The 72,089-nt window shown below is 35.7% G+C and overlaps 1 protein-coding gene and 1 pseudogene across 1 annotated transcript; both read right to left on the bottom strand.

Moving 5' to 3' along the window:
• Window positions 1-31,290: 31,290 nt before the first annotated feature.
• On the bottom strand, window positions 31,291-31,953 carry LOC149228332 (protein EXORDIUM-like 2). Its single transcript, XM_089380740.1, has one exon. The coding sequence runs from the start codon at window positions 31,951-31,953 to the stop codon at window positions 31,291-31,293; it is 663 nt and encodes a 220-aa protein (XP_089236866.1).
• Window positions 31,954-56,444: 24,491 nt separating this feature from the next.
• Window positions 56,445-57,760, bottom strand: LOC149228333 (two-pore potassium channel 3-like; annotated as a pseudogene).
• Window positions 57,761-72,089: the final 14,329 nt, after the last annotated feature.

Here is a 72,089-nt window from a genome sequence, read left to right on the forward strand (position 1 = left end):
ATTCCGTTGTTTCTGACTGAGTAATCTTGTTGTTTCTCCATTTGTTTGTCTCTGCTTTTTCCGTCTAAGTCTCTGAGTATAAATCTGCTATATGTTATGTATGCTCTGGTCTAACATATGGAATCCAATTTCATGTATTAATTATCTAATCCAACCGAACTAACAACTTTTCGAATTCCCAATTTTTGGCTTTGACTTGTGAAACGCTCTACAATGGAGTTAAGATTTTAAAATGAAATGCAAATATGAGGCAAAGCTAAGGCATGGATCCACTTGTGAACTCTCTAGAAATCACCCGTGGAGCACAGATCGATGGATTTATTTTATTGTAGCAATAGTTGTATCGATGTTCCAATAATGTATTCTTGTTTGGAGTCAGAAGAATCATAAGTCCCCTGTGGATTTCTACATTGGAAGCTATGTGTTTAGATTCGTTGTAGTTGTGGGTCTGTATGTGTTTCACACTGAGATGTGTTGTGTTGACCTTTGCATATTTCTTTTGTATACAATATTGGTGTGGCTGCTGTAATTTATTGCTATTTGGACCTGCGTTGAAACTTTTTTTGGAGATCTGAATAAAAAACGTGTTGAAACTTGTGATTCATATCTCCATTGAACCGTGGAGCAACGGTAGGCCACTGATTTATAAAAACAGCCATGGAGCATAGTGTTGAGCTTGAGGTTGTACAGCTTAAAACAACGTGGTTCTGCATTTGTTGGTTGTTGGCCTTATGGAGTGTAAGCACGGTATGTATGCTCCAGAAATTAATCGCATTTCTGAAATCTCTCATACGCACTTGTAAAGAAACTACTCACAGGACAACAGAGGTTCGATACCTAGTTACTAGCGTCTTTTTCACCATACTTTTGATCGGATCCGATGCATGCCTTCAACGTATTTTCATTTGAGCCGATGTGTGTCATCAGGCATCATTTGGTCCTCTACCTATTCTAATATTCGACAGCGTTAATTTGAGCTCGAATTAACCTGGGATGAATCGAATTGGGATTCCAAAAAGAAAAATGTATAAAATCTTTATGAGCTTATTTTAAGTCAAAATGGGAACGTGAGTTGAATAAAGTAGATTTAGCAAGTTAAATGTTACTTGTGTGAAATCTTGAATTGGTATAGTTAAAGTGGAGAATGAGTGGAATATGATGGATTTACGTTATAGGTTTTCCTAATTACTTTAAACCCCTTAACCAAGATTTACTCCTTTGTAAGAAATCAAAATCAATGCACAGCGGAACTTACTTTCCATCTTCAAAGGGCTCCTGGGCTTTACTTGAGTTGTTGGCTCTTGAATCCTTCTAAGAGCTTGCAATCCTTCCAGTCTTCAATGGAGCAGACAATCTTTATGAGTTGATTGCAAGCCTTGGAGACTCAGCCCTTTTATAGCACTGCAAAACCCCAATCCTAGGGCAGCCTAAAATTTAGCTGAAACAAGTCTGTCTGAAATTTCAGATTGATTGAAATCAATCAATCAATCAATCAGATTTTGATTTCCTTATTCAGCTCAAATTTAATATTGCTATTTATTTTAATCAACTATAATCGGTCCATTAACAATTATAATTGATTAACATTAATCTACATGTATTTGTATCCAAATCCTTATTTTCAAATACGTTTAATGCCATGACTTAATTAATCACATTATTTGGCATATGAATGTAATCTTGCTGACAGTAATTGACATCATAATCATGATGCACGTATGTCCAACTTAATTATTGCAATTAGACGTCTCTAAATCCAACAATCTCCCACATGGACAAGTGCAACCTTTTGATTATATGTCCTTAACTTTATTGCATGCAACTTTTCTGTCTTTACTTATCGTATTTCTTAAACAATTCCGTCCATCAATTATGCTAACAAAGGACTTAAGCGGCATTTGTCACATTTATTCGCAACTAAACTGACATAAATCACGCTGCCAACATAACTGAATGACATGAATCTGATTTGGACATATAGTTTAGAAATTACACGCAAGTGTGATTAGACGTGCCTATTTCTAATTGAGTCACCTTTACTTTACTGTATGAGGCCAAAAACTTAAACTTTAAAGAAAGAAATAATGAAACTGAAACTGAATGCAACTTGTATATATCGTCAAAAATTGTTTACAATTGCATTACATAGAACATCAAAAAAACAGAACTTAAAACATATTCAGACTCCCACATTTTTCTAATTATCCTAAACAGATATTACACCCATACAAGCAACATGTTGGTGAAACTTCTTGGGTGGTAATCCTTTAGTAAGAGGATCCGCAATCATGGAGTCTGTACCTATGTGTTTTATACATAATTCATTATTTTGCACTCTCTCTTTTACAACCAAAAACTTAATGTCAATGTACTTCGACTTTGACGAACTTCGGTTGTTGGATGCGTATAACACTGCTGAATTGTTGTCACATAATAATTTGAGTGGTTTCTGAATAGAATCCACAATTTTCAGACTTGTGACGAAGTTCTTCAGCCATACGCCATGATTAGATGCTTCAAAACATGCAACAAATTCAGCTGCCATAGTGGAGGAGGCTACCAATGACTGTTTAGCGCTCTTCCATGACACAGCACCACCTGCCATCATGAAGATGTATCCTGATGTTGATTTCATGCTGTCGACACATCCTCCAAAATCAGAATCGGTGTATCCAACGACCTCGAGCTGTTCCGATCTCCGATACGTGAGCATATAGTCCCTTGTTCTCTTTAGGTATCTCAACACTCGCTTGGCTGCCTTCCAGTGTTCCATACCTGGGTTACTCAAATATCTCCCTAGCATTCCGGTAATGAACGCAATATCCGGACGCGTGCATACTTGTGCATACATGATGCTACCCACGGCTGAGGCATAGGGAATATCTTTCATGAGGTTTTTATCTAAGTCAGTTTGGGGACATTGTTTCAGACTAAACTTATCTCCTTTTGATATAGGAGTATCTCCTGGTTTGCTGTTTTGCATGCCAAATCTTGTTAGAATCTTATCGATATAGTTCCTCTGGGATAACCTCAGAATACCTTGAGATCTATCTCTAAGTATTTCAATCCCTAGAACAAATGATGCATCACCAAGATCTTTCATTTCAAAGTTCTTAAATAAAAAATTCTTAGTTTGATGCAACATGTCTTTATCGTTACTGGCAAGCAATATGTCATCTACATATAAAACCAAGAAAATAAATTTACTCCCACAGAACTTAAGGTATATACATTCATCTACTATGTTAGACTCAAAACCAAATGAGCTAATAACTTGGTGAAACTTATAATACCATTGCCGAGATGCTTGTTTTAGCCCATAGATAGATTTCTTAAGTCTGCAAACCATAGACCCTGCATCACCTGATACAAAGTTTTCTGGCTGCTTCATATAGATCGTTTCATCAATGTCACCATTGAGAAACGCCGTCTTTACATCCATCTGATGAAGTTCTAAATCATAATGTGCTACAAGCGCCAATATAATCCTTAAAGAGTCTTTCGATGAAACTGGAGAGAAAGTCTCTTTATAATCAATGCCTTCTTTCTGTGTGAAACCTTTCGCAACAAGACGTGCCTTGTATTTTTCAACATTGCCTTTAGAATCCCGCTTAGTCTTAAATATCCATTTGCAACCAACGGGTTTCTTGTCTTTAGGCAACGGAACGATATCCCAAACGTCATTGTCATACATAGATTTCATCTCTTCATTCATGGCATTAATCCACATTTGAGAGTTAGAGCTTTCCACAGCTTGTTTGATATTAACAGGATCATTTTCAAACATGCCAATGTCAAACTCATGTTCTTGAAGATATGCATAATCCTTTGATTGTGTAGATCTTTTCTCTCTAGTAGATCTCCTAATTGGCACAGGCTCTAGATTTTCTTGAGGTTCATTTACAACTTGATCTTCAACAGGAGGAAGAACATCATTACCAACTTCTGACTCTCCCACAGGCCCTAGGCCATCAACATTTGTCATGTCAATGTGAGGGTTTGGGTTGGGTTCAGGTCCATTTGTGTTCTCTATTCCATGTTGAGTTTCTAACTGAGTTGTTTGGGATGATGAAGTTTGCACATTGTCAAAAGATGTATTTCTAAACGCAATCGGAATTTGAACAAAACTAGGACTTTGGTCCATAGTCTCATTCGCATTCGTCTCTTCTTCTTCAAAAATACTATCTTTTGTCATATCTCCCCCCACTAACTCATTATCCTCAAAAAAATTTGCACTTCCTGACTCGAAAACTGTATGTTCTGTTGGATTATAGAATTTGAACCCCCTAGATCGTTCAGAATAGCCTATAAAGTAACAACTAACGGTTCTTTCGTCCAGTTTGTTTTTGCTTGGCTTATAAGGCCTAGCTTCACATGGACATCCCCAAACTCTCAAATGATTCAAGCTAGGCTTGCGCCCAACCCATAACTCATAAGGGGTCTTGTTAGCTGCTTTAGTAGGCACTCTATTAAGTATGTATGCTGCAGTCTTTAAGGCTTCTCCCCACAAATTCTCAGGTAGAGTTGTACGAGCAATCATACTTCTCACCATGTCTTTAAGGGTGCGATTTCGTCGCTCAGCAACACCATTCATTGCAGGCGAACCTGGCAACGTATACTGAGGCACAATTCCGCATTCCTCTAAGTATTTTGAAAAGGGACCTTGACGTTGTTCTCCTGATCCATCATAACGACCGTAGTATTCACCACCACGATCAGAACGAATGGACTTTATACGTTTGTTAAGTTGTAACTCAACTTCAGTTTTGAACTTTATGAACACGTCTAATGCTTCCGCCTTTTCTTTTATTAAGTAAATATGACCATATCTTGAATAATCATCTATGAATGTGATAAAGTAACGGTCACCATTTCTTGTAGCCTTTGGAAAAGGACCACATATATCCGTATGAATCAATTCTAAGACATCATTACACCTTTTTGCATCATACTTACGTTTATTAGTTTGTTTTCCCTTTATACAATTTACACAATCACTTAAGTTTGTAAAATCTAAAGGTTGGAGAATTTCATTAGACACAAGACGTTCTATCCTTTTCATAGAGATATGTCCTAATCGCTTGTGCCATAATGTTGCAGATTTCTCGCAAGTTAATTTACGTTTTCTATTATCTATATGCAGTGCCTCTGAATGTGAAGTGTCTATATCTAGAAAATAAAGATTATCATAAGAAGACAGGATACCAGAAGCAAGAAGCTTAGAATCTTGACACAAACTGAAATTTCCATTACCAAATGAACATACATAACCATTTTTGTCCAAATAAGATATAGAAATTAGGTTCCTTCTGAAAGATGGAACCACTAAAGCATCAAAACTTAAATAAAATCCTATCTTACATAATAATCTAAATTTTCCTATGCTTTCCACTTCTACTTTATTGCTATTTCCTACGTAAACGTAGCGCTCTGCCTCACTTGGCTTGCGATGGCTTAGGCAACCCTGCATCGACATACTGATGTTAGTCGTTGCACCTGAATCTATCCACCAAGTATATCTAGATACAGAACTTAAATTAACTTCAGAACAAACCAAAGCAAGAGACATACCTTTCTTTGCCAACCATGCATGATAGTTGGTGCAGAATTTCTTTGTATGTCCTGGCGCTTTGCAGAAAAAACAGTTCCTTTCTCCTGCTTTCACAGAAGTATCTTCCTTCTTGCTTTTCTGCGCGGCATTGTTTGCAGCTACCTTGGTAGGTCCCTTTTCCTTGGCAGTAAACTTGCGCTTCTTGCTTTTACCCTTAGGATTAGATGTTACTACATGAGCACTTTCTCCCTTAGTCATTTTCTGTCTCTCTTCCTCCTGCACCAACCGAGCCTCAAACTCAGGTAATGTCCACGTCTCTTTTTGACAATTATAAGTCATCTTGAATTGACTAAAGTTAGACGGGAGAGACAGAAAAATGAACTCAATGAGAACCTCATTAGAGATGTCATAATTATGCCCTTTCAAGGCACGTTGAAGTCTTGTCATCTCAATAACATGCTCTCTAACCCCTTCTTTTCCCTTGTATTTTATTGTTGCCAACTTCACAAAGAGTGTACTCACATCAGTCTTTTTACTCTTTGTGAATTTTTCTTCAAGGACCTTAAGGTATTCAATAGCGTCTGTCTCTGTATCAGGTATGATGCCTCGAAAAGTCTCATGGATCGTTTGCTTCATCACCATTATGCACATGCGATCTGAATGCTCCCATCTAGCAATATCAACCTTCTCTTGAGGAGTTACCTCACTCTCTTTATTAGGCTTGGGGCGATCAAATCTCAGTGCTGTGTCCAATTGCATGATCCCTAAGACTAATTTCAGCTTTTCCTCCCACTGTTTGAAATTGTTCCCCATGAGGGGCTTAATCTGACTTAGACTTAACATTATGTTTGGATCTGAAAAATTCAAGAACAAGGAAATAATTTAGATACGATGTGTCACGATTTAATCATAATTCTAAAATCTATCTAAAGGCATGTGTAAAACTATTTGCTCAATTAAAACTTTAGCCAAAACACCATTCAGTAATGAAACACCTTTGGGTGCAATCATTACATTCAGGCAACCCTTATGCACCAAACAACTTAGCAGGTGCCAACCCTCCTTTGGGAAAGCTAACACCCACGTCCATTGCCAGCACGTTACTTCAACTTGTCATGAGTCATCCTTGCAATCGTCTTACAGAGAGCGGTTCGTTTGCGAACATCAATGCTTGACTCATGCGAAAACAACACATGTATACCAAACATCGTCTTTAGTTAGATTCCAAAATTATGTCTAAAACTTAATCTAGGACGTACCTATAGAATCCACTCGTCCTATATAGAATACAGTATCTCATAACTCTTTTAAATTTAATATGTCAACTATATTCATCAAAATAATTATTAGGTTTTAGTAAAACTTTAGCAGTTTCTACAATGATTACCTTTTAGAAATGCTTCAATAATTTATTTAGAGAATATTAAATAATTTATGGTTGCCATGATTAGCATCATTGTGATCAAATCCAAATTTAGTATTATAACAATAATTAACGTTAATACAAATTTTTATGCCATAATTAGCATTATTGTGATAAAATCCGAATTTGGTATTATATCAGTAATTAACGTTAATACAAATTTTTATGCCATAACTTTGAAGATCAAGGTTAACTCCATATACATAGCAGACCAAAACTAAGAACCAAAAGTTAACCCATTATCCAGGTTAACCAAAAGTTTTGTTAAGTTAACATTGAATCGTTAAGTGAAAAAATTAACCCGTTATTAAGTGAAAAAGGAGATTAATCCTATAAAGAAAAAAAAAAAAAACTTCAAAAAAGATTTGTAAATGAAAACCTCTTTTTTTTTTTTTTTTTACTTAACGAAATTGACACATCAACATGGTTAACCTCACGTCCATGAGAGATGAGAGATCGAATCCCTTAAAGTAAACATCTTTAAAATGATTTGAACTGAAAACCCTTTTTCTTTTTACACGGTTAAAATTTACTATTCTAAAGATTTGATTTTGATTACATTGCTTGATAAATCAACGCCACAATGCTCTGGCCATTACAATCATTAATTCACTTATATAGATCCTTCTTTCAATTCACGCCTGGTAAATTTTTTTTTTTTATATGTCATTCTGATAAATCGTATATACAATTTATACATACAGGATTCTTTAATTCTTATTCAGAATTCTTTAATTCTTATTTAATTTATACAAGAAACAAACAGAATAAATCGTATAACTTATTCAGAATTCTTACAAGAAGAGAACTAAGAAACCATTGATAAGTCGTATAATCTAAAAATTAATGGCTGCAAAATAAACTTTGAAATCCTTACTAATATCGATTTGTATTTATGATTTTCAGAAGTTTGCCTTCCTCTCATAAGGGGGTTATTTCAGGCTGCTGTCTAAGATTTTCGGCCCTGTCAATGTTTCTGGGCATCGGGCCATTTGATTGGGTCTGTTTCCATATGCTTTCTGGACCTTTAATTATCCGCATATCCATATAACCGATAATAGGTTAACGGGAGCTCTTTGCAAATAACCGACAAAGCATTTTTATCTGTTGCATTTTTGGCCCACGTGTATTTTGATTAATAGTTAAGGCTTCCATGAAGACTGACAGTGGTTAATAAACCCCAAGGCTCACAGGTTCCTCCCAGAAGGTAGCATGTATGCAAGAAACTTTGACGACTGAGGAAGACAAAAAAGACAGCCACCACACGAGCATAGAAATCCTTCCCAAAACAGTGAAAATCAAAAGAAAGACACAAAACACTAAAACCCATAGATTTCCAATATATGCAGGAATCATAAACCACCAAAAAAAATCTTCAAATGCAGAGAATAAAGAAAATTCATAAACACTACTGTTGAAAAAACCATTATATTCACTCATTATTACAACTCCAGACAACTTTATCCAATACACTCAGAAAGGTCAATGTATTCCCAACAATACGAGAAATGGGATAATTTATTCTAGGGTTCGATCCACTGTTTCGTTCCAACGAACAAGTTCAAGACCAGATGAATAAAAAAGAGACTGTTATTCCATACGAAACAAAAAACAGTTAATCTCCAAAAATCAAGCACGGATTCTTACAGAAGGGGGCTCCGATACCAATTGATGGATTTACGTTATAGGTTTTCCTAATTACTTTAAACCCCTTAACCAAGATCTACTCCTTTGTAAGAAATCAAAATCAATGCACAGCGGAACTTACTTTCCATCTTCAAAGGGCTCCTGGGCTTTACTTGAGTTGTTGGCTCTTGAATCCTTCCAAGAGCTTGCAATCCTTCCAGTCTTCAATGGAGCAGACAATCTTTATGAGTTGATTGCAAGCCTTGGAGACTCAGCCCTTTTATAGCACTGCAAAACCCCAATCCTAGGGCAGCCTAAAATTTAGCTGAAACAAGTCTGTCTGAAATTTCAGATTGATTGAAATCAATCAATCAATCAATCAGATTTTGATTTCCTTATTCAGCTCAAATTTAATATTTCTATTTATTTTAATCAACTATAATCGGTCCATTAACAATTATAATTGATTAACATTAATCTACATGTATTTGTATCCAAATCCTTATTTTTAAATACGTTTAATGCCATGACTTAATTAATCACATTATTTGGCATATGAATGTAATCTTGCTGACAGTAATTGACATCATAATCATGATGCACGTATGTCCAACTTAATTATTGCAATTAGACGTCTCTAAATCCAACAGAATATTTAAAAAAAATTATGGGTCATGGGAAAGACATATTTGTGCTTTTTGGAGTAATAAGTGGATTTCATTCATCTTTTGAGACTTAATATGTTAATGAGTTTTTATGGAGAGATAAGAGTTGTCATAAAAGCTCATTTTTAGAAGAATTGTAATAATGAGGTTATATTTTGTAGTGGAGTAATAAGAAAATATTTTAAAGAGATAAAGTGTGCTATAAAATTAAATTTTTGTATTAGCGCATTGTGTATGAGAAGAAGATATATTTTGGAGTGATAAGGTGTAATTCTTTTTGTAAATTTGGAGTGATAACGTTGTAATTAGAAGTAATGTTTTTGCTTCGAGGGGTCTAAAAAATAATTTTGTTACTTGAGTCAAGTCTAAGTTATGAATAGTTCAATTTTGTCAAGTTGAGTGAAGTTTACAATTTTTTAAATAAATGTAAAAGTCTAAATTTGAGTCCAAGTTAAGTTGAGAATCATTAGTGAAGATGTGGTCTTATGAGGTAATTTCCAGCTTCGACTTGTGAAACGTTCTACAATGGAGTTAAGATATGTCACATATCCAGTTCAAGACCCTTCTTATGTTTTCATATTTTTTTTCTTCTACTAAATTATATCAATTTTCGGTAGTTGTTGTAATCGAAATTTAATGTTAAAACTAAGGATTAGTAATATTCTTCCTTTACTATTGTTCTTTGTAATTGTGGAGAATCTCCTGTCCTCTTTTACTGACCTATTTATTTCCCAAGTTTATGTGTTCCATCTATCACCCAATACTCCCAACTCCTCTAGTCTTTTAAGGAGACATATATTTATTCAAATGCCGAAGGGGCAATGATACTTAACTTTTTGAACCTCACATCGCTTGTAGGGAATTCTCATTCTTTGACTGAAACATTTCAGCATGTCATTTCACTCAGGCCTGGAATTTCAAATCCTCTCTACCCGTCAAATGGAAATTTGTTGACATTTTTGTATTTTTCATGCCCTTCATTTTACGTTTTACGCAAATTTGTGAATGTCAAGCTCCCCTTATCTCGAAACTCTCTTTCAACTACTTTTGCATCTCAATTTTCATTAATCTTCCTCTAAAAGTTCCTTGTTTTTTCTAAATTAGCATAAACATATTAATTGTTGCAATTTTATTCCATAGTAATATCTTTTGTTTATTTCTCTCTCTTTTTAATCATATAGTCTCTTATTTTCAAATTAAAAGAATAAGTTATTTCATTCTCAATTTTATTTTATGTTATAAAATATTTGACATTAAAAATTATTTCAATTTGCAAAGTGGATTTAAGGATATAGATTTTGTTATTCATATGATAACTTTCTATTTATATAATGAAAAATAATTAGACCTTAATTCCATTGATTTTTATATCTTTAAATTTTATATGATTTTAATTTAGTGTATATGTGTGTGTGTGTGCAAGAGAGAGAGAGAGAGAGAGAGAGAGAGAATTGACAAAGAAAAAAACTACTAAGACTCATACTTAATGCTTCCGACTAAAAGATTTATAATAATGAGATATCCATAATTTATTTTTATTCTTACTCATACAAAGCATTATAAATTCTTTAGACTTTTGAAAATATAAGAAAAACAACTAATACTTACTTCTTATTTAAGAGTTATGTGTTATAATTATATTAAATTGAACTTCAATTTCATTTAATCATTAAAACAATTAATTTTAAAACAACCCAAAATATATTATAACTAATTAAATCAACATTAAGCCTAAAAAAATACTAAATTATTTTTAAAAGTCCACCAAAAAATACAATTAAATTATTAAAAAAAATACACAATAGCATTTTGATTTTTTTTTTGAAATAAGAAAAGCCTCCAACCTCAAGTGCATACCATTCACTGAAACAACTGAATTTTTATTAACCTCAAACCATGTACATTCATAAAACTCATAAAACTAGCTGCCTCAATCAAACGTACAACCTCAACAATCACATTGGGAGTAAGTCCTAGCATTTCTTTAACAAGTCAAAAACACCTCAAAATACTTCAGTTCTTTACTGAATTGATGGCAACGATGTAAACTATAGACATTTTAAACCCTGCTTGGGCATGAGAGTGAGATCAGGATGGCCTCTCAACTCTTGAGGAAGTGTGTTGTGCATAGATACACTGATGCCAATAAATTTAAAGTTTTGGGTGCATTCAGTACTATTAGTATGAATGTTATCTCAATCCACTTAAATTTGAATATGTGAAGTTTCAAAATGTACATGACAAGTTCACACAAATAAATAACATATCAAATTTGGAATTTGATATATGCAAACAATCATATTATTATATAGTAATCATTTTAAAAACTTATAATCATATGGTGTCTTCTTAAAATATTATTCCAGAAAGTTTTTAGTTGAGACAACAATTTGGTTATTAGGATTGTACAAAGTTTTAACCCTTAACCAATTTAGTTATAAAGACACAAATTCTAACTAGAAATAATTATGGGTGTTATACGAAATTACATTATACAAGAAATTGATGTGAATCGTATAGATAAAATTCAATTGCATTCAATTTCCAAAAATAAAAATATTTTACCAAAATTTTATGAGTAATCCTAGTTATAGAGCTTTAGAGTGGAGAACAGTTGTTGGAAACCTAAATTCCCAGTTATAAATATTCAATGCAATTATGCTTTATGGCGGAGTTGTGGATTTAATACGGGTACGCTAGAGAGATTGAGAGTGCAGCCAATTACTTGTATTTAAACTTATGCTAAGTTGAAAATCCCTTAAATGGTATTAGTATTATAACTTTTGACGGTTTAAATTTAAAATCAGACGTCATTCTGACGGGTTGCAGATATAAAAGAGACGTCATATCTGACGGGTTAAATTTTTAGCTTGCCGTCAAATATGTCTTAAAACCCAAAATACGTCTTACAAGATGTCAAATTCCAGCCATGATTTCACTAGTGGACGCCCACATTGTTTTATACCAATCCCCAACAACTCCAAAAGTCGACTCCAAACCTTGACTGTGTGAAGAACAAATAGGATGTTTTCAAACCATTTAACATCACACAACCATATCCTTGGGCTCCTTCCTACCCTATAACCATATTTCTGGACTCCTTCCTACACTAGAACAAGTATAGTGTAGGGGTGTATTAAAGTCTTGGTAGCAAGTTGGTTATTGCTTGCCTTGCTAGTAGGGGGTATATTCATAATGAAAAACGAAAATTCTATTGCCTTGAATCAAATTATTAGCAAAATATGTTTTTTTTCCATATTTCTCCGTCTTATGCTTTGGCGTATATGTCTTCCATATATGTAGTGAACTAGGGTACTTCAAGATAGAAGAAACAGATTCTAACTCCGGTCTTTTAAGGCTTTCTCTCACATTACTCATTGTCGACATGGCAAGGGAAGTTCTTGAAATGTACAAATTCTTCCTCCCCCCTTTTTAAATGTGAATCCTGCAATTGATCAATTGATTTTAAATATTTATTACTATCGTCAACAACTACATTTAAGACGAACAAATCGTTTGTGTCATAGAACTCACTTGTCTCTCAGGCATATTATGCAGACTTCGTTTGAGACTTCTTCATTGACTCTGGTTCGAATTCTAGACCTACATCCTTCAATGAATTTGACTCCCCGCGATCCGAAGACAAAACGTTTCCGAATACGAGCCTCTCTTTCCAAGCCCCTGAATTCCTTAGGGCAGAGGGGCTTGGAAGGGACAAGAGCATAGTCATTGGTTGTTCTTCCGGCAAGCTGAAGAGAAAACTTTCTCCATGGCTAGACATGGAGGCTCTACGCATAGGGCTCATAAATGCCAGTAATGGTTCCTCCATGCTCGCATTCAACCGAATAGCCAATAGGGTGTCACTTTGAAAACATAACACCTCCACCCAACCATTCAACCGGATAGCTGATATGGTGTCTCTTATAAAAAAATAACACCTCTACCCAACCTAGAACTGACTTTCTACAGCTCACCTCGAGCTGAGAATACTTTCCCAAGGATCAACAACCTTTTGTTGATCTCTTCAATAGGTATTTAATTCCCTTCGTTCGTTGATATTAAAAGGCATCTACATTATGCACATGAGTCTGTTGAGTTCCTCCAACCCGAGTCACAACTACAACATGATGAGTTGCAATAAGAGGGTTGTGTTTCTGAACAAGTTCTTGTTTATAACAATCTTCTACTTGAAGATAATCATAATGATGATAAAGATGACGAAGGTCATGATTCCAAGGCACTCAACGAAACAATTTCAAGTGTAGAAGTTATACATGATCAAATTGAACCTTCTTTTCCACAGCCAATCATCAAACTGTGCAAAGAAATTCAGTGCAACAAAAACCAATATGGTTTAGGATATGATAACATTGGCAAAAAATTGCATATTCCTAATTATTGAAATACAATCAAGCTCATCAGTGGTGGATTTCTTGATTAAGCAACATCAAAAATCAATGAGAAAGTTGAAGAAAAGCCAAAATGTCAGCATTGTCAAAGCACCAGTCATATGGAGGATCATTGTTTTGATCTCCATCCTTGTCACCACTGTGGCAAAAAAAATCATTCGTCAGAGTATTGTTCCAAAAAAAAGAAACCATCCAAATTGAAGATTAATTATGAATGGATTGATCCTTGGGAGTGGTTGTAAATAGTCAAACAATATTTATGTTTTATCTAAGAATTCCATCTCACATGAAGACAAATATTGCAACCAACAATTAAAAAAATATGGCACTCTCATGCACCTGAAAGGGGGAGTACAATAGTGAAACTCTCCTACAGCTTGGGGGGGGGGGGGGGGGAGTTCAAAACAAATGCAGATGGTTATGGTTTCTCCTTTTAGCTGAAAAAGGGGGGAATCGATGAAGAAATTGAAATTGAACTAACGATGATAGTTGTCAAGATGAAAGTTTTGACAACAACACAACATGCCAATGGGCAAGGGATTAGGATGTTGATTGAGAGTACATTTGTGGACATTCCTTTTGTTCACTTGGATGGCCATTAGGGCTAAAAAAGGATAGATGGATCCTTTTTCATTGCATCTTGGCATTAGATTGAGTTGTCGAGCATTTTTAGGGATGTATTAGACTTGTAGCTGCTTCATTTTTCTTTGTTCGCTCGCTTCATATTGGAGTTTTCAGCATCCAATTTTGGTGGTTTTTCAGGTAGTTCTTCATTGAGGATTAGCTTGGGGGTTTGAACATAAATAATCAATAAGTCCAAATTAAATAATAATTATTCACGAAATAATGAAATTATTAATGATGAAAGTAGGCTTACTCTAGAAGTCTATGTATGACCAAAGATGAGAATAATGAGAGAAGTTAGGGATGAATATCACACAAAATCAGCTAAGATATGTATAGATATATTCATGGAGATATTGTGGAGAAAATTAAGGATAAGGTTCAACCAATTAGCCAAATTAGTAATTTGTTATGAGAACCTCAATTCTACAATACGAGGCCTCATGTGTGAGAGAATGATGTATCATTATTTTTTGTGAATATATAATTAGGCTTAAAAGCCTTTTCCACCAAAATTTCTTATCTATGATATTATTTTTGTCTTTTCACTATTTTACTATGATCATTTCTCTAAGATTAATTTCTTAGTATCAAAGCTCTGGTTATCCTTTGCTCTAAATATAAGTGGTTTGACCATAACTCTATTATTAAGATTGTCAATTGGAAATTTCAAAGGGGAGCCATATTTACGTTGGCAATGGAAAACTCTATAGTGGAGGGAAGCATTTAAAATTTAAACCAGAACACTATATCTTAGTCCACTAATCCAATTTTGTGATTGATGGAAAAAAAAAATAGTTTATCATGTACTTATTTTTTACCTAAAAAAGTAATATTAAATATATTAAATTGTGTTATTGGCCTCATTTATAAATGAGTGGAATACAAATGATGGAAAACGATGCATTTGACATATGTCAACCACATTTACTAATGTGGTTGTGATAGTATCAATGAAATTACATTTTTTAATATAAATATATTAATATTAATAAATATATTAAATTATGTTACTGACCTTATTTATAACTGATTGACATATAAATTATGGAAAGTGATGCCTTTGACATATGTTAACCATATTCACTAATGTGGTTGTGCTAGTAACAAAAAAGATAGAAATTCATCATAATGTTTGGTCACTGATGAGCTTCACATAAAATAAATTTAAATCCTTGAGAACGCTTCTTCACCTCACAAAATTGGAAAACAGGAAATTGTGGGAGCTGCTGCATGGAAAATAAATCAAAATCCATGAGAATGCTCCTTTACCACCCAGAAGTGGAAAATTGAAAATCGTGAGAACACTCCTTCATCGCTTGGAAATGGAAAATAAAAATGTTGGGTGAATCTGTTATAATGCTCTTAAGAGAATTCCAAGCGTCAATAACTGTAACTGATAACTCAATCGATAGTGGAAAAGATCTCAACTATTGGAGGAATGCAACATTGAAACTTGATACAACTCTGAGGGTGGTGTATGAGGTAGAACCATCTATTCATTGTTGACAATCACATGGCTAACAACAACATGGATTGATCCTGTCGTAGGCTTATTTCATTTCATAAATTTCGTGCACGACCCTTTAGTTTGAAGGCGAGGAGATAAAATTTGAAATTTGAAATTTTCCATACGACGTTGGCATTGACTACATATAGTGGAACTAAGTCAAACCTACCCAAAACAAGGCTAGAAAAAAGAACTTCTAGAAAATCGAAAGACCCCTTAACCATGGTATGTATGACCATTCATAGCAAGGCCATATCAAGTATGTTGTAGAGGTGTATTAAAGTCTTGGCAGTAGGCTGGTTATTGCTTGCCTCGGTAGTAGGGTATATATTCATAATGAAAAACGAAAATTCAGTTCCCTGAATCAAATTATTAGCAAATAGCTTTTTTTTTTTCCATATTGTTCCGGCTTATGCTTTGGCATATCTATCTTCCATATATGTAGTGATAGATTGTTTTGTGCATACTCGTATATAAGAGTGCCCAACAAAAAAGCAACAAAATTATATAGGCCTTTTATGAAGAGTTGATGCTAATATTCATATGTTTGTTCATTTATCAACGTAGAGATCTTCCAAATTCCCATATTATCATAAGCCCTTTTTTAGATAAAGAATCAACATATGTGTTCCTTTCCATATAAATATATCAACAAGTGATATGGTCAAAAGGTTGTTTCAAAAAATTAATCTCCTCAATAATAAGATAAGATGTAGTGTATGCATATGGCATCTGTGAGTATCATTTAACTAATTAATAACAATCTTACAACTCCATAAACAATTTTAAGCTTATCATACCCTACAAAGCCAAATAATAAACCATATAGACCAGTTTTCTGTCATGAAAACCTCGATAAAGCTAATTTTAGTGGATGTTAGATGAAAATAAACCCTTCACAAAAATATTTTTATGGAAAAATGCCATGACAATTAAGTCACATTATATAGGTATTAACCGATAAAAACAAAACATAAAATTTTGAAATTTAATTAATAAGAAATAAATTTATCTAAAAAAATAAAATTAATAATAATGTAAACCATGAATAATTAGTAAAGAATAAAGAATATATATGCAAAGAAGCATCTATCGGCCTAATTGATGTTGTGTTGCTTGTGTCTAGATGTGTTCACGAGCATAATTGATGTTGCATTGCTTGTGTCTAGATGTTTCACGGCCACTTCCTCCTTCACTGTTTGTTTGTGTGAGGGATCAAGAAGTATGGCTTCAAGCACCAAAAACTGGTATGTCTAGATGTGTTCATGGTCGCTTCCTCCTTCACTATTTATTTGTGTGAGGCATCAAAAAGTATGGCTTCAAGCACCAAAAATTGGTTATACCAATGCCTTGCAAGATCTGGTTGCTGGATCCCACATCGCAGGCAATAGAAACTCTCGCCCATTAATTCCATGGCCATTGTAGCTTGCACCAGTCGTTTTATCCACCATAAGCATGTTAAAAAGTGATGTTGGAATTAATAAAAAGAACCCATTGGTCAGCTCTACGAAAGTGAGTTTGAACAGGGAGAGTCTAGCTCTGCAGAACGCTCTACATTGTCCATGTACATCACACATTATATAGCAATCATAGATTTAGGGAAGTTAGAACCATAACCTAAGAAATAGAAACTAATTCCTATCCTGAGGTCTCGTGAACCAACTCACTATTCTAAGATATTCTCAATTATCTCTAACACTCCCCCTTAATGGAGAAGGGATTCACAAATATGCCTAACATCTCCCTAAAAATTTCAAACTTAATCCTACCAAGAGGCTTAGTGAAAATTTCTGCAACATTATCACATGTATTACAATATATCAGATGGATTTCTTTTGATTGCACTTTCTCCCTCACAAAGTGGAATTGTGTATCAATGTGTTTAGTGTTTGTTGGAAATAATACTGAGAGGGGGGGTGAATCAGTATTATCTGATTAATCAAACTTTTCAAATGCCCAAAAATATATACGCTACTTCAGTTAAGTGAACCAGCGTGTACACGCTACTGTGACGAAGTAAAACAGCGTATAAGCAGAAAACTCACAATTTAGTTGGCTTATTCTTCAATTAAGTGCATCAGGACATTATTCATCATATTAACAGTAAACATGTGCAGTATAACAGAACAGATAAAAAGCCACACACATGAACACCAAGATATAAGGTGGAAACCCAATGTGGGTGAAAACCACCTGCTGCAAGTTGTCTCTATCTTTCTTAATATGAAACTTCAGTTTACAATCTTTTGTACTGGTGCAGCCTTATACCAGTACGCAGGCTACAGCCTGCAGAAGGCTTCAACCTTCTCTCGTTCTCCAAACTTCCTTGGAAGGGAGCTCCAACCCCCTTTGCTCTTGTACTAGCCAAGATACTAGTACGTAGGTGCTGACCTACAATTTTCCTTCTTCCAGGTATCACTTTTCATACATTTTCAGACTTGGATATTCCTGAAGCACAACATTACAATCTGAAGACCACAATTCATTCAATTTTCACAACAGATCATTGAAGCATAAAACAACCCAACTTTGAATCACTGAACCACTGAACCCTGTCAATCACCAGTTACCAGAACACAGAGCAGACTACAGAACTCTGTAATAACAGTCAGACCCACTGTAAACTCAAATCAAGCTTCAAAAGATATACGCTACTTTAATGAGCAGAAACCGCGTATACACGCGCTTTTACCGAAGCCAACCTGCGTACAGATCTAAAAATAAACTTTCTCAATTTGCAGCTGTACCAGATATTAGTTAGACTCAGAACGTAACATTGCGACAATATGCAGATCTAGAAATACGCATAATCAACCATATCATGATAGTGCATTTCAAACCATTTGATCCCGATCTCTCCTTAGATCTAGTTCTCCATCAACCGATGAGATCTCTCCTTAGCTCAGATCAACCAACTCAGAACCTGCATATCAGATCTCTTTCTCTCTTAGATATTCATGCCTTGTCGAAAGATGATCTTTGCCTAATGATCTTCTTCTCCTTATATAGCCTTAGGCCTTTCTCAATACCAAGAGCCAAAACCATAGTAACACAATACCATCAACTTTAAAACTAGGGATTGACACGCCCGTCGAGACATAATGGTCCGAAATCATAGGCACAACTTCCAAGGTCTAACCACCATGAACCAAAGGAACCTTTCCACATACACGCGCTTTTTCTGAATCGAACTTGCGTGTACACGCGACTTGGGCTTAACGAAAGAGCGTGTATGAGCTTTCTTGCCATGCTGTACTGAGATCTGTCTTCTGATTAAGTTGCCATCACCTGTACTAACCTTTGAGCACCTGTACCATCCACTGGGTGAGTTGCCATCAAGGACAACACTTGAACCATAATGCCAACAATCTCCCCCTTTGGACTTGATGGCAACCACCACACCAAGTCACTCTCCCCCTTTGACATCAAGGGCAAAGGGAGGACCAAGATATTCTCTTCCTTGGTAATCCTTCTGCTGTCCATACTGCTGTCCATACTCCCCCTGAGTACATGCTGAAATCTCCAAGTGTGCTCCCCCTTTGTGAATGCCAAAGAGTACCAATCTATCCATCCTGCTCACCAAGTGCTGTTCATGCTCCCCTTGACTGTAGGCAAGATCTGCAAAAGATGTTCTTCAAGAAGAACATGACTCTATACATCATAAAAGACCTTCCTATCACCAAAGACTCATACATACATCCATTTCTCAACTAAGTGAGGATATACAAAAAAAATGACTCATCCACCCAACCAAGTGGGGATACATCAATATCTAACCATGATAATACATTAACATTTCATCATTCATCCCAGGCATAGTGGGGAAACCAACAAAGGCCGTTACATGACCTTGACACCATAAAAGAGACAAGAGAGATACATGACATAGAGACAACAGATCTAGACCAAGACTTAGGAAAGACACCAGCAGCATCTGATAAACATCTTGTTAGATCAGCAACTAGAATTTCTTTCTGAGCTCCTTCTTAAACCAATCAACCAAAACATCTGAATGCCAACAATGCTTTATGAGACTTTGAGCTGCTCCCCCTGAACCTGTGCCTGTTGCACTCCCTGAAACTGTGCCTGAAGAATTCTGACATTCCTATTGCTGTTCAGAACTTCAGAGTTTTCCCTTGCTGTTCAGAACTTCATATACGCGTTTTATCCTGTACAAAACAGCGTATGTACGCGGATATTCTTTCTGCAACAAGCGTCCAGCATACACGCGACTTACCCAGTATGAATCCGCGTGTATACGCTCATATCCCTTCCGTAACCTGCGTATACCAACTTTTCTGTAGAACAAACAAACTTCAACAACAGGATGAAGCATCAACTACTCCCAGCTTTTGTCTGAGATATTCAAAAGTTTCCCTGGGCAGTGGTTTTGTGAGAATATCAGCAACTTGCTCCTTAGAAGGAACATACTCCAACTTGACCTTCTGCTCAAGCACTTGTTCCCGAAGAAAATGGTACTTGATTGGTATGTGCTTGGTCTTTGAGTGCATGACTGGATTCTTTGAAATGCTGATTGCACTTGTATTATCACATAAGATAGAGACAGGTGGAGTGCAAGTGATTTGAAAGTCCTGCAAGGTCTGCATCATCCAAAGAAGTTGTGTGCAACAAGATGCTGCAGCCACATATTCTGCTTCAGCTGTAGATAAGGCAATCGAACTTTGTTTCTTGCTGAACCAAGATACTAATCTGGAACCCATGAAGAAAGCACCTCCACTTGTGCTTTTCCTATCATCCACACTTCCAGCCCAATCTGCATCTGTGTAAGCATGAAGAGTGAGATCAGTATTTCTAGGATACCATAAGCCATAGTTTTGGGTCCCTTGAAGATATTTGAAGATTCTTTTGACTGCCTGAAGATGAGTTTCCTTTGGGTTGGCTTGAAATCTTCCAACCATTCCTACTGCATGTGTAATATCTGGTCGAGTACCTGTCAAATAAAGCAAACTCCCAATCATGGATCTATAAGTGGGTTGGTGGACTGCTGCTGATTCATCATTTGCACTGAGGCTGCATCCTGTAACCATGGGTGTACATACTGGCTTTGACTCTTCCATGCCATACTTCTTCAAGATCTGCTTGAGGTATTTGGTTTGAGACAAGAAGATACCTCCTTCATTTTGTTGGATTTGCAATCCAAGAAAATATGTCAATTCTCCAAGAAGTGACATTTCGAATTCTTTCTGCATAACCAAGGCAAAGTTTTGACTCATGGTCTCTTCATTGCTGCCAAAAATAATATCATCTACATAAACAACAAGAATTAGCAATTTGTTATTTTCAACTTTTATATAGAGATTGCTATCTGCTGATCCTTTTGAAAAGCCTTGTTGGTGAAGATATTTGTCCAACCGATAGTACCAAGCCCTTGGAGCTTGTTTGAGCCCATAGAGTGCCTTTTTCAATCTGCATACAAGGTTTGGATCATTTCCAAGAATGAACCCATCTGGCTGCTCAATATATACTTCTTCTTCTAAGTCTCCATTCAGGAAGGCTGATTTCACGTCCATTTGAAATACCTTGAAGTTTTGAAAGCTTGAGAGAGCAAGGAACATTCGGATGGCCTCTAGTCTTGCCACAGGAGCAAAGGTCTCTTCAAAATCTATTCCTTCTTGCTGTGCATACCCTTTACAAACAAGTCTGGCCTTGTTTCTAATTACTTCTCCATTTTCATTTAACTTATTCTTGAAGACCCATTTTGTTCCTATTACATTCTTATCTTTTGGTCTAGGAACTAATTCCCAAGTGTTGTTCCTTTCGATTTGCTCAAGTTCTTCATCCATTGCTTTGACCCAACATTCATCTTTGCATGCTTCTTTCACATTTTGTGGTTCAATGGAGGAGAGTAGAGCCAAGTAGCTTGAAGCTTCTGCAAGTGTCCTTCTTGTTTGTACTCCTGCTTCTTTCTGCCCCACAATCTGAGTTTCTGGATGATTCTTTTGGACATATCTGGATGGAGTCTTCTCTTCTATTCTTGTCTGCTCCTCTGGTTCTTCTTGAGATTCTTCTTCTTCTTGAGGTTCTTCTTCTTCATCATTTCGCCTTTGAGAGTAACCTTCATCTTCTTCAATGTCTTCATGATGAACTTGCCTAGGAATATATCCCTTCTCATCAACCACTATATCAATACTGTCAACAATTCTGCCAAGTCTTTTATTGTAGCACTTGTATGCTTTGCTATGTGGAGAATAACCAAGAAGAATGCCCTCATCTGCTCTAGGTTCAAGTTTGCCAAGTTGCTCATCAGTGTTCTTAATATAACATTTGCTCCCAAAGATTTTGAAATGCTTCACGGAAGGAGTTTTACCACTCCAAAGCTCATGAGGTGTTTGAGTGCTGTTTACTCGGACATTTGTTTTGTTAAGAATGATAACAGCAGCATGTGCAGCTTCACCCCAGAAGGTTGCAGGAGTACCTGATTCATCGAGCATAGCACGAGCCATTTGTTGGATAGTTCTGTTCATTCTTTCCACAAACCCATTTTGCTGAGGAGTTCTAGCTGTAGAGAATTCTCTTCTTATCCCATGTTCATCGCAGAAATCGAAAAATTCATTTGATGTGAACTCCCCACCTCTGTCAGATCTGAGGCACTTAATTTTGTGTCCTGATTCATTTTCAGCCAATGCTTTGAAGGATTTGAATTTTTCGAATGCTTCATCTTTGTGCTTCATAAGCCCTAACCAAACAAACCTTGAGAAATCATCAATGAATAATATCAGATATTCTTCTCCTCGAGGTGTCCTTTTCCTAAATGGACCACATACATCTGTATGGACTAGCTCAAGAGGCAAGCTAGCTGATCCTTCCTTCTCTGGAAAGTTAGTTCTGGTTTGCTTTCCAAACTGACAAGATTTGCATATGGTGTTGTCTGGAATTTTGATATCTGGAAGATCGCGAACTGCCTGATATTTGCATGCTTTCCTTATTTGTGAGAAGCTTAGATGTCCCAACCTTCGATGCCATAACCAGTGCTCTTCATCCTTGCTAAGATAGCATTGTTGTTGTCCTTCTTCAAATATGTACAGATTATTTGGAGTTCTTTTGCCTTTGAGAACTGTTTTACCTGTATCAAGATCACGAACAAGACATCCATTCGATCTAAAAATAACCTCGGTTTTTTGATCACACATTTGGCTGACACTTAGAAGATTATGCTTCAATCCATCAACATACAAAACATTTCCAGCCTTGACCTTTTCTTTCAAAGGAGCAATACCTTTTCCTTTTATAGTTGCAGGAGTATCATTTCCAAAAGAAACTTTCTTTCCCTTTTCTAAAGTAGAATAAGATTCAAGTTTTTCTTTATCACCTGTCATATGTTTCGAACATCCACTGTCAATGTACCATAGATTTTCCTGTCCTTCTGCATAAAACGCTATCCCACATCTTTCTGTCTGAGGTTCTTTTATTCTCCATTTTTTGGTGCTCGTGGCTTGTTCCTTTTTCTCCTGAAACCTGCTCCTGCATTCAGACTCTTTATGACCAAAATTATTGCAAATAGAACATTCAACTTCATTTTCAAGAACCGAAAAGTTGTTATAGGTCCTCTTTGTAATCCCTGTCATACTTCTTTGTTTTTGAGCTTCCCTAGTCATGATTGTTTTATATGCAACACATTGAGCTGCTTTGTGACCAAAGTTATGGCAAGAAAAGCATTGTCCATTGAAGAAGCTTCTGCGGTTATTGAATCTACCAGCCAACTGATTGTAATTTCTATTTTCATCTATTCTTGTGCCAAACTGAGAAGATTTTACCTGTGGTTGGTTGTAGCTTTTGTTCACCCTTAAGAAGGATTGTCCCTGATAGTTTCTGTTTGTAATTCGTCCCTGCTTTACCTGATTATCTTCATTGTTCTTCTGCTCATTTCTTCTTGCTGCATCAAGATAACTTTTTGAGGTGGATGCTTGAGAGGTTTCTCCATTATAGCCCAAACCTGTCTTGTTTAGAGGAGACCGCTGCACATTGATAATCTCATCCAAAGTTTCAGATCCTTTGACAAACTTAAGATTAATAGTTTTTGTTTTCTCAATTTCTTTTCTGAGACCAACAATTTCACCTTCTAGTTTTTCAAGATGTTTTTCCTTTTCATCAATTTGAAATTGCAAAGTATCAATGATCACACTCTTTTCTTCTATGCATCTCTTGAGTCTAGTAATTTCATTATAGAGATTATCCACATCTACAGCATCCTCATAATCATCATCTTCAAATGCCATTAATAGCTTATATTTATTACCTTGTTCATCTTCATCACTGTTTGATAAGCCATCACTATCTTCATGGGTGTAGTAGCTTTTCTTATTTGCACTTTGTTTCTTATTCCATCTAGCAGGTTCTTTTCCTTTATCCTTATTAGGACATTTTGCAGCATAATGACCTACTCTTCCACAAGCAAAGCATTTGAAAGGTAGCTTACCTCTGAACCTTCCAGCACCCCTTTGAAGATTTCTGACAAAGTTTGATTCTTCTTCCTCTTCTTCTGGAACATGGCCTGCTTCATAGTAATCTTCTTTTCTTGATGCCTTAAAAGCAGCTTCCCTTCTGTCTGATGGACCTCCCTTTCTCATTTCATAAGCAGTTAGAATTCCATGTAGCTGAGACATAGTGAGAACTTTGAGATTTTCCTTTTCTTCTATTGCAGATACTTTAGATTCAAACTTGGGGGATAATGATCTTAGAATCTTTTGAACTACTATAGTCTCTTTTATTTCTTCACCCAGATTTTTCATACAATTAACAATCTCATCTACCCGAAGAAAATAATTAGCCACACTTTCATCATTATACATCTTGAGGGTCTCATATTGAATCCTAAGAGTTTGAAGTTTAGCTTGCTTTACCTGTTCATCTCCTTCATAGCTAGTGATCATTTTGTCCCATATCTCTTTTGCTGATTTGAAGTGCATGACCTTCATGAATTCTGTTTGAGATATACTTCCTAATAGAGTACTGACTGCTTTTGCATTTGTTTCATATGCCTTTTTCTCAGCTGGATCTGTAGGAGTAGCTGAAGGAAAAGCATAGCCTGTTTCTACAATGTCCCAAACTTCTGTACCAAGAGATTGAAGATATGCAGTAACTCTTACCTTCCAATAATTGAAATTTGTTCCATCAAAAACCGGTGGCCTGATTGATGCTTCTTTCTCGTAGTTGCTCATGATGAATGATCTTCCTTCAAGCGATCAAGCTTCTCTGAAGGACCTGCTCCGATACCAATTGTTGGAAATAATACTGAGAGGGGGGTGAATCAGTATTATCTGATTAATCAAACTTTTCAAATGCCCAAAAATATATACGCTACTTCAGTTAAGTGAACCAGCGTGTACACGCTACTGTGACGAAGTAAAACAGCGTATAAGCAGAAAACTCACAATTTAGTTGGCTTATTCTTCAATTAAGTGCATCAGGACATTATTCATCATATTAACAGTAAACATGTGCAGTATAACAGAACAGATAAAAAGCCACACACATGAACACCAAGATATAAGGTGGAAACCCAATGTGGGTGAAAACCACCTGCTGCAAGTTGTCTCTATCTTTCTTAATATGAAACTTCAGTTTACAATCTTTTGTACTGGTGCAGCCTTATACCAGTACGCAGGCTACAGCCTGCAGAAGGCTTCAACCTTCTCTCGTTCTCCAAACTTCCTTGGAAGGGAGCTCCAACCCCCTTTGCTCTTGTACTAGCCAAGATACTAGTACGTAGGTGCTGACCTACAATTTTCCTTCTTCCAGGTATCACTTTTCATACATTTTCAGACTTGGATATTCCTGAAGCACAACATTACAATCTGAAGACCACAATTCATTCAATTTTCACAACAGATCATTGAAGCATAAAACAACCCAACTTTGAATCACTGAACCACTGAACCCTGTCAATCACCAGTTACCAGAACACGGAGCAGACTACAGAACTCTGTAATAACAGTCAGACCCCACTGTAAACTCAAATCAAGCTTCAAAAGATATACGCTACTTTAATGAGCAGAAACCGCGTATACACGCGCTTTTACCGAAGCCAACCTGCGTACAGATCTAAAAATAAACTTTCTCAATTTGCAGCTGTACCAGATATTAGTTAGACTCAGAACGTAACATTGCGACAATATGCAGATCTAGAAATACGCATAATCAACCATATCATGATAGTGCATTTCAAACCATTTGATCCCGATCTCTCCTTAGATCTAGTTCTCCATCAACCGATGAGATCTCTCCTTAGCTCAGATCAACCAACTCAGAACCTGCATATCAGATCTCTTTCTCTCTTAGATATTCATGCCTTGTCGAAAGATGATCTTTGCCTAATGATCTTCTTCTCCTTATATAGCCTTAGGCCTTTCTCAATACCAAGAGCCAAAACCATAGTAACACAATACCATCAACTTTAAAACTAGGGATCGACACGCCCGTCGAGACATAATGGTCCGAAATCATAGGCACAACTTCCAAGGTCTAACCACCATGAACCAAAGGAACCTTTCCACATACACGCGCTTTTTCTGAATCGAACTTGCGTGTACACGCGACTTGGGCTTAACAAAAGAGCGTGTATGAGCTTTCTTGCCATGCTGTACTGAGATCTGTCTTCTGATTAAGTTGCCATCACCTGTACTAACCTTTGAGCACCTGTACCATCCACTGGGTGAGTTGCCATCAAGGACAACACTTGAACCATAATGCCAACAGTGTTCTTGTGAAACACCAGATTATTAGCAAGTTTGATTAAACTCTGGTTGTCGCATCTGATTGTTGTTGCATCTTTCTGTTCTTCCCCGACATCCTAGAGAAATCTCCACTCCAAACTGCCTCACATGTTGCTGCTCACATGCTTGATACTCTGCTTGCACTGAAGACAAGGAAATTGTGTTATGTTTCTTGCTTCTTCATGTAATCACCCCAGATCCAATGTTGAATTCATAGCCTGTTATGGATCTGCAGTCGTCTACATTTCTAGCCCAGTATGAATCTATAAATCTTGTCAATCTAACATCAGAGGAATCAGTATAAATAATACCATAGCCTACAGTACCTTCTAGTTACCTCAAAACACATTTCGTTGCATTCCAATGAATCTCAAGTGGCTTGTACATGTATTGACTTAGCACACTGATTGCATAAGCCAAATCTGGTCTAGTAGTGGTCAGGTAGATTAAGCTCCCAACCAGCTGTCTATAAAGTGTCACATTTGCTTCTTTAGAGCCATCCTCACTCTACAATTTAATGTTCTGCTGTAATGGTACTGCTGCAGCCTTACACTAATCCATCCTGAATCTTTCCAGTAGACCTCTGAGATACTTATCTTGGGATAGAAAAGTTTGTCCTGAATCTCTCCAGATCTCAAGACCCAAACAGTATCTTAATTCACCAAGGTCTTTCATTTCTAACACTTGTGACATTTGTTGCTTGATTTCTTTGATTAGAGAAATAACATCACCTATAATAATTAAATCATCTACATACAAAGAAATCAACACTATGTGCCCCTTTTCATCTTGCATGGTATACATATTAGGGTCGTTTTTACTTCTGTTGTAGCCAAGTTGCAGAAAAAATGAATCAATATTTTCATACTAGGACTTGGGTGCTTGCTTTGGTCCATAAAGAGCTTTCTTTAATCTACAGACTAAATGTTCTTTCCCTTTTAGGACAAACCCCTTAGGTTGCTCTAAATAAATCTCCTCTTTCAATTCTCCATTTAAGAATGCAGACTTTACATCTAATTGGTGAACCATCCAATGTTTCTTAGTAGCTAAAGCAATCAACATTCTGATGGTATTTAGTTTAGCTACAGGGGCAAAGGTTTCTTCATAGTCAATGCCTTCTTTTTGTGAATACCCCTTTGCTACCAATCTATATTTTAATTTATATATGGTTCCATCTGCATTAATCTTGGGTTTATACAACGATATACAACCTATGGTTTGTTTCCCTTTAGGAAGTTCAACCAGTTCCCAAGTGTTGTTCCTGATTATAGATTCATATTCTTGTTCCATAGCTGTTTTCCAATCACTACATTCATTTTCTTCCTTATAACTAGAAGTTTCAACAACATTCATCATACTAGTTATAAAAGAATTTTCCCTATATCTTGCAGGAAATTGAGCTTTCCTACCTGATCTCCTAAGTGGTGGGGTAGCTTCAAACCTTGTCTGGTCATCATTTTCTGGACTTGGCTTGAAAGTTACATAATCTTATTTTCCTTCTTGCTTCTGTTGTTGTTGTTGTTGTTGTTGTTGCTGCTGCATCTGTTTTTTCTCATCTTCTGCCTTTGTCTACTGACCTTGATTGTTTCCTGTTTCTTCGCTTTCTTCTTCCACCAAGAATGAGATATCCCATTCCTCATTGTGCTTATCGGATCCTTCATGATCCTGCTCATGGAATATGACATCTCTACTAACGAAAATCTTGTGAGTAAAGAGATTAAATAAGCTATAAGCTTTATATTGTGAACAATACCCTATAAAGGTACATCTGATAGCTTTTGAATCTAGTTTTCTTCCGTCTTCCTTTGGAATATGGGAAAATGCTTTAAACCCAAACACTCTTAAATGTTTTATTACAGGCTTAAATCCATATAATGCTTCATAAGGAGTTTTAAACTCAAGACCCTTTGTAGGACTCCTATTTTTTAAATAAACTGCAGTATTCAATGCTTCAGCCCAAAAACCATTCGAAAGATCCTTACCTTTCAACATGCTCATAGCACATTTCACCAATGTTTTATTCTTTCTTTCTATTACTCCATTCTGCTGAGGAGTATGGGGTACTTTGAATTGTTGTAATATCTCATGGTCTTTACAATACTAGATAAGCTCATCCTTCCTGTATTCTCCCCCTTGATCGAAGTGGATAATTTTTATATGCTTCCTTGTTTGCTGTTCAATCATGTTTCTGAACTACTTAAAGTATTTGAACGTGTGACTCTTCTTACTCAAAAAATATACCCAAGAAAAGTTTGTGCAGTCATCAATAAACAGTGAAAAATACAGTGCACCTCCTAATGACTTTGTTTGCATGGGTCTACAAAGATTCGTGTGCACTAATTCAAGAATATCTCTCTGCTTCTTCTCTACTCGAACAGGGAATTCTTCTCTATGCATCCTTCCTAATGTACAAGCATCACAATCATTATGCACTTGTTTAACATAGGAAGATCTCTTACCATTTCCTTTTTATGAAGTAACAACAAATCATTATAGTTGATATGACCAAATCTCTGATGCCACAACTTTTCCGTAGTCAAACTCATTGCTATCAAAGCTCGAACTGGTGCTGGTCTTACACCCAATTTGTACAGACCTCCTGTTCGAATTCCTGTAGCAATAGTCTTCATGCCATCTAACAGATCTTTAATATAATAGTTAGATTTAAAAAATTCAACTTTAAGATCTTGATCTGTAATCATGGATACAGAAATCAAGTTCTTTGTTACACCGGGCACATACATGACATTATGAATTTGTCTTACAGTACCATTAGGTAAAATGACATAAATTTTTCCACACCCTTTGATCTGATGACTTCTATCATCACCAAGGTAGATTTGTGCTCCATCATTGATTTCTTTAAAATCTTCGAACCATTGCTTGTTCCCTGTCATATGTGTTGATGCTCCTGAATCTACATACCAGATGTCTGCATCAACATTCTCATCATATTCTGCCATGAACAATATGAAGTTCTGCTCATGATTATCATTCGTGATATGACCTACATGTCATTTCTTCTTCTACTGTTGTTCATGATATATCTTCTTCCTGCACTCCTTAGCTATATGACCAAGTTTTCCACAATAAAAACATTTAATTATAGAGTTGTTTCTATTCAGATGCATACCTTGAGTCTGATCTGATCTTTTATGTGAGTTTCCTCCGTTTTACCGTTGCGGATTTCCTTTTCCTTTGAAGAAGTTCTTCTTCGCCATCAATGCAAGATCGGCACTCTGGGGCTTCAGAGTCGATCTTCTTTCTTTTTCTTGCATTAATATTCATGTCAGTTCTTCAAACTTCAGGATATTCTCTCTCGCATTTATCCCAATGATAAACATTTCGTAGTCATCGGTCACACCATTCATGGTAATTGTTACTAGATCTGTATCTGCAACTGTATCAACAATGTTTGCCAATTTGTTCTTCAGATCTTTGATCCTTGATATGAAGGCAACAACTATTTCATTCTCGTCCATCTTCAGGGATAAGATCTTGCTCTTTAGGAACAAAAGACAATATGTATTCTTGATCTCATACAAATCCTTCAAAATTCCCCAAATTTTGCTTGCAGATTTACATTCTCTAATATGTGGTATGATGCAGTCTTTCACTCACATCTTCAGCAATGTCTTTGCTTTACCTTCTCGCTTCTCCCAATCTGGGATCAATGTTGATCCAACTACTGGCTTCTATTCATGCCCATTTGCAATCGTCCAAGCACTCTGCATTTCTAGCAGAGTCTGTATATTGAATTTCCAATTTGCATAATTGGAGCCATAAAGCTTGTTATGCTCATTCAAGTATGTTTCTATCATTTGATTGTTCATCTTGGCGATTTAAAAATAGTTGACAGGTAAAAAAAAAAATGTTAGAATTACCCTAGATCTGTATGAAAGACAATGTTTGTGATAAACGGTCTCCAATACTGCATGATCCCGCAGTGCACATGCAACCATCGTGGCTTCCATTGCAGCCTCTACCACAGCCTCCACCATGACCTCCTCTCGGCAGATCTTGGCCTTTACGTAGCATGTTCTAGGTAGTCACTGCCAAGATACAACCTTCTTTTTTTGTTTGCACATTTGGCGCAATTTAGCACCACGGATTTGCAAAGATCGGCGTGATTGTACAGTTCATACTCATGAAGGTCGGTAAAATGAAAATGTGTGCAAGACTCATAGTGGGATCAGCGCGATTAGCCCTCCAAACCACGTGACGATTTTGCCTCAGATGCGCCTCTCAAATCCTCCACTCAGCGTATAGGTTCCTTCGTCCTATAGCTCCGATACCATGTTAAAAAGTGATGTTGGAATTAATAAAAAGAACCCATTGGTTAGCTCTACGAAAGAGAGTCTGAACCAAGAGAGTCTGGCTCTGCAGAAAGATTTACATTGTCCATGTACATCACACATTATGTAGCAATCATAAATTTAGGGAAACTAATTCCTATCCTGAGGTCTCGTGAACCAACTCACTATTCTAAGGTATTCTCCATTATCTCTAACAAATCACCCTAGAGAACCCTGGATATGCCCCTTTTCCATATATTCTCGTGCATGCCAACGCCGCTTCTAGCAGTGCATTTGCGTCGCCTTGGAAGTAGCCAGTGTTGAAGGGATTGGTGACTGCTCCAACAATAGTGGCAATTTTGATGATCATCCCATTGATGACCATGTCACCGTTAGGTGCCACCTGAGGAGGAGTTTGGGGTTTGTCGATGGGCTGATGAAACAACCACGTGCACTATCCAGGGCATTTGCTTCTAGAGTTTCCAACCCACGCGTATGGAATGAGTTGTTGTTGCTTCTTCTCCTTCCCCATCATTTGGCTCCCTGTCAACTCCCTCCCTGGTAACAAATTGAGATTTTCATGGAATCCACAAGGACTCATGCTGAATCCTTCCACTGCAACATCCTCAGATGTAGGAACCAAATATACAATGCTCTCATCATTATTCTCCGATAGAGGCGGAGCTCTCGACTTAACATCAACTTCAACTAGAGTAGCAATGTCAGACCTCTTGAGCGATTTTCCAAGGGAATAATCTTGATCCACCTTCTGCTTTCCAAGAATTATAGCACTGGAGGGGGCAACCTTGTTAGAGGCGGCGAACCTGTGCTTCTGCGTGGTCTTCCACCAGGTGGACACAAAGGGCTGATTTAATGTATTTTCTCCAAGAGATTGCAGAAAATCAACGACAATGGAACATTGAAGAGGGGTTAATTTACCATACCGAATGAGATGGATAGAGATTACTCCACTACTAGAAAGCAGAGGTCCATCATGGTAAGTTAAAACAACAGATGGCTCTTCCACCAAGGCAGAAAAAGATGCACATAATATCGCCATACACACTACGATTTGCAGCATGGCAATAAGTTGAAGGTGCGAAACAAAACCAGCCATTTTAGGGAAACAATCACTATCTATCTATGAGAGAGCCAACTGATGCAAACTCCTCTAATAAGGATCAAGAAAAAAATTGCGTCAACGTCAAGAACAAAGGAGCGGAAAATCATTTAATTTGGAAAGGTGCAACTGAAAACAACATATGAATGAAAAAGGAAAAGAGGGATGATATATATAAAGAGGGGTTAGGGTTGAAGCGAGGACGTGGTTTGGAGAGGGGCATCATATTGGCATGTGGTGTAGTTTGGAAAGTTGCAAATGCGTTCATTCAGGAGAAGGGATGTGTTAGGTATTGAGTTGAAGACGTTGCCTCCCTCTTGTGCGCTCCTGCTGGTTGGCAGTGGATTTTATTGAAGACAACTATTCCACCAATGGGGCCACATGTATGGACTCGCACTCGCCACTCATCCATTCCATGGAAACAAGCAACAATGGCATTCAAAAAAGGGGTGAATAAAGTGGTTATGCCGCAATGTGATGCCAGGGACCACGAAAACATGCATGAAAAGGAAGAAAAAGGGGATGAGATATGAGATGGCAAATGCTTTGGAAATGAGGATGCGGGGGCGATGTGGTGGCATGCATATAAGTAGGGCAAGTGGTGGAATCGGGGAAGCGACTTAGAGGGGCGTCGCTCTGGCAAGCATATATTTAGTTTTATGGTAGTATGATGGAAGGGAGTATGGAAATGTAAGTAGGGCAAGTTGAGGGAGAGAGTGGTGCCTTGATGGAAATCATAAATTAATTTATATTTATCGTGTGGAGTAAAGTCGGTGAAGGGAAAGTTATACATGCGTACCTAACCCATCCATTGTAAAAGTGGTGTATGTAGTGATTTATGTTGGAAAGGGGGATATATTTAATGGTTTATATGCAAGTCAAATACATTTCCAAGTCTTACTGTTTTTGGTGAATATGTTTATGTTGAAGAATATACAAATGCAAAACATTATAAAGCCTCAACTAGTTTTATAGTGAAAATTATAATGGATTGAAATTATTATTTTATTAATTTTAAAGTTACAATGAATTTGCACTTTTCAATACAATAACCAAAAGTAGACTTGAGACTGTGTTTCAGTAAGAAGCAAAGACAATTTTATGATGGGAGGTGTAACAAGGAGTTTAAGAGAAAATTTATATATGCAAAATCATGTGGTTTTATAAGGATAAGTACACCTGGCACTTTATTTTGAAAATAGTGGTAAAGACGAGTGACAATATACATATAATTGAAAAAGTTGTTTGTGGTTGAGAATTAAATTGTTATTCACACTTTCATAGCAACATGATCGGTTTGTGGGTCACCGGTTCGATTTATTTGTAACACTTGTATTCATATCATAGTTACCAAGTTCGAGTTCGAGTTCGAATACGAATTCAATTTGATACAAAAAAAATAAATAAATAAAAAATTCACTGTCTAAAACACAATATGGAAAAAATTCGGGATTATACATTTTATAGTTGCTAGAAAAAATGTTCTTTTTTCAAAATATTAGAAAGTTTAGCTCTCTTTTAAGCTCATTTCCCCTTGGTAGACTTCTATCTCTCTTTAATATGCAACTTGAAACATTTGTTGATTTTAATTGAACAAAAATTTTATTTTTGTATATAATAGTTTATAAATCTACCTAAACCAAAGCAAAGACACAAAGTTGTATCTTTTTAAAGGTAAATTAGTAACCTCTTCCTCTTCCTCAAATCTACCTATTTTTCCCATGCTGCTGATTCTCTCAGATTAAAAAATGCGATTCTTTCAACTTAACATATGCACAAGGCAATTTTTTTAATATTTAATATTTTGATTTTTTTTTATCGATAATAAGTTATCTCAACAATGAGATAAAGACAGTCGTCGCGGCACCTCCCAGGGGGGGTCTTCTCGCCCTCCTGTTGAAGCTTCCTATCCCCATTGCTGTCGTTGCAATTGTCATCGTTCCCGTGATGCCCACCCCCTTCAGTCCAGTCAATTCCTGGACTCAAATGCTCCTGATTCTGCTTCAACGCCTGCCTTCGGCTCTGCAATTTCAACTTCAATAGTTCTATGAACCACCCTAGGATCAGTGCCCATGTCTTGGTTCTGTTCATCGAAGACTCACAGGACGGCAGCGACTCTCTTGATGACCGCGGGAAGCGGCCTGCTGAAGACTCAGAGACAGTCATGGAAACACCTACGACTACACCAAAGGAGGTCTCAAATCGCCCTCTGGCACAGAAGGAGATGATCAGCATAGGCGAAGACGCCAACATGGGAACTGCTCCCACTGCAGCGGAGGTGGCGGAATATGGGTGGTGCCGGGTGTTCGAGGAGGAACCGGACGAATAGAGGCGCCATTGTTCCAGGTCTCTATGGCACTTCTGTTTAGCCTTTTGGCCTCTCCAGCTGCTCTGTTTATTTTTGGGTCTCAAGTTCTTATTATGTTGGCAAACTGTCTTTCTGTGGGTCTTGGGCACCGAGCTCTTGTTCTTTGGGTGGGATGTGTCTGTTTTCCCCTGCGTGGGATTATCCTGATATTCTGCTCGCGCCCCTGCGAGGGCTGGTTTATTTTTGGTCTGGTTAAATCCTCGGACATAATAGGCTCGTTGTTCCAAGCTGCCATTACAGGCATCTGGTTCTTTCTGTCTTGAAATGATGTAACCGATTTTTGTTTATGTATATAATAGATTAGTTTTAACTAAAAAAAAAAAAAAAAACAATGAGATAAAGATAAAGATATATTCATATATATTGATAAATTTATTTTAACATTAAGATAAAAATTAAATTAAAAAAAATAGAACTATACATTTCGTAGGCTCATATACCATGCTCAACCATATGAAAATTGTCTCAATATGAAAATTAACCATGGTCAACCATGGTCCAACATGACATTGTGATAAGGATTGTCTAAATATGAAAATCAACCATGGTTAATCATGTTTACTTTAGTGTTTATAATATTTATCTTAGGGTTTATATACATTGGGTTTATAATATTAGTCCCTTGGGTTTAATCTTATTCCCTTGGGTTCATAATCCCTTAGTTTTGTTATTCCTTTAGGTTTATAATATCAATCCATTATGTTTATAATATCAATCATGGTAAACCATGGTCAATCATAGACAACCATGGTCAAACCATATGGATATGGAAATCAACCATGGTCAACTATGGTCCAAAGTTGTGTTCTGACAAAGATTGTCTCGAGATGAAAATCAATCATGGTTAACCATGGTCCAACGTTGCATTGTGACAAGGATTGTCCTTATATGGAAATTAACCATGGTCAACCATGTTTATTTTAGGCTTTAAAATATTCATGCTAGGGTTTATATACTTTGGAATTATAATTTTTATACCTTAGGTTTATTATTCTATTGGATTTATAATATCAATCCATTGGATTTATTGATGTAAGTGTTCATATTCCTAAGGTTTAATATTTTTCAACAATGGTTATCCGTGTTCAACCATGTTCCAATGTCACATTGTGACAAGGATTGTGTTAATATGAAAATCAATCGTGCTCAACCATGTTTATTTTAGTATTTTTAATATTTATCTTAGGGTTTTTATACCTTGGGTTTATAATATTAGTCTGTTGGGTTTAATATTATTCCCTTAGGTTCATAATCCCTTGGGGCTTTAGTATTAATCCCTTGGATTTATAATATCAATCGCTTGGGTTTATTATTCCTTGGTCAACCATGGTTTATTATGATGTCAACCATGGTCATCCATGGTCCAACATGGATTTGTGATAAGGATTGTCTCAATATGAATATCAATGATGGTAAGTCATGTTTATTTTGGTGTTTATAATATTTATCTTAGGGTTTATATATCTTTGTGTTTATAATATTAGTCCCTTGGGTTTAATATTATTCCCTTGTGTTCATAATCCCTTGCGGTTTTAGTATTAATCCCCTAGGTTTATTATTCTTTGGGTTTATAATATCAATCCCTTGGGTTTATTATTCCCTTAGGGTTATAATATCAATCATGGTCAACCAGTGTCAACCATGGCCAATCATGGGGTTTTAGTATTAATCCCTTGGGTTTATTTTTCCCTTGGGTTTATTATTAACTTGGATTTATAATATCAATCATGGTCAACCAAGGTGGGATGTCGCATTGTGACAAAAATTGTCTCCATATAAAATTCATGGACAATCATTGTCAACCATGGTCAACCATGTTTTGTAGAATCAAACATGATCAACCATGGTCAATCTTGGGTTTTTAGTATTAATCCCAATGGTTTGTTATTCCTTTGGATCAAACATGGTGAATCATAGTCAACCATGGTCAACCATGCTCAAATGTTGCTTTGTGACAAAGATTGTCTCAATATGAAAATCAACCATGGTCCAACGTCACATTGTGACAAAGAATTAATTATTATTATTATTATTTAATTAATTAATATTCATATTATTATTATTTAATAATATTTAATTAAAAAATATTATTGTTCTTTAACAATAATTAACTATTTAAATATTATTTATTAATTTTTATTAGTAAATTATTATTATTATTATAACTTATAAAATAAAATAAAATAAATATTAAGTAATTATTTATTTACATTTTATAAAAAATGAATAATAAAATATTATTATTATTATATTTATCAACGATTTTTGTCAAAGATAAAATGAAGTCACATTTACTAAAATAATAATTATTATGAAGATTATTATTGTTAGTTAATATTACTAATATTATTATGAATTAATATTATTATTATACTAATACAATAAAAATTATATTATATTATAATAATAATAATAATATAATTATTATAATAATAATAATAATATAATTATTATAATAATCATAATAATAATAATAATAATAATAATAATAATAATATATTATTATTATTATTATTATTATTATTATTATATAATACTAATAGTAATATTATTAAGAGCTATTATTAATATTAATTAATATTACTAATATTATTATTATTATATTAATGATGATGATGATGATGGTTAACGTCCGCTAAGACCAAACATTGGTCTATCAGACCTAAAGAAACAAATTATTTATTTTGATTTAAGATTTTATTCCTATGCTCAAAAAGCTTGGAGAGACGCCTCCTGAGCTCACTATAATTTTGACATTGTAAAAGGCTAGGAAGGTCAGTATTGTAACAAAGATTGTGAAACTGAGATCTAATGTGGTTGTATGCGGGGCACTCTAAGAGGAAGTGGTTTTCATCCTCGATGTTCCTATTCTCACATATATGGCAGATCCTTTCCATCCATGGCGTTTTAGGAACTGCCCAACGACCTGTTTCACTATGGAGCTCATGAGAATTCGTTCTAATCTTTGCTATATTAATTTTTTTCTTTGAGCTAGTTAAAATAGAGAGATACTTTGATCTTTTAGGGTGGGGTTGATGACCTTCTTATAATAACTTGATTTTCTTTTAGCCACTAAATCTTTCTCACACCACATTTTTCTTTGAACTTAGAAGTAACAGTATCTTTAATGTTATTTATGTTTTGCAATGCATCATTCTCGTTGATCTCCCAATAGTTTAACCGGGCCCTTGTGTCTTTATGCCACCCAAAATTGAGCCTTAGGTGGTTTTGGTTGGAATTTAAAGCTAGCTTAGGAAGTCTATGATCATCTATGTTATTGAGTTTGTGCTTGTACAGCAGAAACCTAATCATAGCTAGGCTCTCAATAGGGGAAAGACCTGCTTCTATAAGGAGAATAGGATAGGGTGTATTACTTTTAATTTTCAGGTTATAAGTTATAAAACGCATCTAGATTTGCTCAATCTTTCTCCATGATTCTCTGGAGATGCTGCAACCCCAAACCTCACAACCATATAAGATAACAGGAGTGACTAAAGTTTCAAAGAGGAACTTCTTTTTTTTCCCACATTACGAGGTTTGCTGTTTTACAATTATTTTCAAGACTAAAATAAGCTTTCCACCCCCCATTAATCCTTTTCTCAATGTTATGGTTCTAGTTGAGCTTGTGATGAATATCAATTCCTAGGTACTTGTAAGAATACACTTCCTCCAAGTTATTATTGTCATCCATAAAATTAGCGTAAGTATCCTTCTTGGATTTGATAATCATAACTTTTTTTTTGTCAGTGTTAACAGTCATACCCATGGTACAGAAGAAATCCTTAAGAAGCTTAAGTTGCTTATCAAGATCAGATGGGCACCTTGCCAAAAGAACAATATCGTCAACATAGAGAAGAAGGATGACGACTATCCCACTAAGATCGTGCCATCACATCTTGCTTCCTCTAAATAGCCTTCAAGCTTATCGATGTAAATGCCAAATAGGGTAGGGGAGAGGGGGCAACCTCGTTTAACTCCGATGTTACACTTAATATCTTTCGATCATCCCTCATTGCTCTTTAGCTTGGCAATTACATTCTCGTATAACCTTATAGCGGCAGCTCTCAACTTGAGAGGAACCTTTAGCTCTTCTAATCTATTCCAAAGTTTGTATCTAGGAACCGTATCGAAAGCCTTTCTAAAGTCCACAAAGCAACAAAATAAATTGGATTTATCATTACGACATTCCTCCGCAATGATCCTAAGCATAACGAGGTGGTATGTTGTTGAGTGATGCCTTCTAAAACCTGCTTGGCCTTTAGCTCGCTTACCTTCACTTTCAAGCCATATACTTAACTTCTTTTCCAAAATACTACCATATAACTTGGCTAAGAGAGGGCTGATCATAATTGTCCGATAATTAGAGGGGTTATTTATATCCCCACTTTTAAAAATAGGGATAATGAGGTTCTCAGTCCAAGGTTTAGGGAACCCTTGCTTGATTGCTTGATTGAAAAGCTTGTGGATGTGGGGGATGAGGACAGGACCTCCAATTTTTAAGATTTCTGCCTGCTAACCTTTAATGTCCTTAGCTTTCCCATTAGCGAGGTGATTAACCCCAAACTTAATGTCTTCTAAAGAGAAAACTTCTTTCGTTGTGAGCAGGGTTTCCAAATTATCCATGACATTTGGAGATTCATAAAGCTTTTTAAGATAGGAATTCCAATCGTGAAGAGCAATTTATTATTATCTTTAGTCTTCCTAGTCAGAATCTGCCTCCAAAATTTCTTAGGAGCTACCTTAGAGAGGTGTAAGAGATTCTCCTATCTTTGACGAATGTACTGCCTCTTTTTCCTTTTAGTTAGGGCTTTGTATATTTTATCTTGTCCATTTTAAGAGATTCATCAACAGCTTCCCTAATTTCTCTCCTCGCTCTTTTACAATCTTTGTCATACCATGGACTAGTTTTGCTATTTTTTTTATTATTTGAAACTTCAATTGAGAACTTGTTAATAGAATATGAGAGGGTTGTAGTAAAATTATGATAGAGGTCTTCTATGTTGTCTATACTAGATAAAGGAAGCAAATTATTTTTTTAATTCATTTAGAAAGAGATCATTTTTATTTCTATCAAATATTAAGTTATTTTGGTTGTAAGTATTATTTTAGTTTGCAGATTACTGTGGTGTGATTTTTGAATGGAGTTCGGATTTTCCACAGTGTTCATGTTTTGAAGTCGACGTTTCGAGTCTGCAACTAGACTCATCATCAGGACAAAATGTGAGGAGAAAAGAAGGAAATTTTTAGGTATAAATATGAAAACCCAGGATGTGAAGTCCAATGGCCGACTCTTTTCATTAATGATGATTTTATTTATTATAAGCTTTATGTTTTTTCATTATACAAATTTTTAATAACTACCTTGTAATTTATTTTTAATTATTTTATTAATGTTACAATTTTAAATTTTGTCTTATTATGTCATTATGCCTAATAACTAAATTATTCATATTAATTATGGTTATGTTTATTGATATGTTATTCTTAATTGATTAGAATGTGATTTTATTATTATTGATATGAAAGTTATTTATTATGTCTTCTTATAAATCATATGTTTTGTTATTAAAATCTCTTTTAGTAATTCTAGGATTATTTAGTATTATTCTTATTAGTATTTTAATATTTAATGCATTTTTTTGTTTATATTTATTATTTGTTATTGTTAATATTTATTAATTTATCTATTATTAATCTATTATAATGGATGTTAGCTTAATGATAGTTACTAATCTATCTTATAGGTTATTTCCTAAGTTATTTAATAATGTTCTCTTATACATGTTAATATGCTTTTATATTTGATGCGGATAATGTAAGCTTTATCATTAATTAATTTTAATGTTATTAATGCTTCTATTAATTGCTTATAATTAAATTTTGTTTATTAATTATGGTTAATGCTAGTTGATGTTTATGATGTTATTATTAATTAATTAAAATGAGATTTTATTGTTATTGTTATGTAAGTTATTTATTATGTCTATTTATAAATAATTTATTTGTTATTAAAATCTCTTTTTGTAATTCTTAAGATTATTTTGTATTATTTTTATTAGTTTTTAATATTTAATGCTTTTGTTGTTTATCTTTAATATTTGTTATTGTTAATGTTATTTTAATTCTATATTCTTATTTTGTTCTATATCATTATTACTGATATTTATTATGGTATTAGCTATAGTTCCTTTATATATACTTATTGTTATCTATTATGATTGACATTTATTATGATGTTTATTAATGTTCTACTATATATATTTATTAATTTATCTATTATTTAACTGTTATCAGGATGCTTGATTATTGATAGTAGCTAATCTATATTATTATATATGTTAATTCCAAAATATCTAAAAATGTTCTCTTATACCTGTTTATTATATCTATTATAATTTATATTTGCTCTTATATTTGTCTTTAATATTATGAAGGCAGGTTAGGAATTTCTGACATTGTTATTAAGATTATTAGCGGAGGTTAATACGGGGTTCCAATTTTTGCTAATTTCCATGCCACCATCCCTATTAAGGTTTCTAGGATGTTTAATGATTTCAATAGCTTCCCTAACTTTACGCTTGAAATGGTGTTCTACATTAGCAATGACTTTGGTGTCTTCTAAGCAAATATGATGATTAGTTTTACCTACATGCTCAGCTAGGGCTGAGGACTTGGTTCTTTCGTTACGAATGTCTGCACTATGCTCTTTGAGTCTAATCCTAACCGATCTACCAGTTTCTCCTATGTATTGATCCCCACAAGAACATTCGATGATATAAACTCCTTTTTGCTGAAGAGGCTCTTGGTTATCCTTAACAGATCTCATTCTTTGCTTTATGGTAGACAGGGGTTTGAAAGCAGTTTTTATATTTTTCTTATTGAGGATTTTGGCTATTTTGTCAGTGACTCCTTGGATGTAAGGAAGGCAGGTATTGGAGGCTGGGTTGTCTTTAGATTTGTTTTTATTGTTATCAGTTTTTGCTTTTTGAATGGCTTTGTAAATGTTTTCATTGCTGTACCCTAGGTTGGCAAAGGTTTTTTTAAGGTAGGAAATTTCTTCATCTGTATGGTTTATATCAGAGATTCTATAAGCTCTAGTGAAGAGGGTTTGTAGAACCCCCATTTTTTGGGCGGGGTGGTGATGAGAGTCGGCATGCAGGTAGTTATCTGTATGGGCTTTCTTTCTAAAAACTTTGTGACCAATGGAACCATCCTTCTGTCTAATGAGGAGAATGTCTAAGAAAGGAATGCAATTATTTTCTTCAACTTCCATGGTGAATTTGATGTCTTCAGACAAGCTATTGAGGTGATCTAGGAACTTGTTTAGCTCTTCCTCGCCATGAGGCCAATTGACACTGGTGTCATCCACAAACCTAGCCCAGGATTTGGGTTTTAGAGGATAAGAGTCTAATGCCTTCTTCTCGAATTTTTCCATGAAAAGGTTTGCCACGATGGGTGAGAGAGGTGATCCCATGGCAACACCTGAAGTTTGTTCAAATATTTCACCCTGGAAGGAAAAGAAGGTTGAGCGGAGACAAATTTCGGCTAATTTAGCGGTCTGGGGATCTGTTACATCTTTAACTACCTGAATAGCATCATCTAGGGGAATTTTGGTGAAGAGCTGGACTACGTCAAAACTCACGATTTTGTCTCCTGGTTCTAGCTTGGTGTTTTTTATGTGATTTACAAATTGATTGGAGTCTTTGATGTAAGAGCTAGTCTTACCTACAAGCGGGGACAGAATGCTGGCGACGTACTTGGCTAATTCATACGTGGGGGACCCTATGGTGTTGACTATGGGTCTTAGGGGGACATCTTTTTTATGAATTTTAGGGGCTCCATAGATCCTAGGGGTGATTTCGCTGTTAGGTGTCAATCTCTTTTTTATTTTATCATCAAGGTTTGCTTCTTTAATGGCTTTCTTTACGAGGTTCGTGATTTTGGAGATGGGGTTTTTTTCTAGCTTTTTGTAGCTACCACTGTTGTATAGGTGGTCTTTCATTTTGTTTATGTAATCTACATTATCCATAACGACAGTGGCGCCACCTTTGTCGGCTTTTAAAATGACTATGTCCTTATTATTTCTAAGGTTTTTTAGGGATTTAAGTTGATCAGAGCTAAGGTTTCTCCTGGGTGGCTTGGCTTTTCTAAGGATAACCGCGACCTCTTGCCTGATGAGTTCTTTGTCATCATCCTTGAGAGTCTTAATTCCATCTTCAAGGTTGCAAATGATTTCTTCATTGGGGATTTTGTTAGGGGCTAAAGCAAAGTTAAGACCTTTGTAAGTATTATTCTCTGTGGGAACTCTATGCATGAAAAAATTAAGAGTTATAAGTAAAGACCTATGATCAGAGTCAAGTTCGTGGTCGTTTAAGATGTCAAAATTTATTATTTTGTTGTATAATGGGAGATCGGAAATAACATAGTTTACCATGCTACTACCAAGTCCATGGATGCGGGTCATCTTGCTAGAATTGGGCGACTTCTTTAGACCGTTGCAAATTATGAGATCCTGAGCACTATAGAGCTTGACTAGCTCTGACCCAAACAAATTTTCCCCAAGGTCTTCAGAGCTCCTTTTGTACCTACTAGCTAGAGTAGGGTCTTCGTCTAACCAAAGAGGATTAGGGTTGGAATGATTGCTTAGAATAATAGCTTAGTTGTTTGAAGTTCGAGCATTAAAGTCACCTATTAAAAGGATATTACCATCATTCCTTAGGCTAGAAATATCATTCTCTAAACCATTGTAAGGGTTAGTTTTATCTAGATTCTTATTCTTATAGAAGTTAGAATTGATGGAAGGAAAATAACATATTGGTATATAGGACTTTTTATTATTAATGTCTCTGATCTCTATCCAACTATATTGGTTGGGAGGGTCGTTTTTATAAATCCTAGCTTGGGGGGAGATGTTCTTCTTAATCTAACAAGCTATTCCCCCACTTCCTCTACGAGAGGATCGCTTATTCCAGGTAGACCATAGCGTAAAGCCATCTATGTTAGGGACCTTAGATTCTTCATGCTCCCAAGTTTCAACAAGAAAAATAATATCAACATCATTTGAAATCCAACTTAGCTTAGGGCCTTTGTTCCATGGGAAGCTGTGACCGTTCCAAGAAAGGATCCGGAGCATGTTTAATTGCTATTGATTACTATCTTTTTGGTTTCTATCTCGAATAAAGTCTTTTCTATTTCTGATTATTGCCCATTTTCCTTCCTTTCTAGCTTCTTTTACCTTTTGAACCTCCTTTCTTAATTTTGCTTGATCTTCTGGAATGAGATCTTCATTTATGAATATTCTCATTCCTTTTAGACTTGAGGTTTTACTAAGTATGTCGTACTTATGATCAATGGAGCTCACCTTTATGCGGATTAGTCTTCCTTTATTCTCGGTTAATTTCCCCAACCTTGTTGCTTCTATGAGACACACTGTTTCAATTTGTAATCTATTATGTAATTTTGTTTGGGCTAAGGCTAAAGTATCCTCATCTACTTCCTCTTTTAAACCGAAGATTATAAGGTTCAAGGCCCTTTTGTTACGTTTGTGGTCTAATTCTATTAATTTTTTCATTTCATCTTTAATTGGTTTGATATCTAACTTATCTACCACATTATTTAGGGTGAGGTGACTATTAACTTTTTCTTCTAGTTCTTTAATCATGTCTTTCATTTTAAGACTCTCTAAAGTATCAACATCTCCTTGCTGGGATGGTTGGTTAGTATCTTGGTTTTGTTTTTCTATAACCTACAATCTAGTCTCCATTGCCTCCATTTTATTCTCTAGTAGTTCTATTTTATTTTCTATTTGTTTTTGGATCGTGTATTCAAGAGATGCAAATTCATTTTCCAGCATGGCTTCTAACTCTTTTTGTAGCTTGGCTTCTCTTTCTTCTCTACGTTTCTCTAAAGACTCTATATACTCATAAAGGCCTTGTAGAGTAATTGTGCTAGGTCTACCCTTGGTAATCTTTGGTAACTATGGTGAAATATTCATACTTGAAATTATATGAGCAAATATGTATTAGAAAAAGATAAGGAATGTGTGCACCTGATATCAACAAACCTAACTGCAGATCACCTATGTCCACCATAGTCCGCAGACCGAAGAATATATGTGAAGAATATATAGAGTACATTTTTAACTCTTTCACCAAGCCTCAGAATTCTTTCAGTGAAAAATATATGTGAAGAATATATAAAGTACGTGTTTAACTCTTTCACCGAGCCTTAGAACTCTTTCACCGAAGAAAATATGAGAAGAATATATAGAGTATGTTTTTAACTCTTTCACCAAGCCTCAGAACTCTTTCACCGAAGAATATATGCGAAGAATATATAAAGTACGTGTTTTTATTATTAATTAATAAAAACACGTATTCTATATATAAATAATTTTAAATATATAAATATATAAGAATTTAGTTGCTATTATTTATATAGTTATTAATAACCATAAATAATTAGTCTTGAAAAAAATACACATAACAATTATTAATGTTGTTGATATACATTGGTGTATATCAACCACATTAGAAAATGTCGGTGTATATCAACCACAATGGTAAATGTGGTTGCGCTAGTGTATAAATCTACCTAAACCAAAGCAAAGACACAAAGTTGTATCTCTTTAAAAGTAAATTAATAACCTCTTCCTCTTCCTCAAATCTATCTATTTTTTCCACACCATTGAGATTAACAAATGAGATTCTCTCAAATTAAGGGGAATTTTTTCAATATAAAATATTTGATTTTTGATTTTTTTATTATCGATAATAAGTTATCTCAACGATGAGATAAAGATAAAGATATCAATCGTGCCTTATAGATAAAACTAATGGAGTTTACATGTACTCCCAAACTATATATAGATCTGTAAGTATACATATGTATAAATAATGAATAACTTCCACAAAATATTGGTGATGAGTCCTTTCGCAGTCACGTGCTTCATAGAACATTAGTGCTAGCTCTACATTTCTTACTAAAAAAAACATTTTATAAAGATATTGGATAGTCTAATGCTTGGAGTATGGCTTGTGCATATTTCCCTTAAGAATTTTCAATGCATCAACCACTCTTTTAAATCTCAAGGAGGTCATTTAACAAGCTAAAATGGAATTTAGTGCGTGCTTAGTTTCAACCATATTCTCACATAATCATGCAACTAATTCTGATCATTAGGGAAAGTTTGAGGTCAAAAATGGGCCTCCTAAGAAAAATGTACAACCAAAATAAATTTTATAAGAACCAATATGATTCAAGATTATGATGTCAACCATGGGGGATGATTCACCATTTTTGGAATAAAAAAGTAAAAATATTAAAAAATAATAAAATAATAAAACCACTTTTTTCGACTCGTATTTTCAACTTATCTCCCTATGGTTTTACTCAAATTTCGAGCAGGAGTACTCATTGGATGCAAGATTCAATTCCTCATCCAAGGAGTACCCATGTTACATACTTCTGGTGGAATCTGCTACACGAAAAATGAGAAATACATAAAAACATGTGATTGCAATCATGTTTTTCATGTATTTCTCAGTTTTCATGTAGTATATTCCATTGAAAGTATGCAACATGGGTACTCGTTGGATGAGGAATCAAACTGCATCCAACGAGTGTTTCCGCTCGAAATTTGAGTTAACCCATAGGGAGATAAGTTGAAAATACAGGTTGAAAAAATAGTTTTTTCTTTTTTCCCTCTAAAATTTGATGATGTAATCTAATCTTATTTGATTATTTCCACTATTATTTTATAATTTTCTTAGGAGGCCCACTTTAGACCTCAAAATTCCCCTAATGTAACCCTCATAGAAAAACCTTGGATAAAAATCATTATGTAAATTGGCATAAGGGGATAGATTCATTACATGCATATATAGCAGTGGAAGAACCTAATATCCATGACCCATTTCTTGTTTTGTTATCATTTTTATATTGGATGTAGTACCCCTAGAAAAGTATTGATATACTTTAAATCATGACAAGGGACACATTTAATATAATTTGATGGACAAGAATTCGTTCCTTCTAATATATCTTTACCAGATCAACTGTAAAATTGGGAACCACCTAGTTACTTAACTGTTACGTCCTAATTGAGACTAATAAGACTTGTATTTAGGTAACTTACTTAATGAAAAATTTATATTTATATTTATATATTTTTTTAGTCATATATATGACTCTAATGGAAATAAATGGATTGGTGACACCCTTCCCATGATCAGACTTATTTATTCACCTGAACTGTAGACAAGGTCCACTTAGGTGTCCAATGACGACATTGTAGTCTATACTAATATATCGATCCCTTGTTGGTGGAAGTTCTCACATAAGGCACATCAGTATAATATAAAACAATGTAAGAACTGATAGATAGTTCAATTGTTACCACCATTAACAAAGAGGTCTAACTTCTATACAGGTGGATACATTCACTTTAATTTGACTTAAATCAAAAGGATAAAGAAAAAAAAATCCCTGAATTCCAGAAGCGTTGATAGATTTACATATGTGGACATCGAGTCATCTAAAATGGATTATATATTTTATCAACATTTTAATCATTATAAATGTCTTTCACCAAAGAATAAACCGAAAATTTGGGTTGCCATAAATGCTCTTTGATATTACTAATATGTTAATATTTAATATTGAATTAGTCCCGAGGGTGAATATCCCATGCCATTTGTATATATCCCTTGCTTTTGTAGGCAAATTTGACCTTGCTATATTATCATGGGCTTTGATTTGATCGAAAATTGTTGTATATATTCATTGGTAAATCAAGAAACATTATATGTAATGTATTAAACTAGTTTATAAGCAGTTATTAATTTCATTAAAGAAAAGAGAAATTTGGCAATAAACCTGCGGCCTTATGAACGGAGCTCTAGCCGCCTTCACCATGCAATCGAATATGTGAGATGAGGAGGTGGTCTTCCTCTTTATCCCATGCCCCTTTCTTCGTATGAGCCTTTTCGTACCAAGAAGATCTCCCCATCTTCACAGTGAAAAGTGCTCAGGATTCAGGTTAGGGAACAAGAGCCATATGTGATTTAGCCCTTTCATCCATGCTAAATACTAAATTAATGTTAGGGCATATTTTAGCAATCCAAATTATGACTTAAGAAAGCTTGCTCACACTGTCCTCCACACAATGTATTCAATTTTTTTGACTGTAGGGAAATATTACATTTAAACACAAAACCAAGGAACAACATTTTAAGCTTTCATGTTCTTATTATCTCGAAACCCTACTTAGACAACAATTTCACTTTCAGTACCCTTCCTTGACCATAATGAGCATTTATCATACAAGGAACTAGAATTTGTCATTATAAGTTATGATATCTATTATTATTTTTTTTTTACTAATCTTCTTCAGAATGCCTATGCTGGGTGTGATCTCTCTCCCCAAGTCTCCCTTTTCTTTTGTCCTAATTTGATCAAATTTCCTTCCTTGATAGAGCTCTTAAGGTCCAAGTGTTGAACCCAGGAACTCTGATACCACTTGTCACATCTCCAGTTCAAGACCCTTCTCATATATATATATATATATATATCTATATATATATATATATATATATATATATATATATATATATATATATATATATATATATATATATATATATATATATCTATATATATATATATATATATATATATATATATATATATATATATATCTATATATATATATATAGCTTAATTATATCAATTTGCGATAGTTGTTATAAGGGTAATTTAGAGTTAAAACTAAGGACTAGTAATACTCTTCCTTTACTATTGATCTTTGTAATTGTGGAGAATCTTTTGTCCTCTTTTACTGACCTATTTATTTCTCCAGTTTATGTGTGCCATCTATCACCCAATACTCTCAACTCCTCTAGTCTTTTAAGGAGACATATATTTATTCAAATTTCGAAGGGGCAATGATACTTAACTTTTTGAACCTAGGCAATTCTCATTCTTTGATTGCAACATTACAATGTGCCATTTCACTAGCCCACGTTTTTTTATACCAATCCCCAATAGTTACAAAAGCCAACTCCAAACATTGACTGTGTGAAGAACAAATAGGATGTTTTCAAACCATTTAACATGACGCAACCAAATTCTTGGATTCCTTCCTACCCTAGAACAAGTACACGCTTTTAACGCATTTCCTCACATAATCATGTTGTTGTGTACTCTCTCCTCTACGTTTTGATAGAAAAATAACGATTCTATAATGCCGAATAAATACTTAAAAGAATTGAAAAACTTGAATACCCAAGAAATCATACCTCTGGCCATTGATGCTACTCACACTCCGATGTATTTTTTACACAACTGCCTAGATCTTTTACACCAACTCAACAACACTTTACGCTTTGCCGAGATTGGAAACCAACACCCTTCTAAATCTTTTCTTTGCCTGTATTGCCTGTCGTGGAAATTGACGATGGAAGAGAAGATGGAAATCGCATAACGAATATCTGCAAGCCCAACAAAATAGTGGCATGGTATTGCCCTTAGAGAGACTAACAATTACCATGATGTCAGAGCCAAATGGAACGAATGAAGTCTCACATGTGACCAGGGCAATTATCGTGCAACATGCGATATCAGGATTTGTCAGACAATTAAATGGGCGTCAATAGAGAGTGGAAATTACATGGGAAAGTGTGGAAATAAATCAGTTAGACCACATCAAACATGCATGCTACACCACACAGATATATATACAAATTCTCCACACACAAAACTAATGCTTCCCAATGAAAACAAAATCCTGAAAGCAACAGTGCTAAAAAACCTATGGTCGAATAAAAAATAGAGCGAAAACTACAAAGCCCTTAGATTTACAAAAATTCACCAAACACTATCATCTGTGTGACACTTCCAAGCTCTGCTCACTCTAACTTGATGGTGTAAGGCTGAAGGAGATTGAATGAATGAGCTTGGGGACCAAACAGAAGTATATATAGCCAAGCTTCCATCAAGCTTCTATTAGCTATGTGTCAAGTGTTCCACAGAACATGGTAGAGATGCAGAGAGAGTAATGGATCACTCCAGGAGCTCCCAACAAGAAATTAATTAACTGAAGATAGTTTCCGTAATTAATGGAATTGACAGCAGATGGTGCCCGTAATAAGTCTGTGGCCGATGGTTTCCGTAATAATCAGCGGCCGTAACGAAGCTAACATTCTCCCACTTGATCCATACTTCCAAACTAATGTCTCATCTTAAAACCCATTGATAATCTGTATTAAGTAATACATACATGAATCATGGCGATAATTCCTCTAATGACGAGTACTATCTTCCATGTATTACTATGTATTTATTTCTATTATAATTTATGTGGCAACAATTTCTTAATGAATAAAACTTATGTTTATTGTTGGTCCTACACAGATGAATTCTCTCAAATCAAATTAAGGTGCACATAAATATGAGAAAAACATCACAATAATAAAGAATTTCATTAAAATAACATTGTCCATACAATGAGAAACTACATAATGGAACCAAGTCCAATATTCATTACATGATCCTTGAATTTAAACGATGGCATGTCCTTAGTCAAAGGATCAGCGATCATCAACTCAGTGCTGACGTGCTCAATGACCACTTTATTTTCTTTAACACGTTCCCTTATAGCTAAATATTTAATGTCGATGTGTTTATTTCGACTCCCACTTTTGTTGTTTTTAGCCATAAAAACAGCACTTGAATTGTCACAATACATTCTCAATTGCTTAGAGATAGAATCCATAATTCTAAGCCTAGAAATGAAATTCTTAAGCCATACACCATGTAAAGTAGCCTCAAAACAGGAGACAAACTCGGCTTCCATTGTGGAAGTGGCAATCAAGGTCTACTTGGCACTCCTCCATGATATAGCTCCATCGACCATCATAAAAATGTATCCTGATGTTGATTTGCGTGAATCAACAGATCTAGCAAAGTCAGAATCTAAGTAGCCAATTACTTCCAAATTATCCATCTGTCTATGCATAAGCATGTAGTTTTTGGTTACTTGAAGGTACCTCATTACTTTCCTTGCAGCTCTCTAGTGGTCTAAACCGGGATCACTCTGATATTGTCCCAACATTCCCACAACAAATGCAATGTCAGGTCTTGTGCAGACTTAAGCATACATTAGGGTTCCGACAACAGAAGCATATGGAATGTTCTTCATTTGTTCCCTTTCAAATTCGTTCTTCGGGCATTGGTTCAAATTGAACCTATCACCCTTCACAATGGGAGCTACACTTGGTGAACAATCCTTCATCCGAAATCTCTCTAAAATTTTATTAATATAGGTTTCCTGTGACAAACCCAAGATGCCTAGAAATCTGTCTCTATGGATCTTAATGCCAATGACATTGCCTCACCCATATCCTTCATATCGAAATTTTTAGAGAGGAATTGTTTCACCTCATGCAGCAAACCCTTATCATTGGTTGCTAGCAAAATGTCATCCACATATAAAACAAGAAAACAGATTTTACTCCCACTGACTTTCAAGTATATACATTGATCCATAATGTTTTCTACAAAACCGAATGAAGAAATTACATTATGGAATTTCAAATACCATTGGCGGGATGCTTTATGATTTCTTGAGCTTGCAAACCAATTGTTCACCATCACTAGAGGGGAATCCTTCAGGTTGTTTCATGTAAACCTCCTCCTCTAGATCTCCATTGAGAAATATGGTTTTCACATCCATTTGCTGTAACTCCAAGTCAAAATGGGCTACTAATGCCATAATAACGCGCAAGGAATCTTTCTTAGATACAGGAGAGAAAGTCTCTGTGTAATAGATTCGTTCTTTCTAAGTGAATCCCTTAGCAACGAGTATTGCCTTGTATCTCTCAATGTTGCCCAATGAGTCTTTCTTTGTCTTAAAGACCCATTTACATCCAATGGCTTTTGCTCCATTAGGCAACTCAACAAGATCCTAGACTTTGTTACTCTTTATAGAATTCATCTCTTCCTTCATGGCATCGTACCATAATTCTGATTCTTTGCAACTCATGGCTTGTGAAAAAGACTTGGGATCATTTTCGGCTCCAATGTTGTAGTCAGATTCTTGCAGATACACAACATAATCATTAGGAATTGCTGATCTCTTTGGTCTAATATATCTTTTTAATGTTGTACCATCATCTTCCTGAGAAGTATGTGGTTCAACTTGTTTTTCAAAAGTTCTTGGCAACTCTTGAACTACCTGATTTATTAGAATGTCGTCAACAGCTTGTGGAACTTCAACAATTGGTTGTTCAACACCAGTTTGTACTTGAGGGGTGTTGTGAACAATAATCAATCTATCACTTGAAGTGGAAGGTTGAGATTCTGAATGATCCTTCTCAAAAACTATGTTCTTGGTTTGATCACTCCCACTGATCAAGTCATTTTCAAGAAACTTTGCATTTCTTGATTCCACAATCCTAGTGCTGTGAGATGGACAATAAAATATATAACCTTTAGACCTTTCAGCATATCCAATGAAATACCCACTAATGGTCCTTGGGTCCAGCTTCTTCTCTTGTGGATTATATATTCTTACTTCAGACGGGCTTCCCCAAATGCGCATATGTTTCAAACTCGATTTCCAACCTTTCCATAATTCAAATGGCATTTTAGGAACAACCTTGGTTGGAACTCAGTTTAATATATACACTGTCGTCTTAAGTGCTTCAGTCCACAAGGATTTAGGAAGAGTAGAGCTACTAAGCATACTTCACACCATGCCCAATAATGTTCGATTTTGTCTTTCCACTACACCGTTCTGGTCGGGTGAACCAGGCATGGTGTATTGGGCAACAATCCCATTCTCTTGAAGAAATTTTGCAAATGGCCCAGGTGTTTGTCCATCTTCTGTGTATCTACCATAATATTCTCCACCTTTATCTGATCTCACAATCTTAATTTGCTTTCTGCATTGTTTCTCTACTTCAACCTTAAAAATCTTAAAGGCATCTAATGCTTCGTTCTTTTTATGAAAGATGTAGAGATACATATATCATGAGTAATCATCTATAAAAGAGATGAAGTATCTCTGACCATGTGAGTCCATGTCTGGACTACATATATCAGTATGTATGATCTGTAATATGTCTGAACTCCTATTGGCACCTTTCTTTGACTTGTTGGTCTGCCTTCCCTTTATGCAGTCCACACAAGTCTCAAAATCAGTAAAATTCAGAGTATTAAGTACCACTTCATTTACCAATCTTTTAATTCTTTCTATGAAGATATGACCTATCTTCGGTGCCATAATTTAGAGGAATCTTCATTAATAACACATCTTTTAGTTCCAGTGTGAACATGCATTGAATCATAAGTGACATTGTTTTGTAAATTAATGTAGTAAAGACCATTAGACAAAATACCATTCCAAACACAATTAGATTTATAAAATAAACTGAAAGATATTTCTGAAAAGTTGAAGGAATATCCAAAAGGTATAAGTCTTGAAACTGAAATCAAGTTTCTAGAAAAACTTGAAACATAAAAGGTATTTTCTAATTCTAGAACAAAGCCACTACTTAAATTTAAATAGCATGTTCCTATAGCTTCCACATGCGAGCCCATCTTGTTTCCTGATAAGATGCTTTGCTCATTTCCCACTAGCTTCCTTAGGTTTTGCAAACCCTGCAAGAAATTCGAAATGTGAATTGTTGATCCAGAATCAATCCACCAGGTGTTAATATTGACATTAACCATATTAGATTCATAACAAACAAACGAGATTGGATTACCTTTGTCCGCAAGCCATTTCTGAAATTTGGCGCATCCCTTCTTTATATGTCTTTTCTTTCTACAGAAGAAACACTTGGAATCCTTCTTGATATCGGCTTCGGGACGTACTTTACCTTTCCCTTTCTTATTGGCTTGAGATTTTCCCTTTCCACGTGTTGCCAGCATTGCACTTTCTCCTAGTTCCATCGCCAGTCTCCCTTCCTCTTAAACACACATGGTCATGAGTTCATTAATTGACCATTTATCCTTGTGTGTGTTGTATGAGATTTTGAAGGGTCCGTATTGGTGCAGAAGGGTGTTCAAAATGTAGTTCACCATGAAAAACTCTGATATTTCAACCTCGAGTTTCTTTAATTGAGCCACAGTGTTGCTCATTTGCATGATGTGCTCGCGTACGCCTTTCACACTGGTGAGCCTTAGGGATGAGAACTTCATATTGGGGTACTTGCTAGTGCCTTGTCTGAAGTGACGAATTGATCATCAATGGCTTTCAGCAAGTCTCAGACCTTTTCATGCTGATCAACAGAACCACGAATATCAGCTGAAATTTTAGTCTTAACGAACATCATGCTTAGGCGATTAGATCGTTCCCATCGTTCATAAAGCGTGATGTCTGCTGCAGTGCTGGTATTAGTGAGTGCCAAGGGTTCATCTTTCCTAATAGCATAGTCTATGCACATCCACCCCAAATGAAGGAGAACTCTCTCCTTCCAGACTTATAGTTATCTCCTTTAAGTTCAGGGATATCACAACGAATTTCAAAGAAATTTGTAGGTTGTACAACTGCATAAAATTAAAGATCACATGCTTATGTTAAAATTCAGGCCTAAAAATAAAATTTCATATTTTACCAATGTAAATCATGCTTGAAAATTGAATCTAATGACATAAAAATTGTCTGTGGACTAAATTTTTAGTTCAAGCATATTCAATTATTCTTTATGATAGAATTTATCAAAATATTCACTTAATTCATAATTCTAAAGGGTATATCATGATTATAATTTGATATAAATTCTATCTTAGATTTGAACTTTATGATAAAACTATTAATTCATAATTCCTGTGAGTAAGTTATGAATATTTTATCCTAATTAATTATATAAATATAATAAAAATTCATATGGGATAAAATTTATTATATTTAGTATAATTAATTACAATTAATGTCTAAATACTCTTTATGTGATCCTAATCAATCATAACATATAATATTATTTAATTAGAGATGTTGTGGCTATTCTCTAATTAATTAAAAATTATATTGATCTTTAGACATTATTTCTTTTATGCATAAAAATTAGCTTGATATGAGAATAACAATAAATTGCATAAATAAAACTATAATATTTATGCATAACATTCAACGATGGGTCTCATATACTCATCCAAAATAACATGTAGTTATAGCAGAAATAATCAATTCATGCAAATTAAAAATGAGCATAATTAATAAATTTGCACAACAATTATCCAAATTGCATATAATTAAACCAAATAAATATTATAAGCATAAAAAAATTGAGCAAAAATTAGACATATTTCCAAATAAATGACTTAATTCAAAAAATCCTCTAAATATGGCATTGAGCCAAAGAGAGCATGTCTATAAACAACAACGCAGAGATAAAAAATGCTCTGATACCAAACGATAGCAAAATAACGATTCTATAATGCGGAATAAATACTTAAAAGAATCGAAAAAATTGAATACCCAAGAAATCATACCTTTGGCCATTGATGCTACTCACACTCCGATGTATTTCGTACACAACTGCCTAGATCTTTTACACCACCTCAACAACACTTTATGCTTTGCCGAGATTGGAAACCAACACCCTTCTAAATCTTTGCTTTGCCTGTATTGCGTGTCATGGAAATTGACGATGGAAGAGAAGATGGAAATCGCATAACGGATATCTGCAAGCCCAGCAAAATAGTGGCACGATATTGCCCTTAGAGAGACTAACAATTATCGCGATGTCAGAGCCAAATGGAACGGATGAAGTCTCACATGTGACCAGGGCAATTATTGGGCAACATGTGATATTAGGATTTGTCAAACGATCAAATGGGCATCAATAGAGAGTGGAAATTACATGGAAAAGTGTGGACATAAATCAGTTAGACCACATCAAACACGCACGCTACACCACACAGACATATATACAAATTCTCCACACACAAAACTAATGCTTCCCAATGAAAACAAAAGCCTGAAAGCAGCAACGCTAAAAAACCTATGGTCGGATAAAAAATAGAGCGAAAACTACAAAGCCCTTAGATTTACAAAAATTCACCAAAAACTATCATCCATGTGGCACTTCCAAGCTCTGCTCACTCTAATTTGATGGTGTAAGGACGAAGGAGATTGAATGAGTAAGCTTGGGGACCAAACAGAAGTATATATAGCCAAGCTTCCATCAAGCTTCTGTTAGCTATGTGTCAAGTGTTCCACAGAACATGGTAGATAACTGCAGAGGGAGTAATGGACCACTCCAGGAGCTCCCAACAAGAAATTAATTAACTGAAGATAGTTTTCGTAATTAATGGAATTGACGGCAGATGGTGCCCGTAATAAATCGGCAGCTGATGGTTTCCGTAATAATTGGCGGCCATAAAGGAGCTAACAAGTTCAACTAAATTCCCATATATCTAACCTCGATTGTACTTTCACCAGAATTACGAATCACTAGGGACAAATTTCACACTTAAATTTCGAGTGTCAAATTATTTGCACTACGCTGGGCCTTACAAAATTTGTCTGTCAAAAGTTAAGCTATAGAAAAGCCTAATCTTAACTCCAATGCTTCACGTGTTTGCAATAAATCTTTCAAGACGTTTTTCATTGCATCCTCTCCAGCATGTAGCATGCTCCAATCTTATGCTACTTTGCCAAATCTAAACTTATCCGTACTTTTCATGCCTTATTTTGTGCATCTTAGAACTCTCCCAAAAATTATATTGAGGTTCAGTGTAAGTTGCGCAGAGTTAAATGTTGCGATAATGTACAAATTGATCGAGGAGATGGTTCCAGGGGAAGCATCGATCCAAGCGTTGACCCACTAATTTTGATAAGGGTGCCTCATACGCTCAGCTACATTCCGATATAGATCTACTTCTTTCTCTTGACCACTACGGGAATATATATATATATATATATATATATATATATATATATATATATATACCCCAAGCTGTTGAATTACAATTTTATGCATCACTATTTAACTATTTCCCTAAAATCTATTATTTACTTGCCTGAATTGGGTTTCTGGTAAATTGGAAAAGCTTTCAAGAACAAATATGTTTTTATATTTCTGTTAATAACAAGTAATGCTTCTTTCTAAAGTCATACAGATTGTAGAAGAAGAAAAACTAGAAAATAAACCAAAAATAGACTTGCACGAGTCATAAAATTAAAAGGGACGAAAAGAATGGAAAGCGAACCTGACAAGCCATTGTTGTCAATATTTGCGGCCATCAAATCCTGAACCGTCATATCTCTTTACAACGCCCATTTTGCAACCAAACAGTAGCTACTATCAATCCTTGCTTCTGTCAAATGAAAAAATGCTCACGCAAAAGCAAGGTACTTACCAGAAGCCATATCGTTGCAAACAACTGAACTGTCAATGTCTTGAAGGCATGGTTCCGATAGCCAACGGTCATCACTGGCATCATCGACAAGTAGGAAGAATCTATCCATCCCAAACTCTCCACACGGTGCATCACTCTTACACCCAACACCAATACACAACACAATCACGTCGAGAGCAATTTGCACCCTCCATTTCTGATGTGAATCCTTCTTTTCTTGACATCAACAAAACAATTCTTCGCTATGTCATGGTAGCTTACATCGAGAGATTGGAGCAAGAAGTTCTTCTGCTTATCCCACAACGTATGATACCATTCCACTCAACAAAATATCAGTAAGCCCAAAACCAACAAACACAACAAGCACGGAAACAACATTGCTATTTTTCTCGTGGAAGTAATATCTTCATAACCGATCATGCACATCATCCCAATGCAAAAATAAAAGGAATGAAGGATGGAACGGGTTTCTTTTCTTGCAAAAAGATCCCTAATGAACCAATAAACGCCTATTGGGAACGAAAGATATATCAACAACCCCAAAATAGCCTACTTCAAGATAGAAGAAACCAATTTTAACTCCTGCCTCTTAAGGTTTTCTCTCACGTTACCCATTGTCGACATGGCAAGGGTAGTTCTTGAACTGTACAAATTCTTCCTCCCCCCTTTTTAAATGTGAATCCCGTAATCAATCAATTGATTTTAAATATTTATTACTATCATCAACAACTTCATTTAAGATGAACAAATCATTTTGTTTCACAGAACTCACTTGTCTTGTAGGCTTATTATCACAGACTTCCCCTGAGACTTCTTCATTGACTCTGGTTTGAATTCCAGACTCGCATCCTTCAAAGAATTCGACTCCCCGCGATCCGAAGACAAATTTTTTTCGCATACAAGCCTCTCTTTCCATGCCCCTGCATTCCTTAGGGCATAGGGGCTTGGAAAGGACAGAAGCATTGTCACTGGTTCTTCTTCCGACAAGCTAAAGAGCAAACTTTCTCCATGGCCAGACATGGAGGCTCTGTGCATAGGGCTCATATACACCAATAATGGTTCCTCCATGCTCGCATTCAACTGAATAGCCAATAGGGTGTCACTTTGGAAAAAAAACACATCCACCCAATCATTCAACCGAATCGCTGATAGGGTGTCAGTTGTAAAACATAACACCTCTACCCAACCTAGAACTGATTTTTTACAGTTCACCCTAAGCTGAGAATACTTGCCCAAGGATCAACAACCTCTTGTTGATATCTTCAATGGGTATTTAATTCTCTTCATTCATGATAAGGTTTCCTTTAGCGGCTTTTGTGGATCTTTTATCTACTTGGCTAGGATTTTCCCATAAAAACCTTGGTAGTAGGGTATATATTCATAATGAAAAATGAAAATTTAGTTGCTTTGAATTAAATTATTAGCAAAATAGTTTTTTTTTTTTTTCATATTGCTTCGGCTTATGCTTTGGCATATCTATCTACTCGTATATAAGAGTGCCGAACCAAAAAGCAAAAAAATTATATAAGCCCTTTATGAAGAGTTTATGCTAATATTCATATCTTTGTTCATTTATCAACGTAGAGATCTTCCAAATTCCCATATGCTCATAAGCCCCTTTTTAGATAAAGAATCAACATCTGTGTTCCTATCCATATAAATATATCAACAAGTGTATGCATATGACGTTTGTAAGTATCATTGAACTAATTAATAACAATCTTACAACTCCATAAACAATTTTAAGCTTATCGTACCCTACAAAGCCAAACAATAAACTAGATAGACCAGTTTTCTGTCATGAAAACCTCAATAATCATACCCTACAAAGCCAAACAATAAAACATATAGACCAGTTTTCTGTCCTGAAAACCTCAATAAAGCCAATGTTAGTGGATGTTGATGAAAATAAACCCTTCAAAAAAATATTTTGATGGAAAAATGCCATGACAATTAAGTCACAGTATATAGATGTTAACCGATAAAAACAAATCGTAAATTTCTGAAATTTAATTAATAAAAAATAAATTTATTTAAAAAAAATAAAATTAATAATAATGTAATCCATGAATAATTATTAAAGAATAAAGACTATATATATACAAAGAAGCATCTATCGGCATATTTGACGTTGCGTTGCTTGTGTCTAGATGTGTTCACGGGCATAATTGATGCTGCGTTGTTTGTGTCTAGATGTGTTCATGGCCGCTTCCTCCTTCGCTATTTCTTTGTGTGAGGGATCAAGAAGTATGGCTTCAAGCACCAAAAACTGGTTATACCAATGCCTTGCAAGATCTGGTGGCTGGATCCCACATCGCAGGCAACAGAAACTCTCGCCCATTAATTCCATGGGCATTGTAGCTTGCACCAGTTGTTTTATCCACCAGAAGCACCCCAGGGAACCCTGGATATGCCCCCTTTCCATATATTCCCGTGCATGCCGACACCGCTTCTAGCGGTGCATTTGCGTCGCCTTGGAAGTAGCCGGTGTTGAAGGGATTGGTGACTGCTCCTGCAACAATAGTGGCAATGTTGATGATCATCCCATCGATGCCCATGTCACCGTTAGGGGACACCAGAGGAGGAGTTGGGGAAATAGCACACGATGTGTTCCACTTTGTGAAGGTTTTGACTTCGAGAGCAGTAATTCTGAAATTGAACCTGTCCAAGGCCTACCAGAGGTTGGACTAGACCTTCATATGTCTAGTTCTCATACAAATGGGAATTTTCTCTACAGGTAGTTAATTGGATCATGGAGTGTATCTAGTCATCTTATGCACATGAGACCATTGAGTTTCTCCAACTTGAGTCACAACTACAACGTGATGAGCTGCAACAAAAGGGTTTTGTTTCTGAATAAGTTCTTGTTTATAACAATCTTCTATTTGAAGATAATCATAATGATGATAAAGATGACGAAGGTCATGATTCCAAGGCACTCAGCGAAACAATTTCAAGTGTAGAAGTTGTACATGATCAAGTTGAACCTTCTTTTTCAAAGCGAATCATCAAACTGTGTGAAGAAATTCAGTGCAAAAACCAATATGGTTTAGTATATGACAATGATGACAAAAACTTTCATATTCCTAATTATTCAAATATAATTAAGCTCATCAGTGGTGGATTTCTTAATCAAGCAACATCAGAAGTCAATGAGAAAGTTGAAGAAAAGCCAAAATGTCAGAATTGTCAAAACACTAGTCATATGGAGGATGATTGTTTTGATCTCCATCCTTGTCACCACTGTGGCAAAAAAAATCATTCATCAGAGAATTGTTCCAAAAAAAAGAAACCATCCAGATTGAAGATTAATTATGAATGGATTGATCCTTGGGAGTGTTTGTAAATAGTCAAACGATATTTATGTTCTATCGAAGAAGGCCAAGGAAACATCCATTGGAAAATGGTTCAGCTTTGAGTTTCGATAAATTCATTAGTCAGGAGAATATCTCTGGAGTCGATAAGGACCTGAAAAAAAAATGAAAAGTGAGCGATCTTTGGAATCTCCTCTATGGAGAAGTTTGTGATATACTTTATCGTCGCCTTATACTTTGAGTGATGTAATCAGACAGAATGTGATTACGAATTCAGTGGCTGATGATGTCAAGGATTCTCCATTCATGAATGCAGTAGCTAAAGTTTTCTATGTTCATACAAAACCGAATTTTTCACTTCCATGGCAGCGCAAGCGTCAATTTAGCTTGAATAGTAGTGGGTTTATTATTGATAGATGCAAAGTGCTGACAAATGCCCATTCGGTAGAAATAGAAATCTTAATTTGAAATTTCATCTCAGATCGTTGATGAAGAATTTGTGGTGACCTATCATTCTTACTTTGTTGAAGTAGCTTATGTGCCGATGGCTTCCAGAGAACCCGATGGCTATCAATTTCATCATCAATTCACCACGATCTCGATAATCCCCCGCTCTTCCATCCTTCTCAGTCTCCTCTGCGAAATATTAATAGGCCACTGCCCTACAATTTAAGGGCACTTTCAGACGATGAAGGAGTCCCACTGCGCTGGAAGTCACTGATTCTGTTGGCCACCATCATTATGGCGTTTGCCTTATCTGCCGAGACATTTTAAACGTTCATTGTTCCGGCGTAGAAGATTGTGAGCTGGGCACATAGGGGCTGCTTGGCACCGACCTTGGGAGAACTATATATATTGGGATTTGGAGAATATGGAAATGGGCAGAACTGATATCCCAGTACAACGAATCAACCTCTGCGCTGATAAGGGGAGGATTTTGTTCCCATCGACCACCAAGGTGGTAACAGGGAAAGATCTAAATTGGGTAGTTCGTAGATATCAATTTTATCAGTTTTATCTTTTGCGTCCACACCTTCAACTCAACACAACTCCATGCCCAGTGGCATGGATATGGATCCGATTACTTCATCCCCGACGCTTGTGGCCATCAACCAACTCCAATCTCCTAAGACGATAAAATCTATAGCTCTTCAAATCACTAATAAAAGTTGTATATAGAGGCTTTTTCACCGAGACTCACCGACGGACCCCCTGTCACTCATCAACAACGTAGTCAACGCAAACAGAATTAATTGTAGTGGCATCAAGAGCTGCGGCTCTCTTTTGATTATTTTTGACACAACTCATTCACTTCTGCTCAGCAAATTTCCAGAAGAAAAATGGGAATTCATACGAATTAATGAGATGTCAATAGCTCCTTTGTAGCAAGTTGCAGCACCAAAAACACACTGGTTGATGTCAACTTACAATGGATTGTTTAGGGGTTCACAAGCAACAATTGCACTATTTTTTGCTCCTGAGAGTTGCACCTATTCGACATAAGAAGCACACAATGCCAAGTTACACCGATTTTGTTGAATAAAATAGACCACAACCTGATATACACAACTCCATTCGATAGCCTTCAAGATGTCGATCGATCCAAATCACATAGCTACTCATGCAATTGTCAAATGATGGTGAATCTCGACCAGTGCTCAAGAAATAAGAAAATAAAAAGATCTAAACCTTGTTGGCTCTGATACCACATGAAGGAGAATCATACAGCCATAAAACCATATGCAGAGCAAATTAATTCACAGAACAATAAACTGGCGGAAAAGACAGAGAACCATCATGTGGTCTCTCATGCTCATGTAATTCTCTCTTTTTATTCAAATAATTTAATAATACATTTAAATACATGATCAAGTGGTCTTCAGATAGTGCATCTATCTTAGACTCACTTGGTTGAGACAATTTCTCAACTTACACACTAATTTAGGAGAGCTAGTTGGAGAGAATCTCTCATCCAAACTAGAATCCTTGGTTTGAGGAATTCTCATGATTTTATTTATTTAATTTAATAATTGGATTGATTATTGATTTTTAAGAGAGTGAGGCTAACAATATTGCAACCAACAATGAAAAGGAGATGGCACTCTCATACAAATGAAAGGGGGAGTACAATAGTGAAACTCTCCTACATCTTAAGGGGGGGAGTTCAAAACAAATGCAGATGGTTATGGTTTCTCCTTTTAGCTGACAAAGGGGGGAATCGATGAAGAAATTGAAATTGAACTGATGATGATAGTTGTCAAGACGAAAGTTTCGACAACAACACAATTTTCCAATGGGCAAGGGATTAGGGTATCCAATTTTGGTGTTTTCCATGTAGTTTTTCATTGATGATCAGCTCAAGGGTTTGAACATGAATACTTGGAGAAGTACTAGGTTTTTACTATGGAGTTATGATAGGGGGCATGTTAGCGTCATACTCACATAAACAATCAATAAATCCAAATTAAATAATAATTATTCACAAAATAATGAAATTATTAATAAGGAAAGTAGACTTACACTAGAAGTCTATGTATGACCAAAGTCTATGTATGAGCAAAGATGAGAATAATGACCAAAGTCTAACTAATAATAATGTAATCCATGAATAACTATTAAAAAATAAAATAAAATTAATAATAATGTACTCCATGAATAATTTTTTTTTTTTTTTTTTTTTAAATAAAATTAATAATAATGTAATGCATGAATAATTATTAAAGAATAAAGAATATATATATACAAAGAATCATCTATCGGCATAATTGATGCTGCGTTGCTTGTGTCTAGATGTGTTCACTGGCATAATTGATGCTGCGTTGTTTGTGTCTAGATGTCTTCACGGCCGCTTCCTCCTTCGCTGTTTGTTTGTGTGAGCGATCAAGAAGTATGGCTTCAAGCACCAAAAACTGGTTACCAATGCCTTGCAAGATCTGGTTGCTGGATCCCACATCGCAGGCAACAGAAACTCTCGCCCATTAGTTCCATGGGCATTGTAGCTTGCACCAGTCGTTTTGTCCACCAGAAGCACCCCAGGGAACCCCGGATATGCCCCCTTTCCATATATTGCCGTGCATGCCGACACCGCTTCTAGCGGTGCATTTGCGTCGCCTTGGAAGTAGCCGGTGTTGAAGGGATTGGTGACTGCTCCTGCAACAACAGTGGCAATGTTGAGGCGGCGACCTTGTACTTCTGCGTGGTCTTCCACCAGGTGGACGCAGAGGGCTGATTTGATGTATTTTCTCCAAGAGATTGCAGAAAATCAGCGGCAATGGAACGTTGAAGAGGGTTGAATTTACCATACCAAATGAGGTGGACAGAGATTAGTCCACTGGTAGAAAGCAGAGGACCGTCATGGTAAGTTAAAACAACAGATGGCTCTTCCACCAAGGCAGCAGAAGATGCACATAATATCGCCATAGACACTGCCATTTGCAGCATGACAGTAAGTTGAAGGCGCGAAACAGAACCAGCCATTTTAGGGAAACAGTCACTATCTATCTATCTATCGGAGAGCCAACGGATGCAAACTCCTGTGATAAGGATCAAGAAACAAACTGCGTTAACGTCAAGAAGAGGGGAGCGGAAAATCGTTCAATTTGGAAAGATGCAACTGAAAACAACAGATGAATGAAAGAGGACAAGAGGGATGATATATATAAATAGGGGTTAGGGTTGAAGCAGGGACGCGGTTTGGAGAGGGGCGCCGTGTTGGCGTATGGAGTAGTTTGGAAAGTTCCAGATGCGTTCCTTCCTAGGGAGAGGGGATGTGTTGAAGACGTTGCCTCCCTCTTGTGCGCTCCTGCTGGTTGGCAGTCGATGGTATTGGAGACAACTATTCCACCGGTGGGGCCACATATATGGACCCCCACTCCCCACTCATCCATTCCATGGAAACAAGCAGCGGTGGCATTCAAAAGAGGGGCGAATAAAGTGGTTACGCCGCAATGTGAGGCATGAAAAAGAAGAAAATGGGGATGAGATATGAGATGGCAAATGCTTTGGAAATGAGGACGTGGTGGCATGCATATAAGTAGGGCAAGTGGTGGAATCGGGGACGCGGTTTAGAGGGGCGCCGCTCTGGCAAGCATATATTTATTTTTATGGTATGGTAGTATGATGGAAATTTAAGTAGGGCAGGTTGAGGGAGAGAGTGGTGCCTTGCTCGCAATCCTAAACTAATTTATATTTATCATGTGGAGTAAAGTCGGTGAAGGGAAAGTTACGCATGCGTACCTAACCCATCAGTTGGATATATTTAATGGTTTATATGCAAGTCAAAAACATTTCCAAGTCTTTACTGTTTTTGGTGAATACGTTTATGTTGAAGAATATACAAATGCAAAACATTATAGAGCCTCAACTAGTTTTATAGTGAAAATTACAATGGATTGAAATTATTATTTTATTAATTTTAAAATTACAATGAATCTGCAATTTTCAATACAGTAACCAGAAAATTACAATGGATTGAAATTATTATTTTATTAATTTTAAAATTACAATGAATCTGCAATTTTCAATACAATAACCAAAAGCAGACTTGCCACTGTGTTTCACTAAGAAGCAAAGACAATTTTATGATGGGAGGTGTAACAAGGAGTTTAAAAGAAAGTTTATATATGTAAAGTCATGTGGTTTTATAAGGATATGCACACTTTGCACTTTGCACTTTCCACACCATTGATTCTCTGAGATTAACAAATGACATTTTCTCAAATTAAGGGCATTTTTTTTAATATAAAATATTTGATTTTTTATTTTTTTATTATCGATAATAAGCTATCTCAACATGAGATAAAGATAAAGATATATTCATATATTGGTAAAGTTATTTTAATTCATTAAAATGAAAATTAAATTAAAAAAGTAAAAATATACATTCCATAGGCCTATATAAATTAACTATGCATGCTTCTCATAAAACTCAACAAACTTTTAAAAATGAAAAATCTAAAAGCCAATAATAATAAGGAAAGGACATTGCCAAAAGAATCTTCAATAAAATAAAATGATTTTTGCAGAGTGGACGATTACGATGTCTCTAGCGATGGGATTGCAACATGCTGCAAACTGTTTTTGCTCCTGTTATCTAGTTTTCTTCATCATCGTTAATATCAGTTACATTATCAATTTTGTTACCATTTGAAAGCGTCAACCTGTTCCTATATAATTGGATTTGTTGAATGGACCGGAAAGGTGTTTTTCCGTGCCACTGTCAAAATATTTCAACCATATCGAATCCAATTTCACATATTAATTATCGAATTGAACCGAACTACCAAATTTTCAAATTCCCGATTTTTGGCTTCGACTTGTGAAACGCTCTACAATGGAGTTAAGATTTTAAAATGAAATGCGCATACAAGGCGAAGCTAAGTCATGGATCCTCTTGTGAATGTAAAAATATGAACCAAACTTTATTAAATCAACTGAGCAGCTTACAGGTGTGGAACACCACCTGTAAGATTGCCTCTGCAGAACACGCTCTACCTTCCATTCATTACATGAGCAATATATATAACAAACACACATTTAGGGAAGTTGAACAGACTCCTACGAAACAAGAACATAATCATAAACTAGGTTTCGGTTTGAACTGTTACTCTATTAAGCCAATTCTACATTAATCCCAACACTCCCCTTTAACAGAGAAATGGATTCATAGATATGCCTAACACTTCCCTAAACAACTCAAATTTGATTCTACCAACAGGTTTGGTAAAAATATCAGCAGCGTTGTCACAACTGTTACAATACTCAATATGGATTTCTTTTGATTGAACTTTCTCCCTGACAAAATGAAACTGTGTATCGATATGCTTTGTTTTCTTATGAAATACTGGATTATTTGCAAGTTTGATGGAGCTCTGGTTGTCGCATTTGATCACCGTCGCAACCTTCTATTCTTCTCCAGCATCAAGGAGAAGTCTCCTCAACCAAACTGCTTAACATGTTGCTGCACACATAAATTGATATTCAGCTTCCGCAGAAGACAAGGATACTGTGTTCTGCTTTTTGCTGCTCCATGTAATGACCTCGGATCCAATGTTGAATGCATAGCCTGTTATGGATCGTTTGTCATCTACATTTCCAGCCTGATCGGAGTTTGAAAAGCCTGTCAATCTAACATCACATGAATCAGTATAAACAATACCAAAATCTAAGGTTCCTTGGAGATACCTCAAAACACCCTTTGCTGCAACCCAATGGCTCTCAAGAGGCTTTGACATAAATTGGCTCAATGCACTAAGTGCATAAGCCAAATCAGGCCTAGTCGTAGTCAAGTAGATTAGGCTCCCAACCAGCTGTCTATACAAAGTCGCATCTACCTTCTTAGATCCATCATCATTCTAAAGTTTTAAATTTTGATGTAAAGGTACTGCCGCAACTTTGCACTGATCCATTCTGAACTTTTCTAGTAAGCTCCTGAAATACTTACTTTTTGACAAAAAAGTTTGTCCAGAATCCCTCCAGACTTCCAAACCCAAACAGTAATGTAGCTCTCCAAGGTATTTCATCTCAAAGACTTGTGACATCTACTCCTTGATTTCTTTAATGAGATTATCAACATTCCCTATAATGATTAAATCATCTACATATAAAGAAATCAAAACAATCCTTCCCTCTTTATCAAACACAATATAGAGATTAGGGCCATTTTTCCTCGTTTTATAACCATGCTCCAGGAAAAATGAATCAATTTTGTCATACCATGACCTAGGTGCCTGTTTTAGTCCATACAACGATTTCTTCAACCTGCAAACTAAATGTTCTTCCCCGTGTTTGACAAACCCCTCAGGTTGCACTAAGTAGGCTTCTTCTTTTAAGTTCCCATTTAAAAATGCAGATTTAACATCTAGCTGGTGAATCATCCAATGGTGTTTAGTAGCTAAAGCAATTATCATTCTGATTGTGTTAATGTTTCATCATAATCTATGCCTTCTTGCTGTGAATACCCCTTTCCAACCAACCTAGCTTTATACTTATCTATGCTCCCATCTGCTTTAAATTTAGGCTTATACAACCATTTGCACCCTATGGGTTGTTTGCCTTTAGGTAGTTTAACTAAATCCCAAGTTTTGTCTTTGAGAATTAATTCATATTCCTCTTCCATAACAGCCCTCCATTCACTATATTGACTAGCTTCTTTATAACTAGAGGGTTCAACAACATTCATCATACTAGTTATAAAATCATTTTCCCTATATCTTGCTGGAAACTGAGCTTTCCTATCTGATCTCCTGAATGGTGGGGTAGCTTCAAACCTTGTCTGATCATCATTTTCTGGACTTGATTTGACAGCTACATCATCTTATTTTGCCTTCCTGCTGCTGCTGTTGTTGCATCTGCTCATTGTTGTCACCTGATTCATCGCTTCCTTCTTCTACCAACAAGGGCACGTGCTAATCTTCATTAGCACTCTCATGGCTTCCATCATTAACTTGCTCATGAAACACTACATCTCTACTCGCAAAAACTTTATGAGTAGAGGGATTAAACAATTTATAAGCCTTAAATTTTGTATAATACCCAACAAAAAAACATTTGATGGCCTTTGAATCCAGTTTCTTTCTATCTTCCTTTGGAACATGGGCAAAGGCTTTACTGCTAAAAACTCTCAAATTCTTAACTACAGGCTTATAACCAAATAAAGCTTCAAAAGGAGTTTTGAAATCTAAACTTCTTGTTGGACCCCTATTCTTTAGATATACTGCAGTATTAATTGCTTCATCCCAAAATCCGTTAGAAATATTCTTACCTTTTAACATATTGCGAGCACACTCCACAAGGGTTCTGCTTTTCCTCTCTGCAACCCCATTTTGTTGAGGAGTGTGAGGTACTATAAACTACTGGTGTATACCATTATGTTTGCAATGTTTGAGGACACAAACTTTCTTGTACTCTCCTCCTTGATTTGAGCAGAGAATCGTGATGCTTTTGCCTGTCTGCTTTTCAACCATGCTTCTGAACTCCTTGAAGTATTCAAAAGTGTTGCTCTTCTTCCTGAGGAAATACACCCAAGTAAATCTAGTACAGTCATCAATAAACAATAAAAAATAGTATGCACTGCCTAACGATCTTGTCTGCATAGGCCCGCATAAATCTGTGTGTACCAGCTCGAGTATATCTCTCTTCCTTCTATTAGCATTCACAGGAAATTCATCTCTGTGCAACTTTCCCAGTGCACATGCATCACAGTCAATATGAACAGGTTTTAAAACAGGAAGACCTTCGACCATACCTCTTTTCTGTAATAGCAACAGATCATTGAAGTTAATATGGCCGAACCTTTGGTGCCATAAGTCCACTATAGTCATGGCAGATGATGTCAATGCCTGATGTGGTGTGCTTTTGACATTTAGCTTGTACAATCCTCCCACACGAATACCTGATGCAATAGGCTTCATAGTATCCAACAGATCTTTAATAACACAATATGATTTATAAAACTCTACCTTGAGATTATGATAAGTTATAGTAGAAACAGAGATCAGATTCTTTTTGATCTCGGGTACATGTTGGCATTATGATACATGTATTGTCCTTGATGGCAACTCACTCAGATGAAAGATCATAGTATACCAGGTAAACAACAAAGAATTACAGATGAGTCTTCACACAATGAAGAAAGAGAGGTATACGCAGGTTCACTGTTGACCACGCTGTGTATACACGCAAGTTCACTATATACAACTTACGTATACGTACACACGCACTTCCACAGAAGAAAAAGTGTGTATACCTTGGAAAACTAAGTTTTTGGTCCGAAGTATTTGGTCCATGGTATTTTGATCCATAGTATTGGTCCAAGGTATCTGGTCCGAGGTATTAACCCTAGGTATTTGGTCCAAGGTATCTGGTCCGAGGTATTAACCCTAGGTATTTGGTCCAAGGTATTGGTCCTAAGTGGTTTTGGTCCATGGTATTTAGAAAGGCCTAAAACTATAAAAGGAGGAGAAGATCATTAGGCCATGGTGTGCGAGTATTGAATATCTGATGAAGTGTGAGATCTAGCATGCAGGTTATTGGGTTATGGTGCATTGCTGGATCTAAACCAAGGATGAACCTTAGCGGATGATGAGGGATTAGATCTAATGATGGATCTGGATATTAAGGTGTAAAATGAACTATCATTATGTGTTTTTTCTCATGTATATTCTAGATCTGAATACTCACGCATATATTATTCTATAAATGATATGATATGGGTATAACTGAAATCTAGAATAGTTGTAGAATTCTGAATTAATATCTGCAAATGTATACGTTGGTTGGCTTTGAGAAAATCACATATACACGCAGGTTCGACACATGGAAGTAGCGTATACCTTATAAAATATGTTTTAGTTGCTTCTGTTTGTTGTTGCAAAGTTCTAGGCTCTGGTTTGGGTTCTGGTTACTATATTCTGGTGACAGTATTCTGAATGATCAGATTGATGGTTGTCAAAGTGATTGATTGATTCAGTTGTGGTTGGTTCAAAAGGTGATTGGTTGATGCAGATGTATTTGATGATTGAATTACAGTTATGATGTTGTTGATGGATCCAGTCTGAAAATTTATGAAACTTGGTCCCTGGAGGAAGAGAGAAGGTCGCATCCTTCTGTAGGTCCGCGCCTATGTACCAGCAAACATATCAGCTAGTTCAAGAGCTAGGGGGTTGTAGATCCCTTCCAATAGTCGCTGGAAAATGAGAGAAGGTTGCAGCCTTCTATAGGTAGAAGTCTGCGTACTGGTATAAGTATGCACCAGTACAAAATTGTAAACAGATTTTTCTTATTATTAAAAGAAGACAGAGACAATAGCAGCAGATGGTTTTTACCCACATTGGGTTTCCACCTTATATCTTGGTGTTCATGTGTGATGCTTATGTGTAATGCTTTATTCTTCTTTTACTACACTGTCTAATTAATATCTGACATACTGGTTAAAGTTCAATGCATGATAATTGGGTAAATCAAAAGGTCTTTGCATATATGCTGGTTGCTTTAATAACAGTCGCGTGTACATGCTGGTTCACTTAGCTAAAGTAGTGTATAAAAATCTGCCTATGGAAATGAAATATTATTGAGTTACTAATACTGATTCACCCCCCCTCTCAGTATTATTTCCAACAATTGGTATCAGAGCAGGTCCTTTAGAAGAAGTTTGATCGCTTGAAGGAGATCCATCATCATGAGTAATCAAAGAAGCGAGGGATCCATTATACCACCAATCTTTGATGGGAGCAACTTTGTTTATTGGAAGATAAGAACCACAACCTATCTTCAATCACTTGGAATAGATGTCTAGGAAATTGTGGAAGGAGGATATACATTTCCATCAGTAATTCCTATAGATACGGTAGGTAAAAAGCAATATGAAACCAATGCCAGGGCTGTCAATACATTATTGGGAAGTCTGTCACAATCAGAGTTTGTCAAAGTTATGCAGCTCAAATCGACCAAAGAAATATGGGACAAAATCATTCTAAGCTACAAAGGAGACTCTCAGGTAAAACGTGCTAAACTGAGAACTCTCAGAATTCAATATGAAACTCTTAAGATGAATAATGATGAAAGTATAACTAGTTACTTCTTATGTATAGATGAGGTTGTTAATTGCATGAAGAATCTGGGTGAAGAGATAAAGGAAGTTACCTTAGTTGAGAAAGTTTTAAGATCCTTGTCTACTGAATTTGAATCAAAAGTATCTGCCATAGAAGAAAAACAGGATCTACAGACTATTACTATGACACAGCTTCACAGAATCAGATATGAGAGAATTTGCATTTAAAGCTTCAGCAAAAGGAAAAGAAGAATGCAATGAATCAGGAGATATTTCAGAAGAAGAAGATGAAGTAAACTTTGTCAAGAAGCTTCAACGGGGTTCCGGAAGATTTAGTGGTAAACTACCTTTCAAATGTTTTGCCTGTGGAAGAGTCGGTCATTATGCTACCAAATGTCCTCATAAAGATAAATATGATAAAGGGAAGGAATCTACAAAATGGAATAGAAAACAATGTGTAAGTAAAAAGAGTTACTATACTCATGAAGATAGTGATGGATTATCAAATAGTGATGAAGATGAAACTAGTAATGGCTATAGACTTCTAATGGCTTATGAAGATGATAAATTTTTGGATGATTTAGAAGAAGATGACCTTCATGAAGAAATCTCTAAACTCAAAATCTGTTTAGAAGAAAAGAATATGATTATAGATACCTTTACATATCAACTTGCCGAAAGAGAAAAACACAATGAAAAACTAGAATGTGAAATTGTGGGTCTAATAAAGGATCTTGAGAAAACAAAATCTCTCAATATTAGATTTACTAAAGGGTTAAAAACCTTAAATGAAATTATCAAAGTGCAGTGTTCTCCTCTGATAAAGAGAGGTCTTGGATATACTGAAGAAGCACCTCAATCATAGAAACCGTCAACCTCAACTAAAAGCTATCTTGATGCAGCAAAGAACAGTGAACAGTATGAAAATCTTCAGCAAAGGCATAAAGCAGATCACCAGGTAAATCAGGCTCAATTTGCTTCAAGGATGAACAAAAGTCACAACCAACCTCAAGTAAATCATACTCAATTTTCTTCAAAGATGAATAGAAACTACAATCACTAGGTCAATAGATTCGATAACCGCAAGAACTTCTTCAATGGTCAATGTTTCTCATGTCATAATTTTGGACACAAAGTTTCTCAATGTGTTGATTACAAAACCATCATGACTAGAGAAGCACGAAATCAAAGGAATGTGACAGGGATCAAGAAAAGTTCCTATAATAACTTTTCTCTTCTTGAAAATGAAATAGAATGCTCAATCTGTAACAATTTTGGCCATGAAGAATCTTAATGCAGGAATAAATTTCGGCAAATATCTCAAAAGGAGAAAACTCCATTAAATCACAAAATATGGAGAAAGAAAGAACCGCAAACAGAAAGATGTGGTATACCTTGTGTGTAGAAGGACAAGAAAACTAGTGGTACATCAATAGTGGATGCTCAAAACACATGATAGGTGACAAAGAAAAACTACACTCATATAATGCCTTAGAAAAGGAAAAGAATGTCTCATTTGGAAACGACACTCCTG

This window comes from Pinus tabuliformis, chromosome J (genome assembly GCF_031772625.1).
Source record: "Pinus tabuliformis cultivar Carrire ecotype Pingquan chromosome J, CPIR1, whole genome shotgun sequence".
In the NCBI taxonomy this organism is placed as follows: Eukaryota; Viridiplantae; Streptophyta; class Pinopsida; order Pinales; family Pinaceae; genus Pinus; species Pinus tabuliformis.

Coding starts and splice junctions, on each gene's coding strand:
- LOC149228332 (XM_089380740.1), bottom strand. CDS start 31,953: ATGGCTGGTTTTGTTTCGCACCTTCAACTTATTGCCATGCTGCAAATC.